This window comes from Artemia sp. Qi Xiang Cuo, chromosome 21 (assembly GCF_049724085.1).
Source record: "Artemia sp. Qi Xiang Cuo chromosome 21, ASM4972408v1, whole genome shotgun sequence".
NCBI lineage: Eukaryota > Metazoa > Arthropoda > Branchiopoda > Anostraca > Artemiidae > Artemia > Artemia sp. Qi Xiang Cuo.
The window spans coordinates 43810095-43882183 of record NC_142814.1 but is presented as its reverse complement, the minus strand read 5'-3'; the positions used below and the strand labels follow the sequence as shown (position 1 = coordinate 43882183).

The following is a 72089-nucleotide window of genomic DNA, read 5'->3' as shown; positions in this document are numbered from 1 at the left end:
CAGTGTTTTCTAAATTGAATTTTAATCAAAAACGAGCATAGATTAATTTTTTAAAAAACAAAGTTTTTCCGAGGGAAGTAAAGAGTTAAGTCGAAACTTAAAGCGAACAAAAATTATTACTTCACAGCCTATCTAAAATATATCAATAAAACTAATGCATATAAATCAACTGGTGATAGTTTTTCCTTAATTTGTGTCACAATTTAAACTCTTACATGTTTGTAGGAAGACTGAAACGGTTTACTGAAAACACAAAAGAATATAGGAGTTTTTGGTACGGTAAAAGAGAACTTTTTAAGGACACTTTTAACAGTATAAAAGTAAAGTATTCTTAGATTTTTGCTTTATTTATTTTTCTCGTTTAATTTGGCATCACTTCTGCACAATGAGCTCAGTTCAATTATTGACTTTCGTTTTGGATCTGAAAATGACATTTCATGATTATTTTGAAGACAAGTTCGAAGGGTCACAACAAACTTGCTTTAGAATTTGTATCACAACTTAAAATTATCCGTTTTATAGAGAGATTAAATAAAAGAAAAACAAGTTTTTTAACTGAAAGTAAGGAGCGATATTAAAACTTAAAACGAACAGAAATTATTCCGTATATGAAAGGGGTTGTCCCCTTCTCAACGCCTCGCTCTTTACGCTAAAGTTTTTCATTGTTTAAAAAAAATAGAAGTAGTAAGAGTATATAAGATTTGACGGGTGGTTGCGTAATTTGTCTTATCTCTAGCATGTACATGAATATACAGTACAGTTTCACGTGCACATTACAAAAAAGCGAGCAAATCTTTTATACCTATGAAGTGGTCAAACATGTTTTGAGAGTATAGTTGAGATTGTATAAGACAACCAGACTGGTTTTTGAGGCAACACCCATTTTTTAGAGCCTATCAGAGACAGCGATGGTTATTCTATATACGATAACTTGATTGGTGATTGGATTCAAATAAAAGGAGTGATTTTAATTGCAATTCATATTAGTAAGAGAGCTGAATTCGGAGAGAATAGTTTATTTGAGAGGGTATTAGTATAGAAAATGAGTGGAGCATTTAAATTATTGGAGATTGATGGTGGAGCCGGCAGCAGCAAAGATATACGAGTAACAAATGTGGCTGTGGAAATACCCGAAAGCTGTAGACTATGCCTTGAATGGACGATATGTATGCTAGATACGTGATATCATTAAGCATATTTAAGCATGAGGAGCAATTATGTTTTGCTGCGAAACTGAACATTGTGCATATAAATAGACTTCAGGCAGCATTAGATGCGCTACTGAAATATATTGATGAGAACAAAATGCATCAGTGAATATTATTACTGTAATTATGCTCAATAAAATTGTTTTAAATCGAAGATATTTTTCTTTCTATAGTAGACTAGCGTATATTTTTTAGAGTAGAAAAAAAAATTCGGGTTCGTCTGAAGTTGGTTGTGAGAGTGTTAGGACTCTAAAAAATGGAGAGATTTGAGAAAGAGAGAATCATAGGGAATCTAGTGCTTATGGAAAAACGTTTGATTCTAGATGATGATTTTCTAGAGCTGTCTATTCAAAGGAAGATATTTTCTCGGGGAATGCTTGTCGATATAATGAAAACTGATTCTCCATCATTAGACTATTGCATGAAGCTTCTACGTCGTGGTTCAAATGCATTTACACAATTTATTGATATATTAATCACGACACGACAAAATGATATTGTGGATATGGTTTTAAACACCAGTTTAGAAATTCAGAACTTTTTTTTCATGAGAAAGATGGTGTTCAAGGATGATTTACTCCTCTCTCTCTCTATCTATCCCACTCAATTTGTTGTTGTTGGTAGCTCGGTTTCATTGTGGCAGTGAGAGTGTCAACACATAAAAAATATTCCATACATGTCCACTATGTATGTACACAGTGGGCAGCTGGTCATCATGCGAAAATTGCACAATGATTGATAAGTATGAGGAAAAGTGTAGATTATACAACTCGTGTAAATTGCATAGAGGATATGCTCTACAAATTAAAGGTTGTAATTCCTGTTTTGAAGAGGTGTGTGACTCTCATCCTAGAGGGCACTTATGCTCAAATTGCCACTATGATAAATGTAATCAGTGGGAGAATACATATCCCGGTATGATTGGAAAGAATCCTAAGCGTGATTTTAGTTTATTGCTACGAGATTGGTATCGTCGTGGTTTTAGATTGTTCTGGGAGGAGGAGCCGGGTCAGCGATTCAACTGTTGGAACAACAAAAGAATATGGTTTCTACGTCATCGTTGTGAAGACATTGGGTGTTTTGATTATAAGCCCACTGATTTTTATTTGGCTGTGACGGAATGTGATACGCCACTTGAGGACGCTGTGTGTGACATCGTTTCAAATGAACAATTTGTAACACGTGGATTCTATAAAATGAATGAGAAGAGTATCACTGACTGTACAAAGAGGCAACACAAGAGTGAAGTCACATTTCATCGTAGAAAATGCGACCCTGATATTACAGCAGATCAGGATCAGTGTACTGTGAATTCGGGTAATCTACCTGCATTAGTTGTTGTCGACAAATACCTATACCTACTAGAAGATGAAATCTAAAGAGTAGAAAAGTCGTTTTTATCATGTATATACATTTTTTTCATTTATTAATAAACAATTTCACATACATTTTTAGAACATTTTATTCGTAGGGCACTAAAATCAATATTAAACACGCTTGTAAGTATATTTTTCACTAGAAATTCGTTCAATCGAGGTAAGTCACGTAGATGTCGAGAGACTACTTGTAGGTATAGCCAAGACATCTGAACATGAAAAAGAGTAGTGCATGAAAGCCACATGTCTTAGTCGTTAAATCCTGTAATCTTCGTTGATTTTGAATAATAGTTTTCCCACTGCTTTCAAAATTTTCTGATGTATGGAGTGTAGAATTTATATTATTATTTATTTATTTATTTTATTTATAACCCACTATACAATAAATGTAAAATAGAGGAGTAATACAAACACAAAAAAAAAGAAAGAAAAAGAACAGCGACAATCTAACCACAAATATAAACACTAATAAAAAAAACGGATAAGACTGTGATGTGGGCCCAACCAAAAACTAGCAACCTGACTGGTCTTCATTTGTACCATTTCAAGCGAGGACAGAATTTATGTTGCACCATAACGACCAACAAGGCGCCTATTTCGCAAAGCAAGCGGCAAATATAATAGGAACTTACAATATCTAAAATAATTAACCTTCATTTGTTTCAGATCATGCTTAGTAAAAAGCGGATACAGCCCAGAAGCGAATAAAATCGCATGGTCACAGAAACTACAGTAGAGTTTAGCAAGACCATGCCTAATAAAACGTCCACGGTTTGCAATAATTTTCCCATAACCAGCTTTAAGCTTATCCTTCGAATCACAAATAAATTTACGTCGGATACTTCCTACGGGTTCACAAATGGAAATACCCAGCCCTTTAATAACAGGGACCCTAGGTACCGTAAAGGTATTGCAAGCAAGGGGAGTAGCAGGGGGATTAACAGCGTTAAAGAGTAAATATTCCCATTTCAAAGTATTTAATGATAGGCCTATTTCACTAAGCATAGATCCCACCATGATAACATTCCATTCAAGCCTCCTTTTGTAACGAATAATCAGGAGGAGGTCATCAGCATATGCTAAATAAGACACTTCCGAAAAACCAAAAAAATAACTGGAGGGAATCTTATTAATCACACTCGAAATACAAGCATTAAAAATATAAGGCGAAAGAACTCCTCCTTGCCTAACCCCGCTTTTAACAGGAATATTTCCAAAAACACATCCATTCGATTTCAATCTAACATATGAATTCGAATACCAAAAACGTAGCAGAGAAATAATCAATGGGTTTATACCAAGCTGATGTAAAGAATAAAAAGCCTGAGGGTGCACAACACTGTCGAAAGCTTTAGATATGTCTAAAGCACATATATGTAATGATTGACCTTTCGTTTGTGCATCCTTAAAAGGAGAGCAAGCACCCGATGTGCATAATGACAAGAAATCCCCTTTCTAAATCCAAACTGATTAGCATCATAATTCACAAAATCAATAATATAAGGAAGAAGCACATATTCAAAAAGTTTGCTAATATTGCAAGCGACAGTAATAGGCCTATAAGAATCACATTTATTTACGTCTTTTCCTCTCTTTACAATTGAGGTAACAGTACCACATAGGAAACTATCAGGCACTAAACAACAACAAAGACACATTTGAAAAAGTAGCTGCAAATGTTTTACTAGTTCCCGAGAATCTTTCAATAAATGAAAAACGCTTATACCATCAATATCAATAGACTGAGACTTCAGCCGCCTGATCGATTCAGTAATTATATCAGCTGACACAGGAAGGACGTGCTTTTGTTGCATTTTTCCGGGAAGGCACATAGCAAGGAGTTGGGAATATCGGCTATGTACAGCGAAATTAACACGGGAAAAAATATTAGAATAATGTTGGATCCAAGCTGATTGCGGAATATTATCACTCTTATAATCAGTAAACTTAGAAGAATTCGTCACAAATTTCCACTCTTTCGAACTGTTTGGAAAATTAAGTCCAGCTTCACGAACGGACCGCAGTTGTCTTTTATAAGCCGTTTTCGTTTTACGTTTAATATCAAAAACAGTACCACGAGAGGGACGCCCACAAGCAATCCAAATACGTAACCATAGCTTGGCCTGATTTTTCACTTTTTTCAAAAGAGGGTCATAATTCCAAACAAACTCGCGTGTTGGACCGAATACGTTCAATTGGGACAGCTACTTGTTCGGTTTTTTTCAAACATAAAATGATTTGATGATAATACGTATTCAATTGCAAACGAGCACTAGGTGATCTAACTCAACAACAGAGGAGGTTATAAGTCACATTAATGGTACTCTGCAGGCTTGCTAGCGTGGCCACATATAAAGGCTAATCACAACGATTCCAATTTCGTCGTTGAAACCACTTTTTTTTTACGGATTGGGGAGCATTTATTACTAGTTTAGATGTGACTGACACACACAGAGATATGGGTATGTGATCATAATCTCTTTCATCTTCATCAACATGGACAGTTGAAGTTGTAACACCAGCAGAGCATACACAGTGGTCAAGGTTAGACCGGGAGCCGCTGGCATGTATGTAAGTAAATGGAAGATCTTTTGTCAGAATCCGGAAACCCAGGGGGAGGCACTCTAGCAGTGAATCGGATCGGGGGGAGGACATTGTAATATCACAGTTCATGTCACCCATTAGTAGCCAATCATAACCAAGTTTCTCAATACCCGATACCAAATTTTTCAGTTTTTTGCACGCTTTAACAAAATTGGTGAATGACGCAAGATTATTCTTATTATGCGGCAAAAAAACATTGACTAGTACAAGATCACCAATCCTGACGGCTAAATAAATATCATCAGATCCGTAATACTGAGGGGAAAGGGAAGAGAGTTTCCGAGTCAGCACGCAAGCCAACCCACTGGAGGGACGACCACGAGTTCTTCGGGCATTTGTAGAAAAAACAATCTGGCCGGGGCTACGTCGAAGGAAATTTACGCTCACAGCCGGCAATAAATGTTTTTGAAAAAGGACTACATCAAATGTATCAAAAAGATTATCAATACAAATGTCCTTATCTTTGGTCCCATTAATATTAAAAGAACAAATAGAGATAGGCAAAGATATCATTTGGCAATACCTTTGGTAGCAATAGCACGCAACTTGGGACATCGCAAACTATATGACACATGGTCTCCACCACAGTTAGCGCATTTAGGGGACAACTGACAGAAAGAGTCCTTTGATGATTCGTGGGGATTGGAGCATCGGGAGCATTTCACGACTGGGCTTCTGCAATTGGCAACTACATGGTCAGGAGAACGGCATCTATGGCAACAACGCGGGATTTGAAAATACTCAAAAACGCGCAAAAATTCATCATCAACTTTCAATCCATTTTTAATGGCATTGATCTTAGTTGCAACATCTACAAACGAAATTCTGAGTACATGGGAAGTTCCAAGCCTTGTTACGTCGGAGACTCCAGGGTATTCAGTAAGGCGAGAGATATCGTAATCAGTGCCTATACCCTTTAATAGACCAAAATATTTCTTTTCGATAAGTTTGGCTTTAGAGTTCGCTAAAATTGAGGGCACAGCCTTGCAAAAATCATTCACGGCCACATTATCAATTCTTACAACAAGTTTATCGTTAGACGACCGTATGCTGCTAATTGCCTCATGACCGGAGATCTTGTCAATTACCTCTCTACGTTTTGCTGGGTTATTCAAAATCTTAGGCCCATTCAAGATAACAACTGTGGCTAGAATATCAGTCGCGGGAACAGTAGGTAATGCCGGGACATTCATATCATAATTTGTGAGCTTAGAATCAATAACTTCTAGAGTTCGGCCAATTTTATTAATCCTGGTAGCTAAGCTTGAATATGCTACAGCCGGTATGGTAGGAACTTCGGTTGGATCAAATAAATAGGAATAGTTATGTTCTCAGAATCACATTTCCGGATTAAATCAATCATATCTCTGATATTGTTTGTAATTGCTTTATTGCCAACGCGCTTAGGACAACAGTCATCTGGAACTGTAGCTGAATAAAGTTCAATCTTTGCAGTTGAAACGGCCGAATTCTCGAAAAAATCAACCGCATGACTCACAATAATATCGTCGTCAATTCCCGCTTCGAAATTCACTTGGATAAAGTTCAAAACAGGCGAATAAACATACCTGTCATTATCGCTTGCAACACTCATAGTCCGATTTAAACCGGTTTATCTAAGCAGGCAATTCACATCACGTCTTGTCTTGGCAAGAGCTAAATGAATACTGAATGTTATAGGCCAAGAGGATCAAAAAATTCAATATTCTTCGCTGTTTGAAAGATGCATAGCCAATGGCCTGTCTTCAAAGTCGATGGACTGCTATTAACAATTATAAAGACATTTTTAAAGCATGAAATTTTTTTAATGAAGTCCAATGGTATACAATAGGGGATGTGCCAGGATGGGCCTGAATCCATATTAAGAACATCCATTGTTGTGTTTGTTGTTATGGTGATCGGTCAAGTAAATCATTGGCATCGGGGGTGGTTTTCCAATTAGTTTCAAATTGACGCAGGGAAATTGCAATGATGCTTTCAGTCAAAGCGTCGGCAAATGTACACTCTAAATGTACATTCCCTGTTCGTACTATGCTCATATCCTGAGTCCCCGACAAGTCCAAAACAGTTACGCCCTGAATTTCGGACACCACTGCATTGGTTAATACATTTTCAAAAAGTTGGGAGTCATGATCTAGGGATTGCATGGTCAACTCGTGCAGAGATCTGTAGGATATTTTGTCAAATGATAGAGTGTACAATGGAATACCATTCACTTTGCAAGGCTAGATAGACCAAAAAAAATTAAGATCATGAGGGGAGGATTCAGTCCAGGATCCAACGGCACTGCCACTCTTCACAAAGGCCGAAGCCAATTTTGATGGGATTTCTCCATTGATAAATGATGAATCGGTATAGCTACGAGAGCCGCTGGCATTGTGACGTTGATTAATGTTCGTATGGGGAACAAGAAGTTTAAAGTGGTTTCCATTGGTTCTTAGCTTTTCCACTGCTAATGCAACAGAGCTCATAACTTGGGGTTTTTGGACGTGGAAAATTGCCGATGTGATAATAACATTCGCATCGGGTGCTGCAGGAAGTGTTTTTCTTAAAATGAAATTCGATGGGGCCATCTGCAACTTTATGTCAATCTTGACATTGGGGGGTAACCATTGAGATATATTGAATATCTCATGGTTTAATTTTCCAACCAGATGATACTCATGGTTCACTGCAGTAGTCAACTTGCCGTCAGTATCAACACCTGATCGATATTCATAGCCCAATGATTGTCTTCTCAACTCCTTGTAGGACTTTGGTGTCATCAGCATAAATTGTATGTCGCTTGGACAATTGGATAAATTATTGCTAGTACTCATGAATAATCTATTATTGAATATAGTAGTTTGTTCGAATAGGTTATCTAAAGTGCAGTTTTTGCAGTAGAAACTGTTGGCATCATTTGGTGCTGTATTATCTGACGTTTTTTTCACCACAACATTTAAATTAATGAATGTCGATGACAAATCAATGAAATAGTCTTCGTTGGAAAATATTTGAAACTGTATATTTTCCGAAAGGGGTTGTTGGGGGTGAAATTGTTCATAGTAGCCATACTTGACACTGACATAAACATTTTCAGAATTGAACAGATTCAATGAGGAACTGATTGATGGATATGACTCTTTGTGTGGGAGATAAAGGCATCTTAAGAAAAGAAGTCCGACTTTCTTCTAAAAATGTTTTTCTTCTTCTTCTTACTGCTCTTCGTTGTTTTATTCCTCAAAGTTCTTGTTGATGTCCTTCGCTTCCCGCCTGGGTAGAGACTGATGAGTGAATGACGCGCACACATTTTTTTCAAGCCCTTCCCATTTTGCTGAGATTTTAATTCCTCACCAACAGCTCTTGCTGAAGATCTAATATTTCCCTTTACACTCTCCTTGAAATTCTTACCCGACCCCCTGTCCTGTAGTGTTGAGGCAGCAAAATTTGATGCAGCAGGTACAAGATATTTTCTGGCAAGGGGTAGTAAAGAACAAAATAGCCTAGGAAACCAGCTACCAAGACCATAGCCAGACATTGTAGTACTCCCCTTTTAGTAGTCCAATACATTGCCTATTTGACGTGGACTCAGAGCACCAACATAGCAATCGATATCTGGACAGACAAAGGAAATTCTTCTATTGTTCATTTTAGGTGATGGTGTGGCCGACAATGGGTCAAAAATGACATGTAATCACTGCTAAGCCTTTTGTTATTGCTAGAGGATCACCCAATTCACTTCTTAGTGTTAACTGACAGAGTTCCAAATACGAAGTGTTTACAGGAACATACTGAAGGTGTTATATATTACAGTGATGAACAAGTTCATGAGTTGTTTTTCGTTCAAGAACACGTAGGAGTGGGAAATTTGAATTACCAACTCTCGATGTTTCGAAAAAGGATGCATAAAGAAATATGTAAGTGTCCGAGTCGAAACCAGATGGTTAATCGGAAAAAATAACTTAATCCATCCCGTAAACTGTGCCAGCATTTTTCCCATTGATCATATTCTGTTTAAAGCCAAGAACATCTCTCAGATGGTCATCGGGAATATGCGTTTTGGTTTCAACAGTTAAGGCAGTGTACATCCTATCGTTTTCTATTTAATACTTAAAATGGATTTTACTATTCCTACGATATGATATTTGCATATTGATTGTGTAATACAAATTCGTCATATTATCATATTCAGTATATTTTAATTTTGCATGTACATATTCGGTAGATTTAAGTGCTTCAACACATTCATTGTCGACAAAGAGTAACCAATCGAATGGTATAACTTTTATATCATACACACTATCCTTTCTCAGGATGTAATAGGTATTTTTTAGAATACAGTCTTCAAGAGCTAGTTCATATGTACCGTCATCGAATTTGATGGCGGGGGAGAGTTTTGTCCAAAAATCAGTTATCTTATTCAAGTCGTTGTAGAGAGGATCGGAAACGTTGGACATAAATGTTACATAGAGATCATTGGGCATTGTCAATATCTTCAACACCGATCCAAGAATCACAATCAGAGTTGTATCCAAGCCACTGAACAATTAACTGTTTCTTACCTCTTTGAGTAAGAGTATTTAATATGTTTTCAATTTGATAGAATCCACTATTATTCTTAACTTTTTATCTTTCATACTAAAAGGGGCCTCCAAGAATTTCTTATTCTGTAGTATCACGCAAGTGATAAGTTCTGTGCTTAGTGTCTAGGAATTTTTGACATTTTAAAAAGTTCTGCTGACCACAAGTAATTCCCCTTTTCAAAAACATTAGTTGTTCTATTAATTCGAAAAGTATCACCAACATTGAATTTATTTTATCCCGTTAACATGAATTTATTATATCCCGTTAACATGTTTTTTTTTTTACAAAAAAAAACTTAAAAACCATAAAAATTGTTTTTATTTTGATGCGTTTTTATGAATCGGGCAAAAATTCTGGGGAGAAGGGTCAAAACCCCTAACCCCTCCCCTGAATGCGGCCTTGACCAAGGGCATCAAAATAAAAACTTTCTTGCCCACTCGATTACCTAATTATCCTAATACCCGATAATAAACATGATTCCCCTAATACCCTAAAACGCTGACTTACCCATGTCGTCTTCGAGAAATAAAAAATCCAATTAGGCTCCACTTCTTTGGTGAAAATCATCCAAATCAACCATTAAAAACAACAACAAAGCATCTGCTACGTTCTCAGTAATCAAGTCTAGAAGCAGTTTAAACAACAATAAATAAATTCCTAAGACTATTTCAAACCAAGGGCCTGACATGTGCATATGCACTTGCAATCTGCTTAACAGCTAGATTTCACTTTAGAACAATAAGTCATCATAAAATTACATCAAAACCGTTAAAATGTCGTGACTCCCGAAGGATGGGAGGTAAAGGTATCCACCCTCTTCAAAAATGAAAATAAAATTAACAATTAAGTGTATTGTTAGATTTCAGTACTAGGATTAGATTTCAGTACTTTAATATGGTTTGACCCATATACCTACACAGGGGGGAGGGGGGCTCAGGAAAAACCCCTCATTTCCTATAACCCTTGTGTTCTCGTACTTCTGGGTACTTCTTATTCAAATTTTCGAATATTTTTTCCCATTATCATGGGATTTGTGGTGCCAAATATTTTTTCGCACCAACGGTGTAACCAAGGTGACGCAACACTCTCTGAAAACTAGCCGTGCATTTTTTTGCATACTTGGCATCGACTCTGCTTCTCTGCTGTCACCAGTACATGAGCGGTTGATTTCTTAGGGTAGATCCTCAGAGATCCTGAGCTCCCACCATGACCTAGACGGTAGGTTTCGTTGATGAAAAGGCCCTGAACTCCTTTACGGAGAAAATCAAGCTGTGGGATCTTTCCAGCCACGTCACCATCATGCAAGTGACGGTAAAACCGCCAAGCTGCGACCGTGAGCGTGCATAGAAGATTTTGTATTATGATTTAATACCACTTTTTTCCTTGCGAAATTGGCCTGTATGCCGAAAAGGATTATCAACTAGGCCAACGCCTCCCATTCCCTGATTTTAATTTATAATAAGGCTTGGCTGTCCAATTGGAACACCTTTGCACTCCACCACTGAGTACCTTTTTGCCTGGTAAAGCAGTTCTATGGAGTCGTAGTTGATTGCTACACAAAGGGCCTTGCTATCTTTACACTTGACAGTCAAAACCACTCCATCTCACCTATAGTCATAATAATTGCGTTCCTTCTTTTCCATAACTTTGGTTTTTTCGAGACAAGACCCCTTCAAGCAATTTTCACGCACAGTCCCTGTGGCACTAAATCCTTGTGAGTGAAGCTGTGTGAGAAGATTGTGGCTTGTGAAGAAATTATCAAAGAACTTATTGTTCTTCAGCTCGTTGGGCAGGTGGAACAATTAATTAGTCTCAATTTTTTTTTCGACTCTAGCGAAAACAAGAGTGGACTTGCAGTTATGGAGTGCACCTTGATAAATTCAATTCAAAATCAAGGGACTTCGTGATGGGCTGCTATTTCAACAACAGACAATAGGTTTGTGACCACCCATGTACCTAGGAGTGCTGCTGGCTGTTGCTCACTTCTCCCGCAGTAAAGATCTATTTTGTAGGGATATCTAGGAGAACAATTTAGCACCCATGCTTTGTATTGAAATCAAATCGGTTTTCCCCGGATAAATAGTTTGCAGCTGTGACGACCAAGGAAAGGTATAATTTGTTTACCCACGGAAAGCTTCTGACGGACCACCCCATATTGCTGAAGTTTGGTGTTCACGGCATCTACAAGTGGCCCCACTTTAGTCATCTTGTCACTTTCCTGGAGCTCATTATTATTTGCAAAGTGCAGGTTCTTCTTTATCTTCAGAAATCTGATGTAGCTTATGACTTTTCCAACTATAGGAACGACTAGATCGTCTAACCTGGACCAGTACATTCTCTCACTGGGAAGGCGATGATATCATGATACTAGCACAATTCCCGAAAAATTGTCAAGTTCTTCAAAGCTCAATGTGAAGCTCATGCATTCTGAGAATTATATCTGGTTGTTTCCCGTATGGTCATAGCGTGAACTATTTCGTCATAAAACTGACAAAGAAAATTGAATTCAGACATGTTTATAATGTGACTGACCTTTTCTCCCAGTCTAGGTAGTGATTCTGATGGAAGATCTCTAGATTGTGTTCTTTTTTCCATTTTGGCATATCCCTTTGGGTTTTTTTCGTAGGTACAGATTTTTTAAAGGCGGGTTTTGAAGACTGTCCGTGCGATACTGTTGGGGCTGTTTTTCTATGGCGGCTTAGTGGGACGTCGTCTAAATAATCAGTATCCAAAGTAGAAGTGGCAGGAAGCCCGGATGTTATATCTCCAGCTAAATCCTCTGTTACGGAAGTATGGGTGATATCAAGCTCTATCGTCCCTGCAACATCACTTGGAAGATCATTCAAAAACTCTGTGTTGTCCTCGTCCCCTTCTTTTTCGTCGCTAACTGCCCCCACATCATGAGGAATTATGACCATATAAATCTCTTCCTCATCATCAATTAGTTCGTCTAGTATAGCTACAGCTTCTTTCACAGATGCATACCGTTTGGGGGCCATCTGCAAAATGAAATATACCGTCAGTTGCAGATCCGTAAAACATTTTGTGGGGCCAAAACGCCCAACGCTCCCAATTGGGAACACTTTTGGTTATCCAATACTGCTTCCTTTCGCTGTGGTTATTTTAGTATAAGCACTCCATAGATTCTAAGGTTGGTGAGTACAGAGTTCTAAAAAACCAAAACAAGATATTTCAAACACTCATCTTAGCTGGCATTTCACCTGAAACTGCTGGTTCCCAAAAACTGACTTTTAGCTAGATTTAAGAAAATCCTGGAAATTCACCTGATTCCAATTCAAGGCACAGAAAATTCGAGGAAGTTGTTAGTTAGCCTTAGATTTCTATGGTAAGCTTAAAACTTGCCCGAGCTGCTACCTTGTGGGAAAAAAAATAAAAATGAGACGTTCCCAAATGGGAACGTTGAGCGCTAATGGGTTAATAGCCCTAAAATTATACCGTGAAGTTTCAACGTAATGCTTTTACTTTTACCTGGGATACAGCAAAGACACCCTTTTGATAATCTAGATACACATCTAGGCCCACAACTAGATACACAAGTTAATCACCTTAGCCATTCCTGAGATATCACAGATATGGCCTTTGGAAAAAATTGGATATACATGGTGCCTTTTAATTTAGTTTAACATAGCCAAAAACATTCCCAGAAGTTCCAACGTAATACTTTGACTTTTTCCTGGGATATAGAAACGACACCCTTTTACAATCTAGATACACATAATTTATTCTGACTTAGTGTTACATCCCCTACAACTTTGCCGGAAAGTTTTGATTGAATACCTTATTTCATTTCTAATATATTCTATCTGAGTCATCTTGACAACCCGGACGCACATAAACTCTTTTAATTTAGCTAAATAGTAGTCGTAGCAGTAGTAGTGGCAGTAGTAGTAGTATTAATAGTAGTAATAGTAGCAGTAATCGTATTAGCAGTGGTAGCAATCACAAGCTAACCACAGTTGCAGTTACGAGTGTTCCAAAAATATTCGTGGTTCCAAACAGTCGCAGTAGCAGTAAAAAGTAGTTCCAGTCGCAAGTAGTCACACTTCCCGCTTCAAGCATTTGCAGTCAGAGTCGCAAATATTTGCAGTCAGAATCATAAGTACCTGTGGACATAAGAATATGTTGCAATTAAAGCCACTTGTAGTCACAATCGCTGTTCCAAGTAGTCACAGGTATAAGTAATAAGAGTCGCAGTCACCAGATGTGGGATCTGCAATTTATCACGTTCACAAATAGTCGCAGTCACAAGTGCAAATAGTCACATCGGTTAGACAAGTAAAAAGTGTCAATAGTAATATTGGTGATTGCTTTAGCAATAGACGAAGCAGTAGTAGCTGCCCTGAAAGGTTCAACTTAATACCCTCTGTCGTTTCTGAGATATTGCTCATACGAAATTTTGACAACCTGCATGCATATTGTGGGTTTGCCAAATATCTCGTCATCATGCCGAGAAAGTTTCAACTTAATAACTATATTTTTTCCTAAGATATCGCAAATACGCCCAAATAGTAAACTGGGATGGACAAAGAGTTTTTTGATTTAATTCATCAACCCAACAATATACTCTAAAGGATCCAATGTAACACCCCTAACTGGCATGTTCATACATGCCCTTTTGACAATCTGAGTAGAAAAAGAACGTTTTGTTTTATTTTTATATCTGCCCTGAACTTTTTCTGAAAAATCAAACTTATCATGTATCCTCAAAATATCCTTTTCTGTTTTTCGAGACATTGTATCATTGACAATCTGGATGCACTTAAGACTTTTTGGTTTTATTCAATAGTAGTGGTAGCAGTAGTAGTGGCAGTAATAATAGCTATTGCTTGAAAAATATCTTGTAATTTTTCTTGGAAAAGTAGTAACTGTAGCAGCAGTAGTCCTTGTAGCAATAGTAGCAATTACAACCAGTCACAGTAACAGTCAAAATAGTTTTAGTCTCATGTAGCCGCAGTCGCAGTTCCAAATAGTCACGGTTGCAGTCCAAAGGAGTCACAGTAGAAAGTAGTCACACTCACTGCGTCAAGTCAGAGTCGTAAATAGTTGCAGACGTAATCATGAGTAGCTGTGGATACATAAGTGTAGCTGTTGCAGTTAAAGTCGATTGTAGCCCCAATCCCTAGCAGTCATCAGTCGCAGTCGTCTCTGTCGACACAGAGTCGCAATCTGTATAGATACTATATGTTTTGTTTTATTTTTACATCCATCCTGAACTTTTCCTAAAAATCAAACTTGTCCTATATCCTGAAAATATCCTATTGGGTTTCTGAGATATTGTACCAATACCATTTTGAGAACCTGAATGCACTTAAACCCTTTCGGTTTTGTCCAATAGTAGTGGTATCAGTAGTAGTGGTAGTAGAAATAGTAGTTGTTCGGAAAATTTCCACTGGATATGCTCAGCCTCTCTTAAGATTTTGCTGATGATTCCCTCTGAGAACCAGCATGAAGACACAGCCATTGGATTTAGTTTTAGAGCAACACCTACTTTCTCTGAAAGTTTCTATTTTATACCCTTTTACTGTCCTAACATATATCGTCTATGCCATTTTTACAACCTGATTGCACTTAAACTATTTTGATTTACGTCAATAGTAAGAGAAGTAGCAAAAGTGATGGTAATATGAGTAGTCCTGAAAAACTTAGCTTAATAGTCTTAAGGTGTTTTTTTATATAACCCATTGACAACCTGCGTGTACATAGTGTGTTTTGATTTAATTCAACACCCTCCTTTAAATAACTTTAAAGCTGCAACTAAATATTCTAAGCGCAACGAGATCAACACTCTATGATTGGGTCAATCTCATTCAGGGTTGCCACCCTGAGTGATTAATCGCTATTTCTAGTGATTTTTTTTCATTGCCTAGTGATTTTTTTGCTAGTGATTTCTTTCAAAAGCTAGAAACATTTTCCTGAACCCATGACGAGATTAAATTTAAAAAATATGTTTTTCAACATAAAGAAAGGAGCAACATTAAAACTTAAAACGAACAGAAATTATTACGTATATGAGGGGGTTGCTCCCTTGTCAATGCCATGCTCTGTAGGCTTAAGTTCGAACTGTGTCCCAATTCCTTGAGAATAACACCTGAATCAAAAAGGCTGTTTAAATAGAATAAATAGCTCTTTTAAAGGTACTAGAAAAAAACTTTAGCGTCAAGAGGGAGTTATTGACCAGGGGGTAACCCCCTCACAAGCGTAATAATTTCTGTTAATTTTAAGTTTTAAAGTTGCTCCTTACTTTCCATTAAAAAAAGAGCTTTTTATCTAATTTCTAATTGTTTTTTTTAAATAATACTGGAAAATCCTGCTCCGCATCCATAGAAAATCCCCATACCCCATGAAAAACTCTTTTATGGAAAGATCCTCCCACGCAACCCCCCCCCCCTGACTCCTTTGCCAGAAAATATCTGTATTCTTCTCAATAACCAATCCTAAATGCAAACAATGAGAAAAGTTCAAAACTTGCAGCCCTTCCCCTGGGGACGGGGGGGGGGGGTTGGGTGGGTTAAGTCATCCTCAAAGACAGAGTTATTATATTTTTCGACTATGCTGAATAAAATCGCTATCTCAAAATTTGATCGGGTAGTTTTGGGGAAAAATGAGCGTGGGAGGGGGCTAGCTGCCCTCCATCATTTTTGGTCACTCAAAAACTGCATTAGAACATATGATTTCCGATCAAATGAGCGATGATCACTGGTTTGATATGATTACCAATGGAAAAAAAAGAAAAAAAACAACTAAGCACGAATTCGTGATCTATCTTCTGGCAAAAATACAAAATTCCACATTTTGTACATTGGAGCTTGAAACTTCTACAGCAGGGGTTACAGGTATCTGAATCTTATGGATTGATTTTTATTAAGATCACTTGATACTTTGGGGGAGTTTCCTCCCTTTTTCAAAAATTAGACAAATATTCTCAGGCTTGTAACTTTTGATGGGTACCATTAAATGTGATGAACTAGAAATATTTTGAATAAGCATCAAAATTCAATTCTTTTGATGTATTTATTGTTAGCAAGACGTATTCTTTCAGTTTCGGTTACTATTGATCCGCATCGCTCATTACTTACCGTTGGTTTCCACGAACTGTTCTACAATCAAAAGAATCTGAATCTGAACCAAATGACAAATAATATAAAGACTATTCTCTTATTTTTGAAAAAAAAGAAACCATATTCAATCGAAAATACATTAATCAAGTTTTACAAAGCCTTATTTTATGTGATTCTAGAAACCAATTTGCATTAAGCATTAATTCTCAATTTTGTAAAGTAAAATTGCTAAGTAAGCATAACAAGGCAGATAATTAGCTATTTTACTTATGAACATTTCAATTGAATAGTCATTGATTAATATGCGTTAGTATTTATCTTTCTCTTTTTATTAGTATTCTCTTAATGTAAGTTCAATTAAAGTTTTGACACTTTATGGTCAACTTATTGGTGATTTAAACTGGGCCATTCGTAAAGTAGTTTTTTTTTCATTTGCCTTTTATTCATTTTCCCAACGTTCACTTTCTCTCTGTTTCTTTGATTCTGATCTTCTTTACTCACTGGGTTTGTTGGAAACACGGAAAAAATTTACAGTTTACGATTTTGCAATTTACAAATGCATCTTATGCGTAGGTAATGTCCCTTATTTGGCTTTTTAGTGTTGTCTTCGCATATTTGCAAAAAACTAAGTGAAAACTGCACAAAAGCAAACTGCATCTACACAAAGAGGAGGTGCAATCCTCCTTCTCTACTCAATTCCTGAACTCGTGACAGCTTCAGTAGTACTTAAAGATCTTAAACTATTAAGCTTTGTGTAAAATCTATAGAAATAAGCTTTTTTGAAATCTTTTTTTGAAAAAAAGAGAGATTTGGGCTACCATCTTGTTAGTCTGAACAATAATTTTGTCTAAATCAATGGTGGTTAATTTTGGTTTATTTGAGTTATTTCTAGTCAACTGAATCCAATTATTTTGGGATGACATATCCCCAAGAGCACTTGCAGAGAGGGCTGCAAGTCTCGCAATTTGCATATTGTTTAAATACATTATTTGTCATTGGGAATTATAATAAAATCTTTCCAGAGAGAATTTTCAGCCGGGGGAGGGGGTCTATTTTCCATGGGGAGAGTTTTCTGTCGGGACGACAGTTCCTGGAGAGATTTTCTGGAATTCGTATGTGAAAAGCTTATTGATTGCCTTGCTTTATCCTTTACTAATGAGTCTTTAATGTGGAGAAAATACAAACATTCTTTCAAAAGAAAATAAGGATAACATTCAAGGAGGAATTGTTAGGGGATTTTTTGGAGAGAAAGGATATTTGAAGGAGAATTTTCTAGGGGGAATGTATGCGGGAAAATTGTCGAAACGGAGAGTTTCTACACTAGAAAATTTTGTGAGGGAAGTTTTTTTAAGGGGGAATATATTTCACGGGGAAGGGGAGGTGTACTTTCCGTCATCATTTAAAGAAAGAACAGATATAAAAAAAACAAATTTTTTCAACTGACAGTTCGAAGCAGCTATAAAACATAAAACATTTTAAGCATTTTTATAGCACTAAAAACTGTAACGTAAAGAGGAAGGGACTGAGGAAGGGTCTTCCTCCTCATATACTGAGTAATTGCTGTTCGTCCTAACTTTTAATGTTGTTCCTTACGTTTAAGTAAAAAACTTGTTTATCCAAGTAATTTACAATCCTTAAATTAAAAAAAAAAATTTTAATCCTCAGTATTAGTATAGATGACAAACCCGAGTATTTCTACCGTTTTTTATGAATTAGCACCACTGATACCTGTAGTTTTTATTCATAAATCTACACAATGGCGTCCATTAACGAAATTTTGAAGAGAAAAATCTTGGGAAGGCTGAGCATAGAATATCACCTTTGGAATGAATATACTTTAAAAATCTAAAAATTTTGGTGGCACCCTGAGTACAACCAAGTGGTATTTGACGTTGCACTTGTCTCGTAAAAAGGACCAAAACATGGAACAACACTAACTAGTGAAATTCGCTTACTTTGTTTAAATCTGTCCTGCCATCTAAAAGAATTAGAAAACCTGGGTGATTTAGAATGAAAGGAAGATAAGCTAAATTTTCCCTTAGGATATTCTATTATCTATTAGGGCTTTTGAATTGTTTGCTGCTATTTACTTCAGACAGTAGGTATTGCAACTATTTGGTCGAACACACCGGTTTTTATATTACGTTCCAATGCTAATGGGACTCAATTCTTGGTGAAGGTCTAGGCTACATTAAGTGCCTAGGCTAGCCTGCTAGAAATTAGTCTAGGCATAGTTATGTTAGTTTTTTGAAATTTGGTATACCAAAAATTTTAAAAGTAGGTCTACAGCCTTAATTTTGGTAGCATTCTAGATAGACAGCACCTCAAAAGGAACCATCTTAACAACATTAAAGAATTAGCTACCATAGGCCTACTGTAAGATTCCTTATTTTGTCCCTGTACCACTCTAAAGTCAGAATTCTGCCAAATGAAATTTTACAAGACAAAGAGTGGTAGCATTTGATTGTTTTAAGTTTAGCATTCCCAATTCTGAAAACTAGCCTACCATACTTTAAAACATTATAATATAGCCTACTTAAATTGATCATTTTTTAAGGTTCACTGGTAAAGTTCCAAGTCAGGGGCTACTGAGAAAGAAATATGCTAAGAAAATGGGGGATGAGCAATGTTTGACTATTAAAGTAATTGGTTCTTTATACTCTAAGCAACAAATGGTATTTGTTTAGCCTTGTGACACCTCATAAGGAGACATGTTAAGAAAACAATTCTTACTTTAAAATATGTATAATGATCCTAGTTCTCATATTATCCAATGGGAGAAACTTTATCATCAAGTCTTTCCTTTAAAAATCCTCAAAAGAGAAAAAGTTTCCAAATATCACCACATTGAAAATTCAATGCTTAAGTCTTTTTAAATTGCCGCCTAATAAGTTCTTTTATAGATAGTGTTCATGCCTGGTCTTTTTAATATTTTTTTTTTGAAAGAGCAGTGGCGAAGGGCGAATAGCAGTGGCGTAAATACAAAATATTAATAGCAGTGGCGAAAATAAAATGTTTTATTTTTGGTGAAAAACCAAAAATACAAAATATGCACAGCATTGAAAAGAAATGAAATAATATAAAAAAAATTATATGAAATCCGTTGATTTTGAATTGAAGTTATCAGGTTAGGTTACAAAAGATGCACGGAATTTTTTTTTATGAGTTTTTTTTTAATGAGCACTGGCGAAAATTCTGTTTTTTTAATGAGCAGTGGCTAAAATTTCATTTTGATTCACAATTTCTATAATTTCAATTTACCACTACTTTTTCTTTAAACACGTTTTTTGACACACATGCTAAACGCTATCTATAAAACAACTTATTTGGCGGCAGTTTACAGTAGCAATTTCAAAAGACTTAAGCAATGTTGTACTTTTAGCATGGGCTTTGGAAACATTTTCTTTTAAGTTTGAAAAAGAAGGATTTTTAGAGGAAAGACTTGATGATAAAGGTTCTCCCGTTGGATAATATAAGAACTAGGATCATTATACATATTTTAAAGTAAGAATTGTTTTCTTAACATGTCTCCTTATCAGGTGTCACAAGGCTAAACAAATACCCAACAAATATTGTCATTTACTCTTATATAGAAAGCACTATAAAGTCAAACAAAAGACATTATTGTGGTTCCTTTAAACATGGAGATTGATATAAAGTCATCTGTATGACTTTTTAAACATTAAATTATTATAGAGAAGTATGAATAAAGTTAAACAGAAGACTTTTTAGTTGTCTTATTTCATATATGATCCCCACTAACATGTCATACAGAAGAAATTTTATTACCTGACATAAACTTGGAAAACCTAACTCTACTGGCCTAAAAACTAGTAGATCCTTCTTATTCACACTAAAGGATAAAATTGATATCCCAGAAAAATTATTCCTATTTGGGCAAATCAAACCACACAAGGAATACAAACCTAAGCCTATTCAGTGTCAGAAGTGTTTCAAAATGCAATGAAATTCTCCAAGAGTGTAGTAATTGTAAATCTTTCCATCCTAAAGAGTTGACAACTTGCAAAAACACCCAGCCTACATGCATCAATTGAAAAGGTCCTCATGAATCTACAAATAAATCATTATGCCCTGCATACAAGAAAAGAGCTCTAACACTCCAAATATCAACAGAGAAGGCCATCCCATACCCCTTTGCAGCAATGGAAGCAAATGCTGCCCAACAATACCAAATAAAGCCTGTAATGAAACCAACCAAAACTCCCAAGTCAAATGCCCCAAATGCATCAAGCACCCCATATAAAACAACATCTTCAAAGCCCCCTAGCTCAAATCCCTATCAGAAGGAATCACCAAGCCAGCAAGCCTTGTTTTCCGGTGAGATGAGGCCAGCCTGGCCCTCCCTCCCAAGAAGAAACACACCAGAAACACTACCAGGAATCAATCCCTTAACCAACAAACAGGATGCACTACCAAAAATGCAATCCCCAAATATATGCTTATTCATTCTAAACTGTAATGCAGTTCAGGCCATGAACATACATCAACTACAGAAAACAAAAATTATTGCAGAATTGGCAAAAATCTACATCCAAGATGATATGCTCATTCAAGCAAAAAAAGATCTTGCTTTACTTTTAACAAAGCTGAACATTGATACACAGTCATATGAAGAATAAATCAACAACACAACATTTATCAATACTCCAATGGAATGTAAGATCACTCACAGAAAATAAGCTAAATGAACCAATATCATTTATGAATAATAATTCCATTAATATTGCTTGCCTCCAGGAAACTCATTTAACCCAAAATCAACAAATTAAGTCTCTGGGATACACTATCCTGAGAAAGGATAGATCTTCAGAGAGAAAAGGAGGTGGTGTAGCTTTATTAGTTAATAATAATATAAAATTTTGTGGCATCAATTTTCCAGATTTTGAAAATGATGTTGATGTAATTGGTATAAGTGTTTGGCTGAATAATTTAAAAACCTACATAATAAGCTTTTATAACCCTAATGGCCAAACTTCAGATGCCAAGGATTTCTTTAATTATATAAATAATTCTAATATGTTAAAAAACATCATTATTTGTGGTGATTTCAATGCCCACAGCCTTTTGTGGGGGAATAAACCAGCAAATAAAGCTGGTAAATTTATTGAGCATATGACTTCAAATAATAATGAATTAGCTGTTGCTACCCCTCCAAACCTAAATACATATTTTAACCCCAAAAGTGCCAAATTCTCCACAATTGACCCACAAATTGTGTCTTTAAATTTTTTGAACAAAATTTACATAAATAAAATTGATAGTCTGTGTACAGACCACTTTGCTATAGTTTGCTCCCTAAATGAACCTGCTGAAACTTCATCTCATACCTCCAAATATATCAATACTAAAGCAAATTGGTCTATTTTCCAAAATAAGCTAAATGATGAAATTACAAGTTTCACCCAAAGCTCATGCATTTCTAACACAACAGTTGACACACATGCTGAAGCCTTGACATCTTTACTAATAAATACAGCTAATCATGCTATCCCCAGGACAACACCTAAGAAAACATTCCCTAAACAAATTCCTAAAGCATGGTGGACAAATGAGTGCCTAAATAAATGGAAGATAAAAAAGGCAGCTAGGACAGAATTCATAAAAAAACCAACACCTACTACATATTTAAAAATATTACTAATCTAATCTAAAAAGGACTATAATAGATGCTAAATATAAATACTGGAATAATTTTGCAAATAATCTCTCCAGAGAAACGCATGAGCCAATTATACATAAAGTCATAAGCCACATATGTGGGAAAAAGACTTCTCCCAACCCATTCCTGTATGAGCTTATACATAATAATACCCATTATGAAAATGATATTGAAAAGGCTAACCTATTTGCAACTCTTTTTGTTAATAAGCTAACATCAAACAATCAAAGAAATATGTCCACAATTCATATGAACCCTAGTTAACAACCACGCCCAGGATCCGAGTACATAACTAATCCATTTTCAATCCAGGAATTGAATAATGCAATACATCATATTAGGTCCAAAACTAGCAGCAGCTATGACAATATACACCCTACATGGATAAAGAATCTCACACCTTCATACAAACAAGAACTGCTAAATTGTTATAATCACGCTTGGGCATCCTCTAGGTTCCCCAATATATGGAAATGTTCGTCCCTCCTACCAATCCTAAAGAAAAATAAACCAAAAGATAACCCTGAGTCTTATAGGCCCATAATGATTACACCTGTGATGGGGAAAATAATGGAGAAAATGATTTATCACAGACTCCTCTGGTTTGTTGAGAAAAATAACATGATCCCACACACTCAAACTGGATTCAGGAAATACCACTCCTCAACAGATGCTTTCATTTTGCTAACAAATGCAATAAATGAATCTTTCTCAAAAAATAATATCCTAGTGGCAGCTTTCCTTGATTTTGAAGGAGCATATGACAATGTGAACCACCAAATCCTTTTAAATAAACTTGCAAACCTTGGAGTACCTCCCAAGCTAGTATCTTTTATTAAATCCTTTATAGAAGTGCGAAGTTTCATTGTTTGTGTTGGTTCAGCCTCTTCACCCCAAAAGACAATATCCAAAGGCCTACCTCAGGGAGCAGTCCTCAGTTGCCTCCTATTTGCCCTATATCTCTGGGACATGAACCTACCCCACACGAATCTACAATATGCTGATGATCTGGTGCTATGGTCATCTGACAAAACCTTTCAGATAGCACAGTCAAATCTGCAAAAGTCACTTTTCCAGTTTGAAAAATTCTCTCAACATTCAGATTTACCCATTGCACCCACCAAGTCAAAAATAATCCAATTTCACAGGAAGCGAAACCATGTTAATGCAAAACTAACTCTAAATAAAACAACTATTCCAGAAGATGATAATATTAATTACCTAGGTCTCATGCTTGACCAAAAACTTGATTTCCACCTCCACATTTCAAACACAATAAAAAAATGTTATAGAAAAGCAAATATACTAAAAAGACTTCTTTCCACACCCTGGGGCTGTAAGGAGAAAACCTTACTCCAGTTTTATAAATCACATATAAGACCCCATATTGACTATGGGCTCATCGTATATGGTGCATGTGCAAAGACCCAGATGCAAAAAATTGAAACAACACAAAATGATATAATATGTCTCATATTTGGTCTTAGGAAACCCACAAGCACCAAGTTTCTGCTTATGGAGAGTGGATTAACAACAATAAGGGAGAGACGTAGCTTTCTCTTGATAAAATATCTTACAAAAATTGAATCAAATAGCTCACACACAGTACATAATTGGTTAAGAAATCCAGCCATGTATAGAGGTATTGCAGATGAGTATGCCAATATTCAAAAGAAGTTCCCTGTACCAGCAAAGTCTATTGCACCTACTATGACCCCATCCCCTCCATGGAAGTGGTCATTTCCCATAATAAATACTGGATTTTCAAAATGGAATAAAGATTTAACCCCCATTGCTTTTGTTCAGAAAAAATTTCCAGAACTTAATACAATTACCTATAAAAATCACTTCCAAATATTTTTTGATGGGACAAAAATGAATGAGAAGGTTGCAAGTGGTGTTTTCCTTCCTCACCTGAAAATTGCAATGGGCGAGAGATTATTTACTAATTTATCTATAATGTCTGCTGAGTTAAATGCCATAATCATGGCATTAGAATACCTTAAGAAAAACCAATCTTCGATTGAAAATTTGAATAATATTATCATCTATTCCGACTCTTTATCAAGCCTGGAGTTGCTGGCCTCAGCTCCTCAATATAAGTTGGACATTGACACTTATCATTGTCTCAGTATTATTGATAATCTTGCTTCAAGTGGTATAAACACTTACTTTCAGTACATTCCTAGCCACTCTGGCATAAGTGGTAATCATCAGGTTGATGAAATAGCAAAAAATGCTATAAATATTGACCAGCCAAGTGGGAGACCAATCCCAATTAGAGATATTTACAGATGGAGGCTATCAGATATTATTTTTAATAAGATTAATCCTATCCTTTCCCCATTTCCCAATAAGTATCTTTCTAAAATTTATCATAGAATTCGTTCTGGAACAAATGGACTAAATTTCCTTGCATTCTCATACAAGATTTCTAATTCAAGTGGTTCAATTCCCCTGTTCCCTCTTTGCAGGCATTGTAATATGAATAATGAAACAATTGACCATTGCCTATTTGAATGTAATATGCTGACGTCTGCACAACATACCTTGCTTTCTAAATTGTTAAAATACTTCAAACACCACAAAATCCCACTATCAGTCAAGAGCCTAGCCAACTATACCTGCACACAGAGCATAGAAATCGACATATATCATCTTATATTTGAACTCCTAGAGTCGAAAGATCTGCTGAAAGATATCTGAATATATCTAATAAATATGAGGCAATCAAGCCAGTAGCTCTGTAGCCCACAGAGTGAAGCAAAAGGAAAAGGGCTAAATAGTTTTACTGAAATGCCCGCCTGCTGTTAAATAGAAGAAGAAGAAGAAAGTAGAGAAAACATCAAAAAGTAATATTAAGTAATAATTAGTAGTAATAATTAGTATTAAGTAATTAAGTATAATTAGTAATAAGATTTCTAATTCAAGTGGTTCAATTCCCCTGTCCCCTCTTTGCAGGCATTGTAATATGAATAATGAAACAATTGACCATTGCCTATTTGAATGTAATATGCTGACGTCTGCACAACATACCTTGCTTTCTAAACTGTTAAAATACTTCAAACACCACAAAATCCCACTATCAGTCAAGAGCCTAGCCAACTATACCTGCACACAGAGCAGAGAAATCGACATCTATCATCTTATATTTGAACTCCTAGAGTCGAAAGATCTGCTGAAAGATATCTGAATATATCTAATAAATATGAGGCAATCAAGCCAGTAGCTCTGTAGCCCACAGAGTGAAGCAAAAGGAAAAGGGCTAAATAGTGTTACTGAAAAGCCCGCCTGCTGTTAAAAAGAAGAAGAAGAAGTAATACAGATGACAATTTAATATATTATTCTACTATAAAGCATTATGAATAAAGTCATACCAATGACTTTTTATACCTTATACTACTATAGTCCAAACATGAATAAAGTCTTACATATGACTTTTTGGGTTTACATATTTTTACTTAGAGCAGCATAAATAAAGTCATTCAGATGACTTTTTAATATATCACTGTACTATAAGGCATTATGAATAAAGTCAAACAGATGACTTTTTATACCTCATACTATTATAGAGCAAACTTAAATAGTCTTACAGATGACTTTTTATACCTAATAGGCCTACTACTATAGAACAAACATAAATAAAGTCTTACAGATGAAAATGTTATAGGAAAGACATTATACTACCTCACTCTTTATAAAGAAAACATGAAAAAGTCAAACAGATAACTTATCAGTTCTTCCAAAACAACAGTGTTGCCAGTTATAAGAAACAGATGTGATTAGTCGAAACAGTTCTTTTCAACCTGAGAAGTGCAACACAACATACTTTTGTAACCTAAAGAGTGTAACAAGCCAAGAATTTTGACATCCATGTCAAAATGGGAGGACAGCTTAAGAATTACATTCAAAGAGCTGATTCAGATTAGGAAGATGTTTTTACAGCACTGGCTCAGTTAGATGAACTAATTTATAACCAGTGGCATAGCTACAGTATTTTTATATGGGTGTAAGAGGGGGTGCTATTAAAGTAGAAGCTTATTCAAGTGGTACAGAAAAAAACTAACTATTTAACAAACACGCTACTCGGAGAATTTGTAAACATTACACAATATATTATAAATATTAAACTCACATTAAACAATGATAAAAATAAGTGCTGGTGCTTGGTTTTTACTAAAATTGTCAGCAATGAGCTTCTGCAGACAACAGTAGTACAGCGTAAGCACATTTTCGGGTGGGCAAAGTTAAATATCCTACACATTCAGCTTTTCAGCCAGATTCACCACTAATGCTGCAGTGCATATCCCCCCCCCCCACTTCCCCTAACCTCCATGCCCATCACAGGATGCTTAATCTGATTCTTGAATAAGCTCTACTCTAATAGCCAGTAACTATTTAACAAACACGCTACTCGGAGAATTTGTAAACATTACGCAATATATTACAAATATTAAACTCACATTAAACAATGATAAAAATAAATGCTAGTGCTTGGTTTTTACTAAAATTGTCAGCAATGAGCTTCTGCAGACGACAGTAGTACAGCGTAAGCAAGTTTTCGGGAGGGCGAAGTTAAATATCGTACACATTCAGCTTTTCAGCCAGATTCACCACTATTGCTACAGTGCATATCCCCCCATACCCACCACATACCCACCACAGGATGCTCAATCTCATTCTTGAACCAAGCTCTATTCTAATAGCCCCGGGCATAACGCTATTCACTTGATCATAATTTCGTATGGATTTTGACTCTGTAAGATTTAATTTGTTGCACTAAACTTTTAACACACGTGTTTTATTGACATATTATTTATGACTTTTTATTAAATTTATTTGTTTGTGGGTTCACCGATTTATATTAACAAATAGTATTGATATCAGCAGGCCATATAAAGCCAAAAATAATCACAGGCTGCGTAAAAGTGCTGTACAAGATGCATAATAAGTCAAAGTATTATCACATAAAGTGTAACATTATATAGTGACATAAACCTCTCATTTGAATAGTAACCATATTCAAATTTGAAAGCATTGACAAAATTTAAAGTTATAATTTTATAACTTATCCGTTGGGCATTGTTTGACAAAGAATATCCAGAAAAACTGAACAATTCATGATACCATTGTGGCAGAAACCTTAAGTTAATTAAAAATTGCCAGGGATGCCAATGGGAAGGGAAATTGACTTCTAGAGTTTGGAAATGACCTGTCGTTTTGCATCTCTGTTTAAAAAAAATGAATTTAATAAAAGTAAAGCAAAATTTTTTCTTGTATAAATAAAGGTAGGGGGGCTTTACACGTTTGGCGGGGGGTTACACTGAATATCGTTTTTATGTGTATAGGTCTATTCAGAACCAAATTTCGGTTTCCTTGCGCCGCATGATAAAACTGAGAACAATAGAAACTGAGAATGGGTTGGTGCCACTTATACGTGCACACAAACTTTCTAAATTGAGAGAAAAATATACCTTTTTTGCTTAAATTCACTTTATTCTATTATCAACAGACATTTAGTACATCATCCTGATACTGAGATAAATGTCCCACAAGTAGCAATGGCTTTGTGTGAAATGCGACTAATTCCAGTCATAATCCTTAGCATATTTATGTCATTTCTTTTTGGAGCTGGTTAAAAGAAATATTTAGGAAAGTAAAAATAGTGAAAAGTCAGCATAGTATTGTATATAGAGGCACTCCTTCATTTGTTGGTTAGTATACGGATTCAAAACGTAAGGAACAAGATGTTTATTAGGTGTTTCAATGACAAAGAAGAGAATCGGATTGATTGGATTGAAGTAACTTTGCTTTACAAAACACTTTGTTTTATTTAAATATATATTTTGAGTGGCTTGTTTTTACTGTCTTACCTAAGAGAGTTATCTCTGTGCATTCCCATTGATTGCCAGTAATCCGTGCATTTCTACTGGCTTCTCATAATCCAGTGTTCATGAAAACCATTTTCCTGGGCTAACCGTATACCTCAAAACAGATCACAGTAAAAACATTTACTTTTTTTAACTGAAGAAAACTCCAAATGAAATTTTGGTCTGAATGTACAGCCTCATACTCTGAAAAATTGTAGGTGTTTTCTATATATAAAAGTTTTTTGTGGTTGTGGAAGTATCCAAGAAATTTTACCTGGTCTTCTGATGAGACAGGCTCAACAAACTCTTGATCTATCATCCATACAATCCTTTGTAGCATATTTCTTTTAGTTGGTTCAGAAGGTGCTTCAATACTAACAGTAAAATTAATATTTGATTCATACTTGCCCGATTTATTAACCCTTCGATTTGGATGAATTTTTTTAAAAGTCTGAACTTGTTCGGGAGCTTTGACAGTTTCTTGGGAATTGAGAAAATGCCTCCCTTTTTCAGTTAATACAAGAAATTTAACTATGTCTGGAGAAGAACCTAATATTTTTTGGGTGAAACAGTCAATTTTAAGAAGACCTAAGAATATGCACTGCCGAACAGCAACGTTTAGAAATGGCTGTAGATTCTGTGAATGGTTCATACTTGAATAAGTGGTCGACGTCAAGGGGATTGGCAAGGTATCAAGCTTCTTCTGAAGCCAAAAGCAGCTTCTAAGGTCACCTTTTAAAAAAAGCTGGATGTTTACTTCTGTTACTTTGTCACAAACCATAGAGAGCATCTCCACAGCACCAAGAATTTCCCTAAATAAAGAAGAACTCTCTTTTAGAGTTAGGCTCTTTCTATAGATGCAACCAGGACAGTCACATGCATCAGAATTTACTGTCCCTCCCCGTATATTGAAGTAGTCATTCACATAGTTTTTGTCGCAAAGACCTACATGAAGTAAGTAGAAATATACTAAAACAGATTTGAAATTTGATTGTATGGCATCAACTTCAGCGTCTTTTTTTTCTGATGTCCATACTAATATCTGCCGTAAGTCCTCTTGCTCAGAAACATAAAGTATCGCTGTTGCCGGATCACCATCCATACCTGCCTACCTAAATCTTGTATCCAGGTACCCGGGTTTGCTGGAAGCCCAATGTGAATTACGAACCTAATTGACGGAACGTTGACTCCCATACCAAAAGCAACTGTTGCGATACGTACAACAATTTCACCTGCTAACACTTGATGAATAATGCGCTTTTTATCTATTGATCGGGTGGTCTTTCCTGTGTAAACTTCAACTTTGACTTTGCCTAAGTACAGAAATGCAGAACGTAAATTTTCACATCTTTCAGGGAACGGAAGGTAGATAATTGTTGGTTGAGAAGGCGTTCGATCAATAATCTTCTGAGCAAGATCAACGTATTGTTTTGGAGGGCCCTCAATATAAAGATCTTTGTTTTTTCTACATTTTTAGACTTTTTACTTTTTCGAATATTATAAGTTTCAATGTGAATCCCTATATCTGGTCGACTAATTTGCCCTTTGATAGAAACTAATTCCCTCATTGAAAGCTTTTGTTGTAGTTGACTTTCTCTAATTGGAGTACGGGTGGCAGATAAGAACAGTGCAGGAGCTAATGGGAACAGTTGACGAAGCTCCACTACACGATCAAAGGCAGACCGGAAAGAACCACCCCATTCACAAATTAAATGAACTTCATCGACACAGATAAGTTTCACATTTTTTTTAGAAACTCCAAATTATTGCCATGATTTAGAAATCCAAGGTTCCCACATGATCCAAAGAAGGCTTTGGGTGTTGTCAAAATGACTTGAGGAAGGTTGGACAGATCAAAACAAATAATAGGACCCTCGCCACCTAAGTCAAATACATGAATACCCTTGGAGATTAAGAATTCAGACTGATTGTCCCTAATTGCCACTGTTGGTACTATTACTATTCCGCAGCCACTACCTAACATGCACACTGGAATTTGGTAGCACAAACTTTTCCCCAATGATGTAGGCATCAGTATGAGACAATCATTACCATCTAGTAGAGCCTGAATGGCATCTTTCTGATAGAGACTAACTGAAGATACGCATAGCTTTAACCCAACACAAGCAATCGAGAAGGCAGTATTAACGGCAGACTCTCTGTGTGTACCTGAAAAGTGTATTTGCTCATTCGAAAATAAACTGTTTTCTAAACAAAAGGACATATTTTTTTTGTAGTTACGACTAGACTGGACAGGAGTGGATGTACAAAGCTGAAAATCACCTGTAGCCCTGTGTGCATTGGATGTTGGTTCAAAGTCTGCAAGTGAAACTTTGGACGGCATTTCTGGATAAGGATTTCTGTCATTGCAGATTTGTGCCTTTAAGTGTTTTGTTGTTGACGGAGAATACAGTTGAACTTCTTTGTTTTGATTGAAGGAAAACTGTGAGTCACCAAGAAGAGAGCTATCTACAGTAGTCATTTGTGAAAACACAGTCATCCCACTAGAGACTGAGAAAGACCTAGAGTTCTCCTTTGTTTTGCAAGACAGTGAATGAACTGATTGTTCTGAGATATGCTCATTATGATTTACAACTAATTTATCAATATCTGAGGTTGAGGGAAGCACCTGCATTTTGTCAGCAGAATCTGACCCTTGTCCTCTCAGCTGCAGTTGCAAGTCTACAACTTGTTGTTGTGTGCAAGTAAGGTTGGAAGTGGACTGTAATGTTGAAGACAATATTTGAGACTGACTTTGAGAAAATTGTGGCTTATACTGATTTAGTTGCAACACATTAAAGTCCGTACTTTCCATGGCTTGCAATCCATGCAGCAAACCATGTTTTTATGACATTGCAGAATTCCTCGTTCAATTCGATCTTTTAAAATGTCTTTATCTTGGATTCCATCGCGCTCATACGGATAGTCTGAACCATAATCATGCAACTCATACAAAAACATACCAAAGGCAAAAACATCAGATTGCTTGGTTGGGTTGCATGAGATAAGTCTTTCTGGGCTAAAAAATGACTAAGTCCCCCCATATGTTTTACTGCAGGAACTAAAGTGGGTAGACGTATGTGTTACGGATGTTATAATTTCTAATCTACTTTCACCAAAATCAGTGAGCTTAAATTGCCAAGAATCGGGTATGGAGGGATCTTCAGCGACAAGAACATTTTGGGATTTTATGTCACCGTGAATGATTCGTTTTTTATGCAAGTATTCAAGCCCGTTTGCAGTTTGTCTACTGCATTCTAAAAACAAAGGCGCTACAATAGTTTCCACAACATAGTTAACGTAAAAAAAAATCTAATAGACTTCTAACGCTATGGATAATGGTACTTTTTGAACCAAATACTAAACTTTTTCTACATTATTCTAGACCAATTGTTGACACTTCTGGACAAACAAATATTAGCTCTACTATATTCCTGTGAGCTGCTCTTCTGATAGCATTTGCTTCCTTCACAACTTTCTGTTCATACTTTACACTGCCACTACAACCAAAACATTTTTTTAAAATTATTTTTTTACCCCTGTAATCACAAATTGAGATGGTAGAGAATTTTGATTCTGCTACCTTGGATTTTATGTTTGGGAGATCTTCTTTGGTCAGTTGTAGTTCAACAGGGAGAGAGGATTGTCTCCAAGATGCAAGCTGCCCATCAGATCCAAGATTGAATATGAAAGGAGATGGCAGGTCTAGAATGATAAAAAAGAGCTTTGAACAATAGCTGCATGTCGTATATTGGGGGTGAGAGCTATAGGAATGATCATCCCCCTCCCAAAATTTACTAGTGGGTCATAAATGACATTAAATTAAACATTATCCAGGCTGAGGGGGGATTTAGATGTTCTTTTAACTCATTTTCTTACTTAAGACTGTTCAAATACCCTAGGATTTATTATCAGTGGTGTAAATAAGAGTAAATGAAGGGTAAAAAACTAAATAATGGAAACTGTAGGGACAAAAGAATTATGGTTGCGTTCCGTTTCAAAACATCCAAAATAAACTTATTCTAGAGTGATTTCTTCCATTATATGTGGTTCTTGGACACACTGTTAAATAAGCAGCCACCAAATATGCGCTATTAGTAACAAAAGCCGATAGAAACAGCTTGGTCTAGAATATGCCACGGATAGGGGCTACCCAATAATTTTGAAAATTACTAAACGTAGAGAAAAACGGCTTGGCGGATATGGATTGAATTTTTTACTACTAAATTGTACTAGTGGCTTTTTTCCTACGTCCTTTTAATGGCTTCAATTTATTTTTCTACATTCAACTCTCCCATTCTCTTATTCACTCTGTACCTATCTACTTTATAGTAGAATATACAGCAGAGAAGGAGAAGATATAGTAAAAGCAGCAGCAAGGCTCAAATTTAACGGAGGAAAAAATATACTTAGGCTGAATTTATTGTTCGCAATACCGTTAAAAAGAACGTTTTGAACCAAATCGTATTAAAAATTTTGAGCTTATATACCTGCTTTATAAATGATCTTAGATTATGTGTATCAAAAGTGGGCTTAGGGCAAACTTTTAAACAAAATGATGGAACAGTGCCAATTATATTGGAAAACGTTATATTTTCACTGTAAAAATACATAAAAGAAGGTGACGATTTTCCATGAATTGTGATACGCTCATCGAGCTGACGGATCAAATCTAGATGTTATAAGAGCCCTTCCGTATAATTGATGGTTGTGTGTCATGAATTTGAATAATCGGTCATAATAAAATAATAGTTTTAAACAAAAAATATCCCAGACCAAAATTTCCAAATGGGAAGTCAGTTGATAATGATCAACAACCTTCCTTTTTCTTAAATTTCTTCTTTTACAGCAGTCTACTGTAGTTTAGACTTAATCAAAATATCTATAAAACGATAATAAAAAATTTACTCCTTACAAAGAACAGTGTTTTCAGGTGTCTTGTCAGTATCCATTTTTTTTATTCACTATGGTTCATTTTTGAAGCACAATGGATTAATGGTTTGCTTAGCAATACAGGACCAAGAGTTTGACACCACCTTAGCAGGGTTGGGTGACAGGCTTGCTATATGTCTCTGTATATATAAAATAGCAGCTTAAATGTTGATTAGGTGCTCTATGCACCAATAATGGCTCTTCACGATATTTAGCTACTTATCTTTATGGTTCGCAAGTGCAAGGGAGGAAACTTCGAGACTCAGTTCCAGGATAACGCACAGCCTGAAAAAGAAAAAAGGTGTAATAGTTTTCACTGATTCATCTAAGCAATCATTTCCAAAGTAAATAATCGCGTTTGTAAAAGTGTAGTTTTTTTCACTGATTGACCTAAGCCCTTATTTTAAAATTAAATAAGTATGGCTGCAGGAGTAAAAAAAAACATGAGCATGTTGACAACATGCAACCAAAAACATGGAACAGAAAAATGGAGGAGGAAGTCAAAGTCCAATTAAAAATTAAATCAGTTCAATCAAGAATTGAAATGAAGTTGGTAGACTGTGATGAAACAGTTAAGAGCCATGGCTATATGCAGAAAACTCCAAGACAGATAGTCTGAGTAAGAGGCAAAGATGGCAAAAACTTTTTTCAGTATTGAATAAAAATTAAATAATTTCACATGTTGGTAGATATTCTTCCATTCATCCATGCATCCTTAGGTAGATAGTAATAGAATAAGGGTAATTCAAGTAGTCTATGAGTTCCTATGAGCCATTTAAAGGCCATTGGAGACCCCAAATAAAAGGTTTTCATAGATTTATGACTGTCGATAGGAGCTGGAAGACAGTTAGGAATTGAGATTGTTCTCATTATATGTGTATAGCGTTTCAACCCTGAAGACCTTGTAATCTGATATTAAGACTGTTTTTGACAAAATGGCAATCTAAAATTTCTATCAGATGCATTTGGGGAAGACTTGAGGCAACTAGTTGCTTTGTGTTCACCTTCGACTTTAAAGAAGGATGCTATGACTTCTGATTTCCAATTGAATCCACATCCCATTATAATACCCATTATGACAATGATATTGAAAAGGCTAACCTATTTGCAACTCTTTTTGTTAATAAGCTAACATCAAATAATCAAAGCAAACTGTCCACAATTCCTATGAACCCTAGTTACCAACCACGCCCAGGATCCGAGTACATAACTAATCGATTTTCAATCCAGGAATTGAATAATGCAATACATCATATTAGGTCCAAAACTAGCAGCAGCTATGACAATATACACCCCACATGGATAAAGAATCTCACACCTTCATACAAACACGAACTGCTAAATTGTTATAATCATGCTTGGGCATCTTCTAGGTTCTCCAATATATGGAAATGTTCGTCCCTCCTACCAATACTAAAGAAAAATAAACCCAAAGATAACACTGAGTCTTATAGGACAATAATGATTACACCTGTGAGGGGGAAAATAATGGAGAAAATAATTTATCACAGACTCCTCTGGTTTGTTGAGAATAATAACATGATCCTACGCATTCAAACTGGATTCAGGAAATACCACTCCTCAACAGATGCTTTCATTTTTCTAACAAATGCAATAAATGAATCTTTCTCAAATAATAATATCCTAATAGCAGCTTTCCTAGATTTTGAAGTAGCATAATACAATGCGAACCACCAAATCTTTTTAATAAACTTGCAAACATCGGAGTACCTCCTAAGCTAATATCCTTTATTAAATCCTTCATATAAGTACGAAGTTTCATTGTTTGTGTTGGTTAAGCCTCTTCACCCCAAAAGACAATATCCAAAGACCTAGCTCAGGGAGCAGTCCTCAGTTGCCTCCTATTTGCCCTATATCTCTGGGACATGAACCTACCCCACACGAATCTACAATATGCTGATGATCTGGTGCTATGGTCATCTGGCAACACCTTTCAGATAGCACAGTCAAATCTGCAAAAGTCACTTTTCCAGTTTGAAAAATTATCTCAACATTCAGATTTACCCATTGCACCCACCAAGTCAAAAATAATCCAATTTCACCGGAAGCGAAACCATGTTAATGCAAAACTAACTCTAAATAAAACAACTATTACAGAAGATAATCATATTAATTACCTAGGTATCATGCTTTAACAAAAACTTAATTTCCACCTCCACATTTCAAACACAATAAAAAATTGCTATAGAAAAACAAATATACTAAAAAGACTTCTTTCCACACCCCGGGGTTGTAAGGGGAAAACCTTACTCCAGTTTTATAAATCACATATAAGACCCCATATATACTATGGGCTCATTGTCTATGGTGCATGTGCAAAGACCCAGATGCAAAAATTGGAACAACACAAAATGATATAATACGTCTCATATTTGGTCTTAGGAAACCCACGAGCACCAAGTTTCTGCTTATGGAGAGTGGATTAACAACAATAAAGGAGAGACGTAGCTTTCTCTTGATAAAACATCTTACAAAAATTGAATCAAATAGCTCACACACATTACATAATTGGTTAAGAAATCCAGCCATGTATAGAGGTATTGCAGATGAGTATGCCAATATTCAAAAGAAGTTCCCTGTACCAGCAAAGTCTATTGCACCTACTTTTCCCCAATCCCCTCCATGGAATTGGTCATTTCCCATAATAAATACTGAATTTTTAAAATGGAATAAAGATTTAACCCCCATTGCTTTTGTTCGGAATAAATTTACAGAACTCAATACAATTACCTATAAAAATCACTTCCAAATATTTGTTGATGGGTCAAAAATGAATGAGAAGGTTGCAAGTGGTGTTTTCCTTCCTCACCTGAAAATTGCAATGGGCAAGAGATTATTTAATAATTTATCTATAATGTCTGCTGAGTTAAATTCCATAATCATGGCATTAGAACACCTTAAGCAAAACCAATCTTTGATTGAAAATTCGAATAATATTATCATCTATTCCGACTCTTTATCAAGCCTTAAGTTGCTGGCCTCAGCTCCTCAATATAAGTTGGACATTGACACTTATCATTGTCTCAGTATTATTGATAATCTTGCTTCAAGTGGCATAAAAACTTACTTTCAGTACATTCCTAGCCACTCTGGCATAAGTGGTAATCATCAGGTTGATGAAATAGCAAAAAATGCTATAAATATTGACCAGCCAAGTGGGAGACCAATCCCAATTAGAGATATTTACCGATGGAGGCTATCAGATATTAATTTTAATAAGATTAATCCTATCCTGTCCCCCTGTCCCAATAAGTATCTTTCTAAAATTTATCATAGAATTCGTTCTGGAACAAATGGACTAAATTTCCTTGCATTCTCATATAAGCTTTCTAATTCAAGTGGTTCAATTCCCCTGTCCCCTCTTTGCAGGCATTGTAATATGAATAATGAAACAATTGACCATTGCCTATTTGAATGTAATATGCTGACGTCTGCACAACCTACCTTGCTTTCTAAACTGTTAAAATACTTCAAACACCACAAAATCCCACTATCAGCCAAGAGCCTAGCCAACTATACCTGCACACAGAGCATAGAAATCAACATCTATCATCTTATATTTGAACTCCTAGAGTCGAAAGATCTGATGAAAGATATCTGAATATATCTAATAAATATGAGGCAATCAAGCCAGTAGCTCTGTAGCCCACAGAGTGAAGCAAAAGGAAAAGGGCTAAATAGTTTTACTGAAAAGCCCGCCTGCTGTTAAATAGAAGAAGAAGAAGAACATCCAAATTATAAACTCATATATAACTATCTCATAACTTTGGTTGAAAGCATTTGGGGAAAAATTGATTTGTAATTTCCAAAGACATAATTAATAGACCTCAATAAACCTCAGCGCTGCAGTGTTTTTTTTTTTTATTTCTTCTCTAATAGTTTCTTTCTCATCAGCTCAGCGATGCCAAATATCGTACTTTCTTGGTCATTTTCGCATTGTGTCGCGTCCCACGCAGACATTTTTTTACTTTAGCACTAAAAATTGCTTTGAACAGACAAATTATGTCAATTTTAGCTATTTGGGAATTGACCAAGATGGCAGTCTTGGTTTTCAAAGGCTCGGGTGTATATCGGCGTGTTTTTCAAAGGCTCTGGCTTGTTTTTTGTTTCATTTACTGGAAACACTGAGTCCCCTCTTTGACTTTTATAATGTTTTCTTTATAAAGGAGCGAGACCGCATAATGTCTTTTGTATGACATTTTAGTGCATTATATATAATTGAGAGAAAACCCAAAAAGTCATATGTAAGACTTCATTCATACCGCCTTATAATAGAATGATGTATTAAAAAGTCATATGTAAGACTTTATTCATGTTTGCTATATAATAGTATGAGGTATAAAAAGCCATCTGTATGACTTTATTTAAGTTTGCTATATAATAGTATGAGGAATAAAAAGCCATCTATATGACTTAGTTCATAATGCTTTATTGTAGAATGATATATTAAAAATTCATCTGTTTGACTTTATTTAGGCTGCTCTATAAAAGAAAGGCATAAAAAGTCATATGTAGGACTTCATTCATGTTTGCTCTATAATAGTATGAGGTATAAAAAGCCATCTGTATGACTTTATTTATGTTTTCTCTATAATGGCAGGATACATAAAAAGTCATCTGTATGACTTTATTCATAATGGTTTATAGTAGAATGACATATTAAAAAGTCATCTGTATGACTTTATTTATGTTTGCTCTATAATAGCAGGAGACATAAAAAGTCATCTGTATGACTTTATTTAGGCTGCTCTGTATATAAAATCCTGTAGGCCTAGGCTATAAAAAGCCATCTGTATGACTTTTTGTTGTTTTTTCTGTGTACTAGCAGGAGGTATAAAAAGTCATCTGTATGACTTTATTGAAGTTTGCTCTATAATGACAGGATACATAAAAAGTCATCTGTAAGACTTTATTCATAATGCTTTATAGTAGAATGATATATTAAAAAGTCATCTGTATGACTTTATTTATGTTTGCTGTATAATAGCAGGAGACATAAAAAGTCATCTGTATCACTTTATTCATTATGGTTTATAGTAGAATTATATATTAAAAAGTCTACTGTATGACTTTATTTATGTTTGCTCTATAATAGCAGGAGACATAAAAAGTCATCTGTATCACTTTAATCATTATGCTTTATAGTAGAATTATATATTAAAAAGTCAACTGTATGACTTTATTTATGTTTGCTCTATAATAGCAGGAGACATAAAAAGTCATCTGTATGACTTTATTCATTATGCTTTATAGTAGAATTATATATTAAAAAGTCAACTATATGACTTTATTTATGTTTGCTCTATAATAGCAGGAGACATAAAATGTCATCTGTATGACTTTATTCATTATGCTTTATAGTAGAATTATATATTAAAAAGTCATCGGTATGACTTTATTTATGTTTGCTCTATAACAGCAGGAGACATAAAAAGTCATCTGTATGACTTTATTCTTAATGCTTTATTGTAGAATGATATATTAAAAAGTCATCTGTGTGACTTTATTTATGTTTGCTGTATAATAGCAGGAGACATAAAAAGTCATCTGTATGACTTTATTCATTATGCTTTATAGTAGAATGATATATTAAAAAGTCATCTGTATGACTTTATTTAGGCTGCTCTATATATAAAATCCTGTAGGCCTAGGCTATAAAAAGCCATCTGTATGACTTTTTGTTGTTTTCTCTATGTACTAGCAGGAGGTATAAAAAGTCATCTGTATGACTTTATTGAAGTTTGCTCTATAAAAGAAAGGCATAAAAAATCATATGTAGGACTTTATTCATGTTTTTTCTATTATAGTATGAGGTTTAAAAAGCCATCAGTATGACTTTATTTATGTTTGCTCTACAATGGCAGGATACATAAAAAGTTATCTTTTTGACTTTATTCATAATGAGTTATATTAGAATGATATATTGAAAAGTCATATGTATGACTTTATTAAGGCTACTATATATATTATATATATATATATATATATATATATATATATATATATATATATATATATATATATATATATATATATATATATATATATATATATATATATATATATATATATATATATATATATATATATATATATATATATATATATATATATATATATATATATATATATATATATATATATATATATTTATATATTGAGCTTTAAAAAGTCATCTGCATGACTATATTTATATTTCCTCTATGAAAGAATGATGCATAAAAAGTCATCTGTATGACTTTTTATCATTCTAATTAATTGGAATGAAGGTATAAATGTATGACCACACTAGGTCATAAGGAGACATGCTAGGAATACAATTCTTACTTCATAATATGCAAAATTTCCCTAGTTAACATATTTTCCAGGGGGAGCACCTTTATCGTCACTATTTTACTTGTTTTTCAATCACATTTTTCATTTTTATGCCTTTTCTCCAAGTCTTGAAAATTGTTTATAAAACAAACAGCCAAAAGCCATCTAGCCAATCTAACCTAACTTAACCTAAATTTCTGAATATTTACCTTTTTGTATCGTTTTGGTAGATGGCAGTAATGGTGTTTAACTTTTGTGTATAGACTATTTGAATACAGATAAATGCAGTGAACACAATTTTGTTAAAAAAAATTGTACAACAGTAAAAATAACAAAGATAAAGGTGCCCACCCCTGGTAAATATGTTAACTAGGATAATTTTGCATATTATGAAGTAAGAATTGTTTTCTTAATATGACTCCTTATGACTTGTATGGTCATACATTAATATCAGAATGAGGTATAAAAAGTCATCTGTAAGACTTTATTTATGTTAGCTCTATAATAACAGCAGGTATAAAAAGTCATCTTTATGACTTTATTTATGTTTGCTCAATAAAAGAATGAGGCATAAAGTCATCTGTATGACTTCTTCTTGTTTTTTATATCAATAAGTTGAGTAGCATAATGTCTTCTGTATAACATTTTAGTGCATCATATATGTTTAAGAAGAAAACAAAGAAAGTTATCTGTATGACTGTTTGTTGTTTTCTCTATGTAATAACAGGAGGTATAAAAAGTCATCTGTATGACTTTATTTATGTTTGCTCTGTAAAAGAATGATGCATAAAAAGTCATCTGTATAACTTTTTCATTCTAAATAATTGGAATGAGGGTATAAATGTATGACCACGCCAGGTCATAACAAGAGATGCTAAGAAAAGTCATAAAAAGTCATCTGTATAACTTTTTCATTCTAAATAATTGGAATGAGGGTATAAATGTATGACCACGCCAGGTCATAACAAGAGATGCTAAGAAAACAATTCTTAGTTCACAATTATCCTAGTTAACATATTTTCCAGGGGCAGCACCTTTATCCTTACTATTTTACTTGTTTTTCAATCACATTTTTCATTTTTATGCCTTTTCTCCAAGTCTTGAAAATTCTTTATTAAACAAACAGCCAAGAGCCATCTAGCCAATCTAACCTAACTTACCCTAAATTTATAAATATTTACCTATTTGGGTCTTTTTGGTAGATGGCAGTAATGGTGTTTAACTTTTATTTTTATATATAGACTATTTTAAAACAGATAATTGCAGTGAAATATGTTTGTTTTTCACAATTCTGATAAAAAAAGTTGTACAACAGTAAAAATAGCAAAGATAAAGGTGCCTACCCCTGGAAATTATGTTAACTAGGATAATTTTGCATATTATGAAGTAAGAATTGTTTTCTTAACATGACTCCTTATGACCTGGCATGGTCATACATGAATATTGGAGTGAGGTATAAAAAGTCATCTGTAAAACTTTATCTATGTTAGCTCCATAATAACAGGAGGTTTAAAAAGTCATCTGTATGACTTTATTTATGTTTGCTCAATAAAAGAATGAGGCATAAAGTCATCTGTATGACTTCTTCTTGTTTTTTTTCATATATAATTTGTGTAGTATAATGTCTTCTTTATAACATTTTAGTGCATTATATGTTTCAGAAGAAAACCAAGAAAGCCATCTGTATGACTTTATCTATGTTTGCTATATAAGAAAATGAGGCATAAGAAGTCATCTGTATGACTTTTGATCATTCAAAATAATTTAAATGATATGTGAAAAGTCATCTGTATGGCTTCATTCATGTTTGCTCTATAATATTATGAGGTATAAAAAGTCATATGTATGATTTGATTTATGTTGCTCATTTATGCTATATGAATGAAGTTTTATAAATATAGGTCACCCTTGGGATAGAAATGAACAAATCTCCAAGTATGTATCTGTTTTCTTTAAACAGACAGAAGGGATAAACCTCCAAGCTTTGACAAATTCAATCTCACAATGGAATCATTCTTTGGATTTTTTCCATTCAATTAAAAATAGTAGGGACCATATCAGATACAAATGACTTTACACTTAGCCTTCATACCCAGGGGAAAATCAAGCAGCTCTGCTATAAGTTATGCCATCCTCCCCCTCCCCTCCTGGTAAAATTAAGAGCCCAACTTAAGTATTTGCGTTGCATTGTGCCACCGGTCACTTGTTTTTGGAAATTACTGTGGTTTTGAAGTTTTTTTCTGCAAGCTTCTTCAGAGTGAATGGGGCCTCTTCACATTGGGGAGTCATTGTTGGCCTCAGTTGGATTTTCAAAATATATAAGTAATGATCATATTTTCTCTAGAAATAGAAATATATAATTACAAACTGCAATGTATTGTATAACCAAGAAAAGTGTTTCCTCTGCCCAGAAGCAAAAAAATTGTATCTTTTGAAAAAAGTACCATTTTAGATCACCCTACAATTTCGCAAAAGCTATGGGTAGTGGCTTATATGCAAAGTATAGCATACTTGCTGAGTGTTGCTTATCTGGAATTTCCCTAGTAGAAATTAAAAGTTTTTTGCCGTCATCCTTATCTAGTTGAAACAAATTAAAATTTGTGGGAGTGTCAGATAAATGATGTTTTTTTTGCGCATCTAACTTTTTTTGCGCATGCAGATGTGCATCAAAACAGCATTCAGTTGCAATTACCTTTTTTTTTGTATCTTCCCACACATGGACGACGTCAGCAAGCCAGTTATTTTACATTATATATAAGCTGAAAATTTGGTGTTTAATGGAGTCTTAAGAAAGTACTCAGAGACAATTCTTATGCATATTTGTCCAATTGTCATCTTTAACTTTGTCAATTGTTCATTTTAAGTAAGTACAATAAATCCATTGCTTATTATGATCTTCTGGTTTGTATTGTCAGACAGGCCTCTCGTGTACTCTAGGTAACGTTCCCATTGGGGATCAGAATCATAGAACAGCAAGCATTCCTAAACCTGTAATCCTTAGTCTCAAGATAGAGGTAATAAAACTCAATCAGATCCTATTTCATTCAATTCATAGAAGGGATTCAAAACCCTTCATCATGCTACCTCTAAATTAAAAGTAAGAAAACATCTTCAAGATATAAAAACCCCCTTAAGGTAAACCCACTTATAAATTTATACATACCCCCGTTTCAAAACATATACGGTATAAAAAGTCGTTTGTATGACTTGATTCATGTTTGCTCTATCAATGTATGAAGTTCAAAAAGTCTACTGTTGGACTTTATTTATGTTTTCTTTATAATTGTACAAGGTATAAAATGTCATATGTATTACTTTATTCATGTTTACTCTGTAATAGTGTGAGGTATAAAAAGTCATCTATATGATTTTATTCATGTTTTCTCTATAACAGTGAGATATATAAACAGTCATCTGAATGGCTTTATTTTTGCTAGCTCTGTATTAGCATGAGGTATAAATAGTCATCTGCATGACTTTAGTTATGTTTGCTCTATAAAAGAATGAAGGATAAAGTCATCTGTATGACTTTATTCATGTTTTCTCTATAACAGTGAGATATATAAACAGTCATCTGAATGGCTTTATTTTTGCTAGCTCTGTAATAGCATGAGGTATAAAAAGTCATCTGCATGACTTTAGTTATGTTTGCTCTATAAAAGAATGAAGGATAAAGTCATCTGTATGACTTTATTCATGTTTTCTCTATAACAGTGAGATATATAAACAGTCATCTGAATGGCTTTATTTTTGCTAGCTCTGTAATAGCATGAGGTATAAAAAGTCATCTGCATGACTTTAGTTATGTTTGCTCTATAAAAGAATGAAGGATAAAGTCATCTGTATGACTTTATTCATGTTTTCTCTATAACAGTGAGATAGCCTATATAAACAGTCATCTGAATGGCTTTATTTTTGCTAGCTCTGTATTAGCATGAGGTATAAAAAGTCATCTGCATGACTTTAGTTATGTTTGCTCTATAAAAGAATGAAGGATAAAGTCATCTGTATGACTTAATATCATTCTACACAATAGCAGAAAGCATGATATTGTCTTCTGTTTGACTTTATACTGCATTCTATATAAGAGTAAATGACAATATTCTATTGCTCAGATATAAAGAAAAAATTATCTATATTGTCATATGTAGGTAACCCGACTGAAAAGTAGCAGAATGCATTGGAAATAGCCTATATAATTCGAGCTCTATATTTGCAAAATGTTTAGGAAGGGGTTGGGAGTAAAGTATAGCGGGATGCGTAGCAGGTTTGTGTATTAGGGGGGGGGGGTTTGGGAGTAAAGTATAGCGGGGGTGCCTGCAAAATATGTTAGCTGCAATTCTTTTGCATATTAAGAAGTAAGAATCGTTTTCTTACTTCGAAGTAAGAAATGTTTCCGTCTCAATCAAGAACTTTACCAAACAATTTTCTTCAAAATCTAGGGAACGGGGATAAAAAATCCGGAGGGTAGGAATAAAAAATTATTTGGAATTTACTGTGATATTTTTTTGGTTGTCAGGTTACATTCCAATTTTTTGTGCAATCGCTACTCCGCAGCTGTAGCCTAGGCCTATGTCTAAGAATTTGTTGGTCTTGAGCAGGGGAGGGGGATGTATAGTGAAATAAGGGTACTCTTTTACTAAACGGACTCTTTTATATAGTGCTAGTTTGGTTACTGCTAATGAAATAAAATAAAGTAGGATGAATATATGATAGTTTAGAAACAAATTTAGGCTATATATTTGCACATTAGGGGCGTGGGGTGGGGGGCAAAGCATACCATATATTAAATACATAACCTAACCGAACTTAGGTACCTTTCTCCCTCCCCCTCCCCCTAAACCCCCAAAAAAAAACAATTTAAATGAAGTTCTTGCCTTTGTTTAGATCCCAGAAGGCAGCGTAAACCTGTTCATCACGCGTCTCGGTCTATTTCGTGACTGGTTTGCATTACCGTATATAAAAGAGTCCGTTTAGTAAAAGACTACCGAAATAAGTTAGAGATACGAAAATTTGGTACTGTTCTAAAATCTGTAAAACACGCGAGAAGTGAAGTTTGGTTAATGCTAATGAAATAAAACAAAATATGATGAAAATATAAAAGTTCATGAACAAAAATGGGCTATATATTTGCATATTATGGGGTGGGAGTAAAGCTTGGCAAATGCTAAATACGTAACCTAATCTAAGCTAGGTACCTTTTCCCCCATAAAACCCCAAAAAATAAAATTTAAATGTAGTTACCGGAGTGAGAATCCCCTTGTTATACAGCGTCAGATAGGCAATTACCGACTAATGGCTATCACAACTTTGCTTTTCTTGACGCGTGTTTTACAGAAAATAGAACAGTACCGAAAATTTTGCTTGGTGTTTTGGAAACCATGAAAATCGGTGCTTGTGTCTTGTAGCCACCACACTCATGATATATATCACGAACATGAGACAATATCCGGTTTTCATGGGCTTTATACCAGACAATTAGCTTTGGCTTGGTAGGGAACTATATTGTAGCTATGTTTTAATTAAAAATTTAGTTTGTATTTTGGTTAGGTTAGTTTAGGTTATGTATTTAATATAATGCGGTCTGGGCAGCCCCCCTTCCATAATTCTTTGTTGTAGTTTCCATAATTTTATTACTAAACAATTATATTTTCATCATATTCCGGTATTTTTCATTGGGATTAACCTAACTTCAATTCTTGAGTGTGTACCAGCTAACAGGGAAGTACCGTTTAGACTTAATTTAATACAATGCGTTCTTGGGGGCCTTATTTCCATAATTCTCTTCTGTACTTACTATAATATTGTTACAAAAGTATTTTATTTTTATACTTAAGTATATTTTATTAGGATTAACCTAACTTCACTTCTTGAGTGTGGTAGCAATAAGAAACAATGGGAGACCCGCGAGATATTGTATAGCGAAGATGATAAAAGAAACTAGTCAAACAGGTTCTTTCAACGGAGAATTCCTATGCCGAGCATTGCAAACAATGGTTTCTTATACCTTCTACAATATTTAAACTTTAGTTTTTTGGGGTTTAGGGGGCAAAAAAGGTACCTAGGTTAGGTTACGTACGTATTTAATATATGCCATGCTTTACCCCCACCCCCTAATATGCAAATATATAGCCGAAATTTGTTTCTGAACTATTATATTTTCGTCATATTTTGTTTTATTTCATTACTATTATCCAAACTTCACTTCTCGCGGGTCTCCCAGCTAATAAAACAGTACCTGAAAATCTTCTTCAGAAAAATACTTACTTATAGAAGGCTAAGGATGCACGATTAAAATCCTAAAAATTATTACTTAGTCTGCAGTTTGATTTTAATATAGAAAAGTGAATGTTTTCTTTCTTGCTCTGCATGGCATTAAACTGATTTAAAATGTTAAACAGAAACCAATGTCGGTCCCAATGTTGGAATACTCAGCTAATTCCGTACTACGAGTACATTCCTGCTGTGGGTACTTGAAAGTGTATTGTTGTGTAAAGTGTGTATATTAAACTTTTTGTTGTAAACTTGACGTTTTGCAGGAATATTCAGCTAGTTCCATAGAAATATAGTTCATGTTTCTGAAAGTAAGCAGAATTTTGTCATTGTTTATTAGATTTTTCTATTACGATTTATCTTTCAACATACAATGGATTTCCAACATTCATTATTACAATGAATTTTTCCACAAAACATCCTATAATGTCAAAACACTTCTCCTCCAGGTGATGCTTCCATCTTTTTAGAGTAAATTAGAGAACCTAGAGATCCCTTCAACCTTGTAAAAAGTCCACAAGTACAACTCCTTTGCTGTCATAGAAAACGGTTGCCGTTACCTCGTAGACAAAAATTTCACGTGGTTTTGGAATACCCCTCGTATTATTGCATTTATGATACTGGGAAGGTGAATTTGGGCCCAGGGGTCTGAACTGAATGATGGGAATGATGAACATGCAAAGGTGTATTGGTGACCCATTAAAAATCAATAATAGAAACTTCTTTGTCTCAAAGTCAGGTTATACGGTATAATTTGACGAAACTTTATGATAAATACGAAAATTATGCTTAAATTATTACTTTACAGTCTATGTAACAGATATCAATAGTACTAGCACAAATAAACCAACTGTTGATATTTCTCTATGTTTATAGTAATATAAAAAACTAGCCCTTTGCTGAAAACACAAAACCCAGGTAAAAAAGAATATTGATTTAGGAGTCGAAAGTGAGTATGTAGACACCTTTAATATTACTCAAAATAAAGAACAAATAAACCATAATATGACATCTGGAAATCCGGTTATTCTCTCTATACCATAGAGAATTTCAAATTATGGTACAATTTCTAAAGTTAATTCTATAGTCCTATTACTATCAGCATGGTTTCACTTCAAACTTGTCTACAAAATAATCATGAAATGTCCCTAAAATACTTAATTTTTTTATACTATTAAAGGTGTCCTTACACTGTTTATTTTTACTGTACCGAAACTCCTATATTGTTCTGTTTTCAGTAAAGCGCTAGTTTTCTATAATCCTACAAACACGGGGAAATGTCATCAGTTGGTTTATTTTTATAGTTCTATTGATATATGCTAGATGGACTGTAAAAAGTAATAATTTATGTTCGTTTTAGGTTCCAACTTCTCTCTTTACTTCCCTCAGAAAAACTCTTTTTTTAATTAATAATTTTAAGAAGTTGTTAAGACTAAGTTGTTAAGACATCTGAAAAAGTGATGCTGAAGAGGTGATGCTGGGTAACGAGAAGATTGATCGAGTAGAAAGCTTCACCTACTTACGCACTTTTATTAGTAAAGACGGTGGGTGCAGTGGTGAAGTTAAAAATAGAATAGCCAAGGCCTAGGGTGTTTTTTCACTGTTGAAAAAAAAAGTTTGGAAGAGTAAGAAGAGAAATCTGCCGACCAAGATTAGAAGGTTCAATGACAGTTAAAATGCTTCAACCTCTCATCTACAAAAATTCGTATTTTTATATTTTTTTCCCAAAGAAAGATCATGGATGTGTTTTTTTTAAACTTAAAGATTCATTCCGTGTTTTTAATTTTATCTGTTGGTGGTTTTTTTCCATATTGTTGGATTTTTCAATTCTTCATTTTATGTTTTTTATTTATATTTGCTTTCCGCGTTGTCTGTTTTGTCTTTGTTTTTATCTTGTTTGTTTTGCTCTTATTTTACTCAGACGATGTGAGTATGTATCCTTTGGGACATTCTTGAGAATGCCTTACAACACTTTCCATTTTGTCTGTTTTGTATTTTAATTTTTATCTGGTTAGTTTTCGTTTACATTTTTGCTGAAAAAATGTGATATACTATTTGTTTCCATTCATTTTTTTTTTCCATTTTTTTCCATTTTTTTTTCCAAAAGGCAGAAATCTGGTCTTTCATTGATAAATTTTTGTTTTTTATGTGCTTTTTTTGTTACGTTTTTAAGAGTTAGACAAAATTACGGGGGGCGGAGGTTTGAACCCCATATCCCCCCTTAGATACAGCATTGTATATTCATTGTACATCCATGTATCATGGATGTATCCAGTAACTTGTTATCCCCTGAAGCACCTGATAGATATTTCGAAGTGCCTATTTTGTACTTTTTCTGTAGATGCTCAATTTTCTAAGGGGGGAATCTTCTGAGGGGGATGCCTTGCACCTATTATTTTTCCCAAAATCAGGTTTTTAAAACGAGGAATTTTGAAAAAAGCTACCTTAAAAAAAAAATTTAATTAAATTTTTGTTTTCGGTGCAATCTTAAAACACGTGCATAGTCCCAACTAAGAAATGAGAGATATTTTTAAGCTTTTACAAAATAAATTACAATTGGACACTGGCATTCAGAAATCATGTAAAAAGTCTGACACGTACGCAGGGGGGGGGTCTCCGGACCCGGCCCTCCTCCCCGAAATCTCACGATTTTTTTTTTCTCACAATTTTCAGACACTTCTCACAGAATAAGGGAATTGAAGGATTTGGCCTCCCCCCCCCCCGAAACAAATTCCTACATACGTGCCTGACACAAGGTAGCATTTTCAAAGCCTGACGAAAGTATGCCAGTTTTGTGAAATTGCGATAGAACTGTACAAAACATTGCAGAGACTACACTATGTACGGCCCGTGTGGTCCCCAAGATTTAAACCGGGTCGTGGAAAGTGGGTGGATAAAAAAAAAGATCTAGATAGGTTGGAAGTCTGAGAAAATTCGTTAAGAGCCTCAATTTTGTTTTTTGCAAATGACGTCATGTACTAAATTGAAAGTTTCCATGATGTCATTAATACTATAAATAAGATAGCTAAGTTTTCAACGTAATTAGTTATTTATCCAACGGAATATCTGTAGGAAGGCCCAAAAAACGAAAATTTGCAGTTGTAAATACTATAAATGATGATTCTTTAAAACCAACATAATTCTGGCCGGCCAATATATCGGTCGGGCCCTAGTCATAACTAAGAAAATTTAATATGTTCAGAACTCTTTATTTCAAATAAGCAAGTAAATCATTTTATCATAGATGAAAGTTTGAGCAAAACGAATGAACTTTTAGAGGTTTTCCGAGTTCAGGGTGCTAGAATAGGTTTAAAAATTAATATTAAGAAGAGTAAGTCACTAAGGCTAGGAATAAGTGAAAATGAAAAGGTGACGTTGGGTAATGAAAAGATTGATCAAGTGGGCAGCTTCACTTACCTTGGCTGTGAGGTTACGAAGCTTCCGAGCAGTTGGAGAGTATCCAGCTTCAGTATTATAAAAGAGTAATCGGAGTTCATCCGAAAACTCACACACAGGCAGTAAGAGCACAGGGCTTTTATTTCTAAGGAAATATAGAATAGGGCAGATGTTCCACTTCTGGAGGAAGGTTCTAGAGCTGCCGGATGATAGACTAGTAAAGCTAGCATATTTAGAATTAGTTAAGTTAGGGAGGAAAAAAGCATGGCCTTTTCAAATACACCGTATATTAAATGAGGTAGGCCTATCCTACCTGTTGAATGAAGGAATAGGTGCACCGGGCCTACCTACAGATATAGCGGAACAGGTTACCAAAATTATAGAACGCAAAGAGGTACAGCTGTGGTTCTCTTCTGCAGAGTCATCAGAGAGCCTTAGGTTCTATAAAGAAATAAAACTAGTCTTTGGTCTTGAAATTGATTTCAAGATAGATGTACCAGCTAAGTGCCTTGGGATGCACCTCAGAGCGAATAGTCTTCCATTGCGTGGTCGTTGGAAAGTATTTGATATAAATAGGGGTTTAACTGATTCGGAGTACTCTTGTCCCTTTTGTAATCAGGGTGTTGAGGATGTAAACCATCTTCTCACACGGTCCCGGGGGCTTTCAAGTCTAAGAGAGTTTTTTCGGAAAGGACGCCCCTTCTGTCCCTGGTATTCTTGAGCCGAGGGCAAAACCCGTGATAGAGGCAGTTTGCAGCTACCTTGAGGAAGTTTTGAATTTAAGGAAAAATCTGTAGTTAAAAAATAACGAGAAGAAACTTTTAGTTGTTTGTATAAATTTGTTTTCTTGTTTTAAAAGTTCAGTTGAAGTTCATTATTTTTGTTTGCTTGATTGAATACTCATGTATATGGGCTTTGGCTTTTAAATAAATTATCTATCTATCTAATAGGTTATATAATATAATAGGTTATATATAGGTTATATTATATAATAGGTTAGCAGCGCTTATTCCAGCATGATAGGATCAACGTTTTGGTGTGGAAGTTTGCAATATTTTCAAGCAAAGAAAGTTTCCAAATAATCATCAAACCCTTTTGACAAAAAATATAGGATCTCGGAAGATCTCGCCCCTAGAAGATCTCGGAATTCCTATTTTAGGGGGGGGGGGGGTCACGAAACTTGAAGCAATGTCTGGCATCAATGTATGATGAACATTATATCAGTTCACCCCTTTTGATCGGAAACACGTTCACTAGGCCTACATAGAATATTTTTTCCATCTGAAGTACAATTTCTGATGCAATGAGCCCCCTCCAAAGTTTCTGAGACCATGAGGTGGAGGTGGGGCTGAGGAAGTGGTAGTTTCCCTCTTATACGGAATAAATTGATGCTACTCATTTTGGGGTTTAATGTTACTCTTCATAATACTCTTACTTTCATTTCATTTATTGTACTCATACTTTCATAATACAGCATCTTTGTGGACATTAATCACATTTTCCATGGGAAAATCTTACTAGGCAATTTAATTCCTACTGAAAATTTCCCTGAACCATTCCACTGTAACATTCTCTCTATATGTAAAATTGTGCATTCAAAGCACAGTTTATAGAATTATCCAGTAAGTTTATCACAGATCATTTCTGGTCTTCATTCTCGGTACGAACAAAAAGCTCCACCCACTTCTTTCTGCATTAGCGGGTTAGTCTGTTTCCGTCAATCAATGAGAAATGGTTACAAAGTGCGTTATTTGTTGTAGCTGGTTTCTACTTTTTTCTAATTGTTTCTCGTCTAACTTGTCTACTAATGAAAAGATCTGATATCGATTATGTTTCTATCTGCAAAAACGTTCTCCACAGCACTTGCACCTTGGTCCAGGTTTTCATAATTGGTAAGATAGGGAATGATCATACTGGATAATTGTATAAACTGTGATTTAAAGAGAAAGAAAGACAAATAACAAGAATTCAGTACAAGAAATCATGGTAATTCTTCCCAAAACTTTTTCCTCTGCTGTAAATACCCAAGACAGTCCCTCCCCTGCAGAAAACTTCTTCGCGAAAGACGTTTGTATGTTCCAAATGACGGGTACTAACTGTATATAACGGACAAATTATAAAACTTAAAAAGGCACTTACAATTTTACACTGGCATTCTCTGATTGTTTTGTACTTACGGAGGGAGGGAGATACCTCAATGGGTGCATTTTAATGCTAAAATCTCCCAGCTCTCATTGAGCCTTCAAATAAATACAGAAATTATTCTATGGGAGAGACGAAGGGAGGGTGGAGGTAGAAATTTATGTATAGTCCCCAGGACCGTCACCAGGGCAGACAAATACTTCCTTCATAGCCGTCACGAAACTTAAGTGAAACTTAGCCCTATTAAACTCCTGTTGAGTATTGCTGGCTTTATAAGCCATAATTTGTTAGACACAGTTAATTGTCAGAGTTCAACGAGTGAAGAGCTAAACAAGTTTCAATTGAATCGGATATAGTCCTTGCCGAAATTTGTTGATCTTGTGTAAGGAACTAAGCACATATTACAAGCGTGACTACCTTGGGGTAGAAGATTGGAACATTTAGTTGTTGAAGTTTGTTACCTGTCGTGCCCCCCCCCCTTCGTAACTACTGATTGTAAAATGGCAAAATACAAACAGTTCGATCTTGTCCTAGCTTCATTTCAAGGATGCCCCTTATGGCCATCAGTAGTTATTAAAAGCACCAAAGATCAGAAAAATCAAGGTAGATATATAGTCTTTTGCTACGGTACCCACTCTGTGCATAATATAGCTGAAGTTCATATCTGCAACTGGAATGAGCACGTTAAAGAAGCTTGTACAAGGACAGATAAAGATGTAAATAAGGCTTTTGAAGAGGAGCGCCTATTCCATAATATTTTCAAGACTAAGAGTAAAACCTACTTGTCTCTACCTACTAAAACTAAAGTAAAATCCAGCCTAGCGCCGTCAACTCCGACTTCCGCAGCAGCATCAACTTTAAAGGAAATAATAAATGAAACTCAAGAGGAACTAATGGACACTAAGTCCAACCTAATGAATGACATTTCTCGTGTCGTATCAGACACAATGAAAGATCGCCGAGCTTCTGAAATTATCAGTGAAGATATTGTGAACGAAGTTTATAATTCTATTTCCCTTGAATATAATGCTAAATTTGAAAAAATTGAATCAACCCTTCAAAGACTTTATAATGCTGTGAACTTGCTTGAAAATAAAATTTCTAAAATAGAGGACAGGGTTGACCAACTTGAGCAGGATACCTTACTTGACACCCTAATTTTCTACGGTGTGAAACCAAACCCCAATGTGGAATTGATAGATAATCTTATTGAAGTGATAACAAAAAATAATGGGCTTGCAAGATTTCAAAAAAATGGACCTCTTAAAGGCTAATCGATTCCATGTGCATGACACTCAAACTGAGTATGTGAAAATTGCCCCCATCATGGTATAATTTTCAAACTTGGATTTTGCTGGAAAAGTGTTTGCAGCAAAAAGTAAGTTGGTTAAGTCAGGTGTATTTGTGTCTGAAAACCTAACTAAAAAGCGTCGCGATCTATTAAGCGCGGCTCGCAGCACCTTTGGCCCAAGAAGTGTTTGGTCTGATCATGGAAAAGTTCTAGCTAAAGTTCCGGGTGAACTTGTGTGCGTAAAATAAATTATTTGCATGAATGTATTAGTTTGTGACTTGCTGATATTTTTCTTGATTTGGAAATGCCTTCCACAGGTCATTAATTTTAATTTTTTTAATTTTTTTTTTCTTGTTTCTCTTTCCATGCTAATGGTTCATTCCGATAATACCTGCTGTCCAATTAGTTATTTGTTTGTTTGTAATCCTTTGACAGGTTTTTCTTTTGCAATTGATTTAAGTAAAGATTTCTTTTTGGTTCATCTGGTGACTTTAATAGACTCCAAGTAAAATCTGTTTTTGTGAATCTTTTAAGCCATGAGAGTCGGCTTTGTGAGCTTGAAAATAATTCTTTCGATGTAATTAGTATCGTAAATAATTATGTGGGTCAGGCTAATCAAAGTCCGATTAATATAAACCTTATGTGTTATAGTAATTATGTTTCGGATTTGGGGGGAGAGGAGGTTACCAACGGAAATTACTCTCTGAGTACGCTTCAGTTTAATATTCAGGGTGTCTCCTCGTCAATGGATAATTTAAGATAAATTGTTTCGGACGGACAGCCTGATGTTGTGGGTTTATGTGAGACGTTTTTGGATTCTGGCAATGAAATGCTATTGGATATCCATGGTTATAAAATGGAACGTATAAACCACTGCAAGATGGCTAAAGGAGGTCTTGCCATGTATACACCGTATGTAAAATGATTAATTCTTTTAGTGACCAGGGTGGTGTCAACTCTTTGGGGGAACGTTTTGTTAAGTTACAAAATAATCCTTTCGATATAGAAAGTATAATTAATAATTCAGTTGGAAGTAGAAATAGGAATTATAATGATCCTAAATCGGTTATTGAAAGTAAATATGTTTCGCAATTAAGTGGTTCTGCCTCTTCTAAACAAGATGGCATTTTCTCTGTGCTTCACCTAAACATTCAGGGACTGTGTTCCTCTTTTGATGAGCTGAAACGGATCGTCAGTGGTGGAACTCCGGATGTTATTGGATTATGTGAAACTTTCCTGGATTCAAAACAGGATATGCTTTTAGATATCCAAAGATTTAGGATGGAGAGGATGAACCGGAAACAGATGGCGAAAGGTGGCCTTGCCCTGTATATTGCCGATCATCTTGAATATAATTTCCTAGGTGATTTGAGTAGAAATGAGGAATGAATCTTTGAATCCCTTTTTATTGAGATTAAGTCAGGTTGTAAGGATTTAGTTGTCGGTTTGGTTTACAGATCCCCTAGTGGATCTATTCCTTCGTTTATGAAAATTCTAGAAGAGGTTTTGGACTTAGTCCAAAAGCATCCTTGCGAACTAATCCTTATGGGGGATTTCAACCTTAACCTGCTGGATCAAAATTCTACTTCGGCTGCAGATTTTTTGTCAATGATGCTTTCTGCGGGAGCTCTACCATCCCGAGTTACTGAGATGCATGCATCGCTTATTGATAATATTTTTTCGTCACTAGATGTCTTAGATAATTCGGTGATGATTAGTGATATTTCTGATCATTTCCCTGCTATTTCACGGTATAGGACTGCTAATCGATCGCAGCGTAAAGTTTCGCCATCTAATCTCCCTTTTTTCCGTTTTGGTGTCAGTGAGATCAGTCTACTTAAATCTCGTTTGACTGATCAGTCATGGGATAGTTTGGATTCTGAATCGGATTTTAACCGCTCTTTTGATTTCTTTTATGATTCAGTAAAAGAAGGTATCCTAGAAGTTTGCCACCAGAATCCAAAGCCTCACACCTCGAAAAGGATAGTACTGCTAAATCCGTGGATGACTTCAGGTCTCCATAAAAGCTGGAAAAGGAAAAATCATCTGTGGACACTGTACAAGGCTTCGTCATCTGCTTCTCATCATCAGCGGTTCAAGGCCTATAGGAATATATTTAATTCTCTGTGTCGGAAGGCCAAGTCTCAGTATTATCACAGGAAATTTTCTGAGTGTGGAAAGGATGTTGGGAAGACATGGAAAATTATTAATTCTGTACTTAAGCTTACTCCCCCTCCGCCTTCAGTTCCAACAACGCTGATAGTTGACGGTAAAATTGTCCAAGAAGAAGAAAATGTTCAGCTAGAGCTTACGTCTTATTTTACTAATATAGGAAAAACAACTGCTTCATCTGTGAGCTCTACAACTCCTCGTTGCGATTTCAGAGCCTATCTTGGACCCCCATGTTTAAAGTCAATGGTCTTGAACCCTGTTTCTGAGTTTGAGGTAGCTCGGATCGTAAATGCACTTAAAGGTTCATCGTCTTCAGGGCCAGACAGAATTCCTACAAGGGTTATCCGTGCCGTTCTTCCTGCTATTCTGTCACCATTGACTAAGCTTGTCAATCTGTCTTTTGTGAATGGAATTTTCCCTGAATCACTCAAGCGAGCTAAGGTTATAGTGCTGTATAAAGGTGGGTCCCGGAGTGATCCTGCTAATTATAGGCCAATTTCTCTTCTATCTGTTTTCAGTAAAATTTTTGAGATGGCTATGCTATCCAGGCTTCTTAGTTTTCTGGATGTCAAAAATTTTTTCCATGATTTCCAGTTCGGATTCCAAGTGCATCACTCTACAGAGCATGCTTGCGCATCTCTCTTGAATTTCATTCATTCGGCAATAGATTTTGGTCTTATCCCGGCAGCTTTATTTTTGGATGTTCGTAAAGCTTTTGATTCTTTGACTCATCACATTCTTCTTTGGAAATTATCGCATATTGGTATAAGATCAAATGTTCTCTCTTGGTTTGAATCATATCTTTCTGTTAGACTTATTTCAATAGATCTGCTTTTCCAGAACTCTTCTGAAGCAGAATTTAGTATCCCCGAGAGATCTGTTCTTGTCCCCGTTTTATTTTTGATTTGCTTCGAGGACCTGATTTCAGCAGTCAAAAACTCTAATCATATATTATGCTACAATCTTTGTCATCTAGGTGTTCCTTCGTGTCCCAATGTTACTTCTAATGAAGATTGCCTCGTTGCTTTTGCTGACGACAGCACTTTTGGGACTCTAGGGAGGACGGAATGTGATGTCAGGTCTAATCTGGTGGCACTATTTGAGAGAGTAGTTTCATGGTTTGATGTGAATTACTTGGCCTTGAATGTTGCCAAGTCACATTTTCTTATTTTTTTCTCAAATTGGTGTAGCTTTCCCTCAAATGACACGGCTTCAGGTGTCACAAGGCTCCTTATGTAGACCAAAGAATCGGTTGGTCCGGTTTCTTGGTATCCTGCTTGATGAGAACCTTTCGTTTAGACACCATATAGCCATGATTAGGGTTAAGGTCCCACGGAGTTTGGGTGTCATTCGAAAACTCAAACACACCTTTCCTGGATCTATTCTAAAGCTTCTTTTTTTATGCCTTGTCCAGTCATATGTATCTTATTGCCCCAGAGTATGGATGTCTACTTTTCCTTCTACACTGCGGTCGCGTTCTGTCAAATATTATAAAAAACCGTGTATGGTTATTGACACCAACACGTATTAACCAAAACCGCGTCTAAATCTACAGTCTATCTACATTCTTTTTTTGTGCTTCTTTTGTTTTTCATCAGCTTCATGGCAATCTTCCAAAATCTCTTCAAAAAACTCCTCAGTTTATTTCTGATTCAGCTCCATATAACCTTCGCTCGTCACATAATATCTGCATTCCTCCTACTCCCACTGTGCGGTCAGATTTCAATCCCCTCATCTCTTGTCATCAGGTTTGGAACTCCCTGCCTTCTTCAGTACAGAAATGCCACTCGTTTGGCACTTTCAAGAGGATTCTTAAGGACCATTTATTTAAGAATCAAACTGAATAATTTTTTTTTTTTTTTTTGTCCCCTGAATGTTTAGTTCTGTTTTATGGTGGTCTTCTCTGCGCTATGACTCCCAGGCCTCAGGTATGATTATCAATATTTATTGCTGAAACTTGTATAGTTCACTAAGGAGTAGCATTCATGAAGACGGGTTAAATTTTATTGCTTTCGCACCATTTTATTACAGTCCAATAATTATAAGTCTTATGACTGAATTAACCTATAAACGCCAATTTTGCTACCTAACCTCAGAAATAAGCAGAGCTGATTGAACTGGAATTTATATAGTTTTAAATACAAGCTTAAATGGGCTGTACATGGCTTAAGTTATGATATTTTAATATCTTGGATAAGAGTTATGAATAATATCGTAACAGCTATTATGATGTTGGTTCTACCTGACAATACACATAATTCTGTTTCGACAATAGGAATTCGCTTATAGTAATATTTTTTTTTATTTTTTTTCATTATTATTTTTCTTTTTGAGTCTATTTAATATAATTAATTAATTTAGTTTATTTATTCTAATTTTTTCTATAGTTTCTATTTTATCTATATTTTCATTTCCTCTCCTTCATATGTGAGTAAGTGATCATTTTAAATTTTCTTTTGTTTTTTATCTCTGAGTATGTAATTCATATGTCTTCCCTCTTTGTACAGGCCAATGAGCCTTTGAGGGATTAATAACATGTAATATTGTATGTGTATTTAATGAAGAATAAAACTTATCTAATCTGAGCAAAAATGAAATTTGTTGTGTCCACAGAGGCTGTTAAAAAAAAAAAAGACTATAAACCAAGTTTTTGAGGAAATCAGAATACAAATAAAATCTTGATTGATAGTTTAATTTAATAACTAATCTTTTTCAAACTATGTGCCAATCCTATCTTTATGTCTTTCTAACATCTTGAAATAGTGCTTTTAGAAATTAGAGTGGACGTGATAGTTTATTTTTTACTTAATTACGAAGTGTATTTTTGGAAAAAAAAAACACTTCGTTCATATTTTTGGCCTTACTCAGGAGCATAAACAAGGAGTCTATCACTAAGAAATGCAAATTCCTGAGAAAGATATTAAGCATTGTTTAAGATAGAAAAATAGCATTAGATCAAAACGAGGAAGATTCCCCTTAAGCTCACACCAATCGACAATATATGTTTCTCAAAGATTGAATAAGGTAGCTTAGTTAGAAATATCTTTTGAAAAAGATTTTTTGAGTAAAAATTTTGTATTTTCTAAGGTAAGCCTACTTTTGTTGTATATCAAACAGTTCGTGGTAACAAACTGTAAGTAAGGAGCAGCCCGGCTCAATGGTAACCGAAACTCTAAAAAAGAGAATTTTGATACCAATAGATACATCAAAAGAATCAGATTTTAATGCTGATTTCAAATATATAAGTTTCATCAAGTTTAGTCTTACTAATCAAAAGTTACGCGCCTGAGAAAATCTGGCTGATTTCGAAAAAAGGGGGAAAGACCCTCTAAAAGTTATAGAACCTTAATGAAAATCACACCATCATATTCAGCGTATAAGATAACCCTACTGTAGAGGTTTCAAGTACCTATCTATAAAAATATGGAATTTTGCATTTTTTGCCAGAAGAAAGATCAGGGATGCGTGTTAATTTGTTTTTTTGTTTTGTTTTTTTTCCCAGGGGTGATTGTATCGACCCAGTGGTCCTAGAATATCGTGGGAGGGCTCATTGGAACAGAAATGAAAAGTTCTAGTGCACTTTTTAAGTGATAAAAAAATGGAGGGCAACTAGGCCCCCTCCCACGCTCTTTTTTCCCAAAGTCACCCGATCAAAATTTTGAGATAACGATTTTGTTCAGCATGGTCGAAAATATGATAACTATGTCTTTTAGGATGACTTAATCCTCCGAAGTCCCCGGGGGAGGGCTGAAAGTTATCAACTTTACCCAATGTTAACATATAGTATTGGTTATTGGGAAGTATACAGACGTTTTCAGGGGGGATTTTTTCTGGTAGGTGGAGGGGGGGAGGGGTCGGGCGTTATATGGGAGGATCTTTCCATGAAGGAGGTTTTCATGAGGGAAGGGACATTGCTATGAAGGAGGTGCCGGATTGCCCATCATTATTAAAGAAAAAGATAAAAAATTAAATAAAAACAAGTTTTCCAACCGAAAGTAAGGAGCAGCGTCAAAACTTAAAACAAACAGAAAATATTGCGTATATGACTGGGTTCACCCCCTAGTCAATACTTCGCTCTTTAAACGAAAGATTTTTTAGTACTTTCATAAGAGCTATTTGTTCTAAATAATGGCCTTTGTGATTAAGGGGTCATTTTTAAAGAATTGGAAAAAAATTCGAACTTTAGCGTAAAGAGCAAAGTATTGACTAGAGGATGAAGCCGCTCATACACGTATTATAAATATATGAATATAGAAGTTTGTTACGTAAGTTAATTCGTAAGTTACTTATATTTATTACTAATAAAAACGTTCGTAAATAAATTAAACAAGTTTCGAGAAAGCCATTTAACCAAATAAAAGTAAAATTAATATACAAATTTTGTTTTAATTATTCGTGTATGGTGAGCCAACATCAAAACCTGCATTAATTCAAAAACGTTCAAAAATTAAATTAAAAAAAACAAGTTTTCTTAACTGAAAGTAAAGAACGACGTTAAAACTTGAAACGAACAGAAATTATTCCGTATACGAAAGGGGCTGTCCCCTCCTCAACACCTCGCTCTTTACGCTAAAGTTTGACTTTCTCACAACTTTATTTTATTAAACAATAAAAAACTTTAGCGTAAAGAGCGAGGCGTTGAGGAGGGGACAGCCCCTTTCAAATACGGAATAATTTCTGTTCGTTTTAAGTTTTAACGTCGTTCCTTACTTTCAGTTAAAAAAAACTTGTTTTTTTCTATTTAATCATATTGAAGCTTATTTTAAAAGCTGTTATTTGACGCCGATTACGTGTCTCTTTTATAATTAGGAACTTACCTTTTTTGTTTTAAGATAGTAATATTTTTCGAAATCCATTTTTCTCTTTTAAACTTTACCGTTTTATAATTTGGTCTTTTTTATACGCAAATGCCAAAATAAGGCATTTTTAATGACAAAACTCGAAAAAAAAATACACTTTCAAAATATATATCATGTTAATTCATTTTTATTATAGGGCTCCAGTTTTTCAAGTTTGAAAAAACAATGGGCTCCAGTTTTTCAATTGAGAAAACAATGGACGAATCTCCTTCAACTTTTATTACATTCTTAAACAGAGAGACTAATACAGACAGTCCTATAGTTACTATACGGTGCAATGATGGTGATGTTAAAGCTAAGAAAAGCATTTTAACAACTGTAAGTGATGTTTTCAAGTGCATGTTTGAGACTGACTTTATTGAGAAGAGAACAAACTTAGTTGTAGCTAACGATATTCATTTTGAAACAATGCAATTTATCATACAATATTATGAAAATGGAACTGTTCATGGTTACCAGAAAGTTGACAAGGAAGGTTTTGATTATATTGTCGAGAAATATAATTTTTTTGGTATAAAGGAAGATATTGCAGAAAAACTAATTGCTGAATTCAGAAAAGGTGAAAATTTAAAGGCCCTTGAAGCTTATTTTTCAATTTCCAACAGTCCAAATTCCAAGATGGGAGCGCTAAGAGAACTTGCGTGCGTTGCTGTAGCAGGAAAAGCAGTTCCAAATTTTGTCAATTTATTTACAGTTGATGATTTTATGAAGTTCTCGAAAATATGTTGTGATATGCTATACCAATCAAAGATGGAGAGTTGGGAAAGCTTTTTGAACATATTATTCTCCTGGACGTCAGAGAATCCTAAAGAAAGATCCATAGCATCGTTAAAAATCCTATCACTGATTAACTTAGAAAACTTTCCAGTGCCCCAAGTTCTAACATTGTTTGAAAATTTGAAACTTTGAGAGGAGTTTACAACAATGAAGTTAGTCATAGAGAAATTTGGAAGCTCTTTGCTGAAGGTTGAAAAATATAATCAGTATTTAAAATCGGCCAAGCCTAAAATTTATTGTGATATTTGTAAGCATTGTAATGAACCACCTTATCATTTTTCATCTAAGTGCACGGGAAGGCACAAATGTAAGAACAACGAATTTCATCAATTCTGCGGGTGCAGATCTTTTGATTACCTAAAAAGTGAAACAAATCTTTTTGGGTGCTCAATTTCAAAATAATACCTTTTTATGTGGCTTGTAGTTCTCGAAAATATACTTTTATATGCTACATCAATCAAAGATGGAGAATTGGGAAAGCGTTTTGAAGATATTTTACAAGTGGAAGTCAACGAATCCTGAAGAAAAATCCGTGTCCCACACGGATGTTAAATTTTCAGAAAAAAATAGAAAAATATCCAGTGTTCCAAGTTTTCAAATTGTTTAAAAAATTAGAGCTTAGAAAACAATTTAGAACAATGAAGCAAGTCTTAGTGACATCGTTGGGCTCTTAATTCAAGGCTGAAAATTATGATGAGTATCTAAAAACGGCTTCTATAAAGTATCTCCCTAAAAGTTAAATAAATATTTTTGGGTGCTACATTTCAAAGTAATATCTTTGTGTGTGGCTTTTATTTGTTTTTATACTAATCATACCTTTTTTTTCCACTGTTTTTTTTTTTTGTATTTGTCTAATTCATTTTTTTTCGACCACGTGTATTTTAATTGTTCGGGTGATATTTGCATTGAAAAATGGTATTTTTGCATTCTCATTGAAGGAATTGAAAAATTACACATACACACCCCCGACCCATATTTTTAAAAACTTGTTTTCTCTTTTGCTCCCTCGATATATTATTGAATTGATGAATTTGATGATATTGTGTCCAACTGCCTCTTCTTCATGTGTTTATAAGGAGTCTAGATGCTAAAGGGCATACATTCATCTCTTTCCTGTCTGAATTTCTAGTAATGACAGGTTGCAATGTCAGCAATGACTACTGATTAAGTTTTTTTTTAAATGAATAGTATGTGGTGAAGATTATGTCATACACCATTTAATCTCTAATATACATTTTTTAAATTTATCATTATTTTTAATGCTAAGCCCCATTTAGAATTGGCCTGCTGACTCAACCAAGTACTAGCTCTATTGAAGTTTCTGGCTCGAGCCAGTTTTGTAACTGCCTACCTCTAAAATTTACCTTTGAAATTGAACAATTTTAAATTATTTTCAGCAATGAATTAAGAACAACTTTTAATATGTTGTTTTTGCTGATCATCCATTTTTTAACAGTATATTTGCATTAATTATTTTTAACTTTTATTCGGAATTACAAAGAGAGGAAATTAAAGGAAGTTGTTGTTTAAAAATTTTAAAATTAATATCAAAGTAAGATACAGTTTAAAAAAAATGTTCTTCAATGATGAGACATCAGCCAATAATGACTTTTCCTGAATTTTCCTGTATTCGAAAATTCATAGATAAAGATCAGTCACGATCTATTAGGAATAAATGAAGAAAAAACTGATTTAAACCAAAATTGAAAGTGTACATTCCTAGGGGGTAAAATTGAAGTAAAAAAAAAAATCACTTTTTCATCAATTAAGCTCCAAAATTAGATTTGAATAATGACACAATATTGTGCACTTCCTTATGTTGCACTAGGTATAAGTACCGATATGTGACCTTAGATATCATAAGCATCACTGGTGGATTAATCAAGATTTGACCATCCTTATTTCATTTTCATCATTCAAAAACCTTTGCAATGAAATTCTGTAATTTATTGAAAAATTAGAGAAAAATGTTGTATTTCTTTAAAAAAAAGGCAAAATTTACATACTAGGCTTCTGTTTTAATTACTAGAAACAAGAATAACTATGTAATTATTAATGTTGGTGAGGAAATTATAGGCTAAACAACAATCAAGTTACAATTCTATGCTGAGCTCAAGTTTGATAAGTTAAAGTGTTGAACTCCTAATCTCTCAAAGTGCCAAATGTTAAAAGTTTAAATTTTGATTCAAAAGACGATTGTCCAATAGTTCCATTAAATACAATCTAAATCAACAGTTTTTCTCAAAGGATTTAACTCAAAATAGGTTCTGAACATTTATTTCTAGACTGTGTTGAAATATGATTTGACGTTAAAATTCAATATAATTAGTTTCGTATAGTATAAGCATAATCACTTGAAAAGTGATTTGACCATTTTTGTATTCTTTTTATTTTATTTGTGTTTTGGTTATATATTTGAGATATTTGAATAAAATACCTATGTAATTAGTTACTTGTGATCACAGTAGACAGAATATGAACTGTCATATATGAACTGTGCTTGTGATACAAGAACTTTATCCGAGACAACCGTACTTCTTGGTAAAGATGGCAGGAAAGAGGATTTTCATAATTGCGTGTTTCAATACACCAAATTAAAATACTGCAACTACTACTAACAATTCATTGTAGCACCAAGCTTGCCTCATGTCCCCACATCTTTGATTGTTCTTTCTCTAGATCACACTGTTAGAGCTAAAAGGTCGAAGGGACTCCCTTTCATTTAGCCTTTTCTTTCTTTTGAGTGTTTTTGACCCATTTGGGAGCGTCTTCTTCTGTCTTTTGCCTGCAAAGAGTGCCATATTCATCTTAAACTTTCTTTCATAATAATGATAAATGTTTGAGATTGGACCACTTTTTTTTAAAGCTTATTGCTTAATTCCCAGCACCATTATGTTGTTTTATTTGCCGTCTATAAATATCCCCTATGATTCTATGATACCTATGTCATCTCAGTAATTTTCTATAAACTGACCCATTGAATTAAACTCTATACATAACTTTATGAGCATTTTAGCTTGATATTTTGCCGGATAGAACGCTACAAAGATTATAAAATGGAATGGTTCCAAAATGACAGTATTTCGTCTTAATTTAATTTAGTTTTAATCAAAACTAGTTAATAAATAACACGTAAAAGAAGTATTTTTTGCAAAATTTATTTTATAATTTAGTAAATAAAAATATTTTTTTAATAAAGGAATGAAAAAATTCTGGGTAAAACCGAGACTCGTGTGTCTTCAGAACGAAAAAATCCCTTCATCAAACAGTTCATGGTAACGAACTCTAAGTAAGGAGCGACGCGGCTCAATAGTAGCTGAAGCTCTAAAACATGGAATTTGTATATCAGTATACCTATACCAATCAAAAGCTGTGAGTCTGAGAAAATTTGCCTGATTTTGGAAAAAGGGGGAAACACCCTCTAAAAGTCAAGGAATCTAAAGGAAAATCACACCATCACATTCAGCGCGTTAAAAAACCTACTGTAGAAGTTTCAAGCTCCTGTATACGAAAATGTGCAATTTTGCATTTAGTGACAGAAGAAAGATCAAGGATGCACATTTATTTGTTGTTTTTTTTGTTTTCTTTTTCCAGGGGTGATCTTATCGAACCAATGGTCTTAAAAGATCGGGAGAGGGTGCATTTGAATGGAAATGAGAAGTTCTAGTACCATTTTTAAGTGACCAAAAATATTGGCCGGCAACTAGCCCCCCTTTTAAGCCTCTTTTTTAACCAACCTCGTCCGATCAGAATTTTGAGGTAGCTACTTTGTTCAGCATAGTTGAAAGATCAAAAAATTATAGCTTTAGGGGTAACATGATCCCCTACAACACCTGGGGAAAGACCTGTAAGTAATGTTTTTTGCCAATTGTTTGCTGGGAAGCATACAGAAATGGAGGAGGGGGGGGGGTTCCATCGAAAGAATTTTCCGTAGTACGGGAAAATCCCGGGGGAGAGTTATCCCAGGGAAAATTTTCCCTATAAGGGATTCTCCAGAATTCCTATGCGAAATTTCTTTCAACTGCTTTATTTTCTTTTTGCTAACTCAATTTTGCACTTGGAGATCTTCCTGGGGAATTGTTTAGTGGATATTTTCAACGAATTTGGATTTCCAGCAAAACATTTCTTCAGAATAGAGATTTCCGGAGTAATCGAAGAAACTATTATAAATTAAGTCTTTTTAAATGAAAATATGCTAAGGAAAGTTTTTCAGGCCAAATCGTCCGCTAGACTTTTTACGCAGGGAGGGGGAAACTTTCAGCGAGGATGGAATTTGACAGGGTGTATGCGTTTTATGTTGGAGGAACTTTCTACTGAGGAGTTTCTCGGGAGGAGAGTGAATTTTTCATAGATTGTTAGCCAGAGTTCCCGGCATTATTTGAAAAACCATCAGAAATTGAATAAAAAACTAGTTTTTTCAACTGAAAGTAAGCAGCAACTCTAAAGCTCAAAAGGAACACAAATTACTCCGTATGTGAAAGGGTTGCTTTCTCCTCAATACCTTGCTCTTTACGCTAAAGTTTGTTCAAATTTTTTAAGAACGACTCCTAAAACACATGGACTGTTTAATTGGAATTGGAAGCTTTTTTAAAAGTGCTAAAAAGTTTGATCGTTTCACTTTACAAGTCCACTTTACGTCACACCTGTCACCAATTGATAATGCTTGTATACTGATTGTGCAAAAATTTTGTTGCCATCACTTCAGAAGATGCAAATAGAGATAATTCGAAAGGTTTCCTCGTTACCGTTGTAACTCTTTCCAGTCTGTTAGTAAAAGGTTTGATGCAGTATCGATGTTTGTTTCCTACAAGTAATTATATTTACCTCTTCCTTTAGAGCTTTCATGTACTGTTTCGTCCAATCAACACAAAGACACGATGACAGACAGCTTGGTCTGACTATCTTATGGCTATCACGCCGGGAACAGATTACATAAAGAACAGCATAGATCGACGTTGCAGTTCGATGTTGATAAATCCTTCTGGGTTGACTCCTTTAAATAAGATTTGATAATTATTAGAACATCATGACATAGCAAAGTAAAACACTAACGCCAAATCAAATACATGAAAGATTATGGGACCGCAAATTTAGGAATAACAGAAATAATCAAGGAATATTTGCACCATAGATCTATCAATAGATAGTTGACTACAGACAACCATTGTCTTCGTGATCTCCTTGCACTTTTTCTTCCGTGAAACCGGCAAAGGTTTCTTAAGGGCTTTAAAACGGGCAATTTTTTTTCTGCATGTTGGATTCCCTATTGCTACCATTCCAGTTAGACGTTTTTAGTGTGTTTTACCTGTACGATTAATTAGAAAACCTTTTTCCACAAAGTAAGTTTTTCAAAAAAAAAGTAAAGTGCTCCATTAATCCAAAACTGAACAAAAATAGAATCAAATTATCTACCAAGCATACAACTACCACAAATCACTATCAATAAATAAATGAAACCAAAGAATAAAATAAATTCTTTTAAATGTTTTCATTTTTATACCCTTAAGCAATCGAAAATTAGTTAAGATTTTAAGGAATAAATATCAGCATATGTATATTAAACTGACAATACCCATTTTTCCAGTAAATTCATTTGAATTTTTTTCATTAAAGCACAAGTTTATATTATGGCTTTTAGAAAGCATTAATATAAAAAAAAAGTACTAAAATTATTTTGTAAAATGAAATGAGAAGGCAATTTTAAACTAAACATATGGTGAAAAAAACACACGCAAAATTACAAGCACGACATCAACGGATTAGATTACCTAGGGGTGAGTGAAACCCAGCACCAACGGAGTCTAAATAAACAATCGTAGCAAAAAACCTACAGATGGCGCTTACACAAATTAATAAATGGATCTTAATGCGAGTAATAATTCGATTGAATCTGAAAATCAAGCTTAAAACGAAAAAAAAGATTTTGCTATTAAAGTATAAATGCAACTTAAAACGAACAGACATTAAATAACAATCAATGCAAACAAACATACAATATTTATTAATGTAAATGAACAAATAAATCTTAAAACGAGTCAGACTTAAATTGAATATGCAAATCAAGTTTGAATCGAATAAAAATAACTACCAACAAGAGTTTGGGTATCGCCTCATTGTAGAAGCCGAAAACCTGCTGCGTCATTGGTGCTTTACTGAAAACAATTCTTTCATTAATTAAGATTTTAGGGAATAAATATCAGCATATGTATATTAAATTGACAATGCAAATTTTTTTTCAGTAAACTCATTTGAATTTGTTTCTCAGTAAAATACAAATTATATTCTGGCTTTTAGAAAGCATAGGGGTTTTGAACCCTACTCATATTAATTTATGCTCGTTTTGAGTTTGACTCTAATATTTATTTTAATATTTGTTTGTTTTGGGTTTCATTTATTTATTGATACTGATTTGGGGTAGTTGTATGCTTGGTAGATTATATGATAGTCCGGACGCAATAATATGATTTCGTAGATATTGACCGAAATTATTATTATATTCGTAATCAGCACAAAAAAGGCATCGAGTGGTATATTCACTTAATGTATAAGTCAATAATATGATTTGGTAGAAATTTACGATTTAAATAACCTATATCCCGCAAAACAAAATTTACTTACTTTTGTTACCAGAATTTGAGTAGGATGTCTTTCAATTGCTACAGTTTGACTGAAAGAAATCGTGTGTCTACATTCGAGAAAAATAGTTGGATAGAATGATCAACTTTTCAACTTTGCCAGTTTAGGGGTTCACAACTCACAAGGAGCATAGGCTAGCCACTTTTAAAGGATACTGGCCCGGTTTGCTCTATGGCAGGTTTGGTGGGAAAGAAAGGCAATTAATTGGAGACTTGGGGAGAATTGGAGAATTGGAAACTGCATATTTTATGCAGAAGTTTTCTATTCTCGTTTTTTTTTGCTTTATGTGGCATATTATAAGGGATTTATCTGGCACATGACAAAATTTCCTCAAATTATAGGCTGCTTATCGAGTGAAGTTAATACTAGGGTTGGTCAATTTGACGGGATACGTCTATCGAAGCCTATATCTCCGTGACCATTAGGGATTGGAAATCAAATTTTGTATAAAAATATTCGTCTATTTCAGCATTGAAAAAGAATAAAAAAAAAAAAATCAAATCGTACATTCTACACAGATATCTGCTAGGTGGTCTCGGCTCTGCAAGCCTGCAAGCGGTCATGTTCGCGATCAATCTTAGAAGGGGGTATTGTATGGTTCACTCCTCTTGGAAGTCAAGTGGGACATTCGGTAGAAACGGGAGTCATATGAATTATTTCACAGATTACTTCACTGATTTGGAGCGGCAAACGTGGCCATTCTAAAGGGGCTTTAAATGGGGGGGGTAAGTAGGTCATGGTAAACTCTCATTAAGAACTCTCGTTGATTTATGGGCTTTTCACCCAAACGGCTCATGTTCTTACAGTAGATGCAAAAAGTGTCTACGGATATCGGGTTCAGCGTGCCCTACATGATGCAAAGGAGCCTCCTTTGTGTCTTTCGTGAACAGCTCAGAGTGCTGCACATTTGATCAAATGCGTCCACACCATACTTCGTCTAGTTGTAGGTCTTTGGGTATTTTTTTTCTGATTTTCCAGATTGTCCTTACCCCTGTCATCTGTCACCGGGTCTTGAAGAAGTTTGTCTTTAAAGGGACATCAGTAGTCCAATTATATATGGTTACATTTCTGTTGGTACCTGCCGATTTCCATAATTCTTCGTCATAGTTTCCATAATTTTGTGTCTTAAGTACTATATTTTTATCATATCTTGATATATTTCATTACGATTACCCGTACTACACTTGTTGAGTGTGTTCCGCATAATTAACAAGTACCAAAAAAAAAAAAAAAAAAAATTACGGACCGAGAATTGGACCCTTGACATTCTGATACAAAGTCTAACACTATAGCAACTGAACTACGGCAGCCGATAATAGAACTTTATCCATTGACTTTATTTGGACCATAATTGCGTAACTTAGAACCCTTTTTCTCAGGGCCTATGGCATGTTATCACCAAAAGCATAGTTACTGGCCTCATTCAGCAAATATATTTGTAATTAGTTATTATAAAACATTGAGTTGATTAAAGTTTCGGAATTTGCCTAGAGAACTAACTGGAGAGAGGGAAACATGTCAAGAAAACAATTCTTACTTCATAATATGCAGAATAATCATAGTTAGCACATTTTGCATGCAGCCTTGATATACTTTACGCTCCCCCACCCCCCTAATATGCAAATATATTATATATTTAAGTGCAATTCTATTTATTTATTATATATTAAGTGCAAATTATATATATATATATATATATATATATATATATATATATATATATATATATATATATATATATATATATATATATATATATATATATATATATATATATATATATATATATATATATATATATATATATATATATATATATATATATATATATATATATATATATATATATATATATATATATATATATATATATATATATATATATATATATATATATATATATATATATATATATATATATATATATATATATATATATATATATATATATATATATATATATATATATATATATATATATATATATATATATATATATATATATATATATATATATTTTTATATATATATATATATATATATATATATATATATATATATATATATATATATATATATATATTGTGTGTGTGTGTGTGTGTGTGTGTGTGTGTGTGTGTATATGTGTGTGTGTGTGTGTGTGTGTGTGTATATATATATATATATATATATATATATATATATATATATATATATTATATAGTAAGAGCAAATTATATATTTAAATACATTCTACCACCCTTAACTTGTTTTTCTAGTTTTTGTTTAGTCACAGTTGGTTCAATTTACAGGTGCACTTTACAGGACAATCAGGTGTTTCTTGATTAAAGGGGATTTCTATTATGAATTCAGTCAATAACATCGTTTCATTGCATAATAATTAGATCAGTTGGATGAATGCATTGTTTAAAAGTGATTTAAAAACATGAATAAAATGGAAGGGAATTTGAAAATATAATTAACAAAACTTTAATATTTCAGGAATGGCTTGTGGTATCAATTTGAAATTTCCAGTGGAAGTTGGAGGGCCAAGTGAACCTCGAATTTTAACTTGGGGGAGAAGACAGGTGAATCAAGAGAGATCATATGTACCCTAGTTATTAAAGTAGTATATCTGCAATATCATAAGGATAGCTGGGAGAATCAAGTTGAAGCTCTGAGAGTGTTGGGAGTAGGAGACAAGAAGGCTTTAAGTTTTGTATTTAGGAGGAGGGGTAGAAGATCAGGGGGCACCAAATTTTGCCTTTGATCTAATTAGAAGTTATGTGTACTATTAGCCCCTAGCAGAACTTGAAACAAATTCCTGGTGAAGTAGGCTAGTGGGACAATTCAAAAGACAGTATATGTACCCAGGTTATGGCAATATAATATCAGCAATTTACAAGTACGAGTTAAAACAACTGAGACGCATTCAGAGAATAGATTGGAAATGTATAATTTGAGCTATGTTCGCATGTATGGGGGGGGGGGGGTAAAGTACTTTGAGGCTGCATGTACAATTTATAACTACGATTATTCTGCATATTATGAAGTAGGAATTGTTTTCTTAAGATAGAAAATATATAATATGGGCTATAAATTTGCAAACCTGGGGGGGGGGGGCGCCAGCCCCATCACCTTCAGAAATGGAACACAAAGTGCCATTTTTAGTGCCATATCCCACTTGCAGACGGCAAAATTTTAAAAAAAGTACATAGATATGAGAAATAGCTTTTAAATATGTCATTGAGGATCTCTCTATGATGTTTTGGTAATCGGCTAGCTCTGGAAAAAAAGGAGACAGATCAGTACTGCTGATGCAAAAAAGTGATTTTCCTTACTATTCAAGGTGGGGGACTGTAAATCCCCAATTCATGGTATTTAACTACGATTATTCCAATGGTGAATTTTTGTTTTCGATTTGACACCATTTTTGAGGGGTTTCGGGCTTTTTTCGAAATTACCATAAATCTCATTTCTCAATAAACGTTTTACTTTTAAGATGAACCGAAATGAAATTTGCCATTCCTGAATCAGTGTTAGATGGCAACTTTTTCTCACCAGGCAGGTGTTTCCAAATCGCGCTTCATAACTTTTGGCTACTATAGGCTGTGGTTCACTCTTTACTAGGTTGCAAATACTGCTGCAACCATGATAAAGTTCCTATTAGTCTATAAATATTCTTTTCCCCATTAAATAAGATCATATTAACCCCTGGTCTTTCCGATCCGTGCACTGATGTCTAACAATTGATGTGGTTGTTTGGGGGAAAAGCGATGTTTTGACATATATATATCAGGTAGCACCTCGAATATAGATCATGTTGTCAAACAGTTCGTGGTAACGAACTGTAAGTAAGGAGCTGACCCGGCCCAATAGTTGCTGAAACTCTAAAAAACGAAATTTTGATGCCAGGAGAGAATAAAAAAATATTATTTTTATGCTGAATTCAAATACATAAGTTTCATCCAGTTTAGTTTTACCCATCAAAAGTTACGAACCTGAAAATATTTGCCTTATTTTCGAAAAAAGGGGAAAACTAAAAGGGGATTCTAAAAGTGATAGAATCTTAATGAAAATCAGACCATCACATTCAACGTATCAAAAAACACTACTGAATAGGTTTCAAGCTCCTATCTGCAAAAATGTGGAATTTTGAGTTCTTTGCCAGAAGAAAGATCACGGATGGGAGTAGTAAGGCATCTACATATTTCACGAGTACAAGACCTGTCAGACATGTTTCTGCAGCTACACCCATTTCTTGGCCAATCAGAGATGTTTCTACGAACGGTACACCATTTATGGTAAGTTCAATATCCTAAAAGAAAGGAAAAAAACCTGTCCATCTTAACTAGAGGCTAATATATTCAAACTTTAAATGGTCTTTATTAATGACTTGGACATAGAGATGAAACCAAGATGACGAATGATGTGAGAATTATTCTATTTGGACAGAATGAGAGTGCTGAAAGGGTTAAAACTGCTTACCAGTCAAGGTAAGTCTGAGAGGATGCTAAGTCTCATGCAACGTGACATAAATGTTAGAATAACATCATTGGTATCAATCTGTGGAAACGGTTACTGGTGACAAGGTGATCTTGCGACTTGACTTAGCTTCTTGGCTGTGTTCTGTATAATACACAAGTACCAACTGAAGAGTTTTGGCAATATAAAATCTACTTTAGTATTGGTTTATGCTAAAAAGTTGTAACTAATATAGTCGTAGGCACCAAGATGACCTTGTGACTTGACCTAGCTTTACTTCTTGGCTGTACATATTGTACATATTGAGATATGGGGGCAATATAAAATATTGGAGTATACTAAAAAGTTGAAACTAATAAAGTTGTAGATGTCAAAAAAAAATTTTAATATAGAAATTCAGAACAGTCCTTAGAAATCCTTAGAAATCA

General features: G+C 34.6%; 1 protein-coding gene across 1 annotated transcript; it reads left to right on the top strand.

The window, feature by feature from the left end:
• Positions 1-18855: 18855 nt before the first annotated feature.
• Positions 18856-63455, top strand: LOC148939598 (uncharacterized). The gene is made up of 2 exons (XM_089106804.1): positions 18856-18931; positions 59921-63455. The coding sequence occupies exon 2, from the start codon at positions 59950-59952 to the stop codon at positions 60691-60693; it is 744 nt and encodes a 247-aa protein (XP_088962930.1). The 5' UTR covers positions 18856-18931; positions 59921-59949; the 3' UTR covers positions 60694-63455.
• Positions 63456-72089: the final 8634 nt, after the last annotated feature.

Coding starts and splice junctions, on each gene's coding strand:
- LOC148939598 (XM_089106804.1), top strand. CDS start 59,950: ATGGGCTCCAGTTTTTCAATTGAGAAAACAATGGACGAATCTCCTTCA.